Source organism: Panthera leo, chromosome A3 (assembly GCF_018350215.1).
Source record: "Panthera leo isolate Ple1 chromosome A3, P.leo_Ple1_pat1.1, whole genome shotgun sequence".
In the NCBI taxonomy this organism is placed as follows: Eukaryota; Metazoa; Chordata; class Mammalia; order Carnivora; family Felidae; genus Panthera; species Panthera leo.
In genome coordinates, this window is record NC_056681.1 from 114,651,517 (window position 1) to 114,712,215 (window position 60,699).

The 60,699-nt window shown below is 47.0% G+C and overlaps 1 protein-coding gene across 1 annotated transcript; it reads left to right on the forward strand.

Annotated features, from left to right (window-relative positions):
• The first annotated feature begins 468 nt into the window (after positions 1-468).
• CAPN14 (calpain 14) lies at positions 469-25,655 on the forward strand. Its single transcript, XM_042930273.1, has 21 exons — positions 469-693; positions 1,939-2,008; positions 2,832-2,950; positions 3,087-3,223; positions 3,679-3,853; positions 4,461-4,526; positions 7,151-7,236; positions 8,503-8,577; positions 9,639-9,802; positions 10,928-11,091; positions 11,615-11,623; positions 13,848-14,053; positions 15,025-15,061; positions 15,809-15,865; positions 17,358-17,415; positions 19,960-20,024; positions 21,334-21,402; positions 22,288-22,366; positions 22,976-23,092; positions 23,445-23,500; positions 25,594-25,655. Exons 1-21 carry the CDS (start codon positions 469-471, stop codon positions 25,618-25,620), a joined length of 2,061 nt encoding a protein of 686 aa, XP_042786207.1. The 3' UTR covers positions 25,621-25,655.
• Positions 25,656-60,699: the final 35,044 nt, after the last annotated feature.

Genomic DNA, 60,699 nt, shown 5'->3' on the forward strand with positions numbered 1-60,699 from the left:
GGAAGGACGTGTGCGAGTGTAGGGGTGATGGCAAGCAGGCTCTGCGGGGCAGGACAGAAGGCGCAGCCACTGCTCCTTCCTTGTCTGTCACCAGGACCCTCAAGCCCAATGGACTGAGCTTCTGCTTCCTGCTGCCCTCCTCCCCACCTCCCTGCTAAGCAGAAGTGTCCCAGTGACATTGGCATAGTCACAGGCCCAGGACCCAGCCTAAGGCTGGCGACACCCCTCTTTTCCCTCAGGCCTTGGTAGTGGAGCCTGGACCCCCAACTCGAGCCCCAGCACTGGAGCAAGCGCTCAAGGACCCTCACTCTCTAGGACGAGAACTGGCCCAGGTGCCCCAGCCCATCTCACTTTCTCTCCATCCTTCTCTTCTCTGGATGCAGCAAGTAAACTGAACATCAGCTCTCCATTCCAGGAGCAACAGAGACCATCCCAGAAGACCCAGGGGGTCCGTATCCACACTCTGCCATGTCTCTGTGTCTGTCTTTCCGAGGCAGATGGAAGATGGGGCAGAAGAACTCACTGGGGGGCTCCTCGCAGCTCCCCAAGCAGGACTACAAGGCCCTGAGGGAAAGGTGCCTGATGGAAGGCCGCCTCTTTGAAGATGACAGCTTCCCGGCCAGCCTGTGCTCTGTGGGCAGCGGGCCCCTATTGCAGAAGCTGCCACCCGGCCTGCAGTGGAGGAGGCCTCCGGTAAGGGGGGAGTTGTGGGCAAGCATCCCCTCAACACACACACACACACACACACACACACACCAGGTCAACCCAGACCAAAGAATGGTGGAGTGTTCCAGATGCAGCATCTTACTCACTGTCATTGATTTCCATGTGAGGGGAATGGGGGAGTGCCCACATTCCTATTTTCCAGATGGAGAAAACCAGGAGTGATGCTGAGAGGGGTCTGAGGTGTGCCTCTCTCTCAGCTCCTCCCCGGAAATACACTGGGCAGCTGTGGCCAAAGTACTGTCTGACCTCATCTAAGATGGTAGGATGCCCTGAGTCTCTGCTGAGGCCATCTGCAAAGAGACACATTTTCACATATCTTCACTCCCAACCCCAAAGTCAGGCCCATGGAACACGTAAATTAAGAAGCTATTAATCACTTTACAACAATGTTCTTCACTTTATAAACTGCTCTGATGGTTCCTTTAAAAGGCGACTTAATGTGTTCAAAGGCAGTCTGGCCCCCGCCAAACTTGATTTACACAAACGATTTCCCAATCACATCTATAACAAAGTAAAGTCAGTGTGTGCTACAAATTCTCTACTCTTCTGTGCCCGTCCAGACTTCTCATCAAAGTCTGCAGCCCCAGACCAAGTCCCTTCTGTGCATAAGATTCTCAAGTGGGCTTCCCAATCTAGAGAGCAGCCAAGATTCTACTTTTCCCAGAAAGTTTGGAAACTGCTGACATAGAGTCTGTCATACACCTGACCTCAGGAGAGCTGTGCCAGTGCAGAACCCCAGGGGTTTGGTGCTTCCCATGAAGCACAGACCACCCCTCCCCACCTCCCACCACCACCTTGCCCCATGTCTCAGCATAGAAAGGCAAAGAAACCATTATTTTGGGGGGTGGGGTGGGAAGGCGTAGGACGACAGTGAGGAGAATGTGAAGATCTCTAGGAAAACATGAGAACACCTTCCAAAAGACATACTTCCATTTTAAACAGAAGCTCTAAGAAAAGGCATTGTGGGTACCAGCCCTGTATCTCAGTGCCCACACAGAGTTCTCCAGGACTCCGGCTTACGTGGGCTGCAAGAAGGAGTGAGAAGTACGGTGGGCTGAATCCATATGCCAGACTGTCTGGGCCAGCCCTGCTTTCACATGTATCCTATATCTATGTCCCCACAAGTCCAGTCCTGGGGTATGGGAAACTACAGTCGCTGCAGCTCCAGGAACTTCTTATTGGTCAGAAGGATAATTCCGTCTGTCACTGCAGGAGCTGCACAGCAATCCCCAGTTCTATTCTGCTGACACCAAAAGGCTGGACCTGTGCCAGGGAGTGGTAGGTAAGTCTGCACAGCCCCTGGAGACATAGGCCTGGCACCTGCGAGCCTGGCCCAGCCCAGAGTGAGGGTGGGGAAGAGGAGAAGTGAGAGATCCCAATGGGAGAAAATGGCCACCCTGAACTCCACCTTGAAGTGCTGTGGCCTTGCTGGGAAAATGATAACAGCTGGTCCTCTGAGGATGTATGGGAACGCCCAAACTTGCCTAACAATAACCCTCATTACCAGTTGACAGGTGTAAGTTTTGTCTTGGGAGAATGTGCTCTCTCTACTCTAATCCCTTTAATGAGTCCTTTTCAGCACACCAGTCACTAGATACCCCAGATAGAGTCCAAGTAAGCCCATTCTCATCCCAACTTTCCTTTTAGGGGAATAGAAAAAAAAAAACCTTGGCCACTGGGGAAGGGAAATGTAGTGATACCCATTTCGCAGACAGAGAAATGGAGTCCAGAGAGAGCTGAGGCTTTCTCAGGGGAACATAAATCACTTACAGAGGTAGGACTTTAGAAAAGTTTGGTTGTGTTTGGGTCCAAGTTCCTGAGGATGTGGCATTCAGAAAGCCAAAAGCTGGTCCAGGAATCTGACTCGATTCTTGGTGTCAAGTTGAGATTCCAGCCAATGCCCCTCTCCACCTCCTCCTCACTAACTGTCTTCCTCTAAGTAGATCTTTCCCTTCTGTGAAACTAGGCTACAAGTCCAGAGAGGATAGCAATTGGGACTAGGCATTTCTTACATGTGATAAGTCCTCAATAGATTCATGCAGACACTTGTAGAATGTGCCTGAATGTGTGGTACATCCATGCAGACACTGTACTCTCTGGCCTAGGTGACTGCTGGTTCTTGGCTGCTTTGCAAGCTCTGACTTTGCATCAGGACATCCTGAGCCGTGTCGTTCCCCTGAATCAGAATTTCACTGAGAACTATGCCGGCATTTTCCAGTTCTGGGTGAGTATCCTCCTGGTGCCCCAGCCCAGAGGAAGCCATAGGAAAGAAGGTTCTTGGAAGAGTCATGTCTTTGCCTCCTGAGCTGACTGCCTTCCATGGCAATCTTTACTCACCAGGGGACACTTTCTCCTTCCAGTTCTGGCACTTTGGGAAGTGGGTTCCTGTGGTGATAGATGACCGACTTCCTGTGAATACAGCTGGCCAGCTGGTCTTTGTCTCTTCCACTTACAAAAACGTGTTCTGGGGAGCTCTTCTGGAAAAGGCCTATGCTAAGTAAGACAACCACCAGAAATTTTTTTCCTTCCTTCCCTTCCCTTCCCTTCCCTTCCCTTCCCTTCCCTTCCCTTCCCCTCCCTTCCCCACTCTCTGTCTTTCTGTTTCTAACTCATCAATGCTGGGAGAGTGCAAGAGGAAGGAGGTACAAGAGCCACTGAGACATGGCTCCTTGAATATAGAAGTGATGTATCCAGAATCTCTTATGTAGACTTTTCCCCATCTGAACAAGCAGTCAGGAATTTTCTCTTTTCCCTAATGGATGGAGTTACTTAACAAGGACAGGAAGTCAGAGTGTAGATTTTCCTTTGCCCCGGGGATGGAAGGAAGGAGTAACAGGTGCATGCCCAGAGAAGAACCAAACAGGGGGTTCACTAGACTCACTTGGATCATCCTAGGCTACAATACAAATGCCCCTTCCCCTCTCCTCCCATGTTTACTCCTTCCCCGGGCAGGCTGTCTGGCTCCTATGAAGACTTGCAGCGTGGACAGGTGTCTGAAGCACTTGTGGACTTCACTGGAGGGGTGACAATGACCATCAAGCCGGCAGAGGCCCCTGGCAACCTCTGGGACATCCTCACCTGGGCCACCTACAGCAGAACCCTCATTGGCTGCCAGACACACTCAGGGGTGCGAGTGGGTTGTGTGCTGGCAGAATGTCCTCTCCTGTTCCCATCCCCTTCATCCACCAACTTCTGTCCTCACCTCAGTGTGGGCCCTGACACTCCCACCCAGCTCCTACACCTAGAGTCCTGATGTTCAAACCAGAGCGGCCATGCAGAACCCTCGGGGTGGGCAAGGCCACAGTAGAATGCAGATGGCATGCAGACAAGGGTGCTGACAGTGACTAAGTATCACCCAGGGGCAAGACGCTTTACTAGCACAACTGGTCTTTACTGCCTGATTTAGTAACAACCAAGAACTTCTAACTAGAGTAGGGAGCTCTGGGTTCAGCCCTGCCTCCAGGAGCAACTGCCATGCCACCCCACATGATGGTTTAGCAGCCCTGAATCTGAGTTTGTCCTGTGTACAATGGGATGGGGCTCGCCGCAGAATGGCACCCTGATTTAGAGGCTCTAATGAGACTGTGAGTGCCGAAGAGCTTTGACCACTCTGAGGACACAGCGTGGGTCTCTCCCAGCCCTCCCCTTAAGCCCTTGCTTTGACCACACAGGTCCCTATGACCCCCACATAAACCGTTAGCAGTGGGCTGACAGGAGTTCTCTTGTCTCCACAGAAAGAGAGGGTGCTGGAGAACGGGCTGGTGGGAGGCCATGCCTATACCCTCACAGGAATCAGAAAGGTGGGTGGAACCAGCCCCTTTCTTTCTCTTCAGGCCCCTCTCCTTCTCTCCCAAGGCTTCTCACCAAGGCTCTGGTGAGTGTTATTATTTGTGCCCAGTCTAGAGAGGAAAATTGTCTGATGGGTTTTCCAGGCCTGCTAAAGCAGGTGGTGGGTGCCCTGCACCTGTGCACCTGTGTTCTGGAGTGATGGGGTGGGTCTGGCCTTTGCCACCTGTGGGGCACCATCCCGGTCCCTCTTGCCCTGTGGCAGCCCAGCCAATCAGCCATCCAGCCCTGCTGGACTCCACCCCTTCCTTGAGACCCCTTCACTCTGGGCTGCCACTGATGACCTTCATATCTGGGGCTTCCCACCCCAATTCTTTCTTCTTTCTCAGAAGTTCCTTTTCGTCAACCTCTCAGGTTCTTTTCATTGCTATTCATCTTTCTTCCCCCATTGAGGGAAAGATGAATCAGACAGGGTCCCTGCCTACACAGAGCTTATAGTCAGGTATGGAGACACATCATATGCAAGAATGGTAAGAAAGCAAAGTCGAAAGTTGGGGGGGCCGATAGAATAGACAAAAGGATTTCAAGGTTCAGAGGGAGGAGAGAAGACATTCTCCTGATTGGGTTGGGGGAAGTCAGAAAAGACTTCGTAGAGGAGGTGACATTGAGCTGGCCCCTGAAGGGTGGCTGGTGAGGGCACTCCTGGTGGAGGAGGCCACACAGAAAAGCATGCAGGTAAGGAATCCACCGGTTCAGTCTTAAACACCCTCTGATGTCCCCTGGAGGGCCTGATGTCCCCAAGTCCCTGATTCCCTTTAACTGTTTTAAATTTCTTGAACTCCACTGCAACCTGACTTCTTCCTCCTCCCAGATCTGCACCAGTCATGTGTGTGTGTGTGTGTGTGTGTGTGTGTGCATGCCAAGAGCTTTTCACTTATTTTCATAGTCCTTTAACAAAACTTAGATTTTTATGTCACTGTGCTGTTGCAGAAGTATGAGAAGTGCTTCATGCAGTGCCTCAGAAAATCTCCAGAAAGCTGTTGAGTAGAAAAAGTGAGGGACAGGAGAATTTATATCGTATGCTACTTTTTCTTTAAGAAAGAAAGGGCAGTAGGGGCGCCTGGGTGGCTCAGTTGGTTAAGTGTCTGACTTCAGCTCAGGTCATGATCATGTGGTTCATGAGTTTGAGCCTCTCCTCGGGCTTTGGATTCTGGGTCTCTGTCTTTCTCTGCCCCTCCCCCATTCATGCTCTGTCTCTCTCTCAAAAATAAACATTAAATTTTTTTTAAAAAGGCAATAATAATACATATTCATATTTGAATACAGAAGCATTCAAAGTGTTTGGAAGGAAGCATGGCTGGAAATGGAGAGGTCTAAGTAGGCAAGAGACTACGTAATACAGCGCTTTTCATATAATTTTTGTTTTGAACCATGTATTTTTACCTGTTAAAATCCATTTAACCAGGGGCGCCTGGGTGGCTCAGTCAGTTAAGCGTCTGACTTAGGCTCAGGTCATGATCTCACGGTCTGTGGGTTCGAGCCCCGCGTCGGGCTCTGTGCTGACAGCTCAGAGCTTGAAGCCTGTGTCAGATTCTGTGTCTCCCTCTCTCTCTGCCCCTCCCCCACTTGCGCTCTGTCTCTCTCTGTCTCAAAAATAAATAATAAACATTAAAAAAAAATCCATTTAAACAAATGAGATGTAGTCGACTTGACATTTCATTGATGTTCCATTTCTTTAGTTGATAATTACACCCTGCTTATGCAAACTGTTAACAGTAGGGAAGGGAAGGTGAGGTCAATAAAGAAACTGTATTATTTTTGCAGCTTTTCAGTATAGCAGTTACATGTTTATGCCTATGTTTTGTTTCACGTTTATTTAACATATTTAACAAAATTTAGCACTTACTCTGCTCTAACTAGTGTCCTAACTGCTTTACAAATGTTAACTCAATCCTTACAACAACCCTGGGTGTGGGTATATTAGCCAAGTGGGGCTGCCATAAGGAATCACCACAAATTGTGTGGCTTCAGACAACAGAAATGTATTTTTTCCCAGTTCTGAAGCCGGCAGTCTGAAAATCAAGGGGTCGTGAGAGCCTCTGAAGGCTCTGGGGGGCAGATTTTTTCTCACCTCTTCCAGCTGATGGTGGCTCCCGGCTTCCTTAGCTTGGAATGCAGAACCCAATCTTTTCCCCCATCTTCACATGGCCTTCTCCTCTGTGTCTTTCCCCCTCTCCTTCCCTTCCCTTGTCACTAGATTTAGGATCCACCCTCATCCAGGGTGATTTTATCTCGAGATCCTTAATTTAATTACATCTGCAAAGAGCCTTTTTCTAAATAGGATCACCCTGACAGATTTTGGGTAGACCGGACTTTTGGAGGCCGCCATTCAAGCCATTGCAGCGAGATGTGACAATTAGCTTTACTTTACAGATGAGGGAACACAGAGGTTAAGGAACTTGCCGTAGGTCTCAGCAGCTAAGAAGCAGCAGAGCCTTCTTTTCTTCTCTTAACCCTCAGTGCCTTTAATCTTCCCTTTCAAGGTCTCATCTGGCAGGCACAAGTCCCATCTAGATATCTGCAACATTTGCATCTGGCACTCAGCCCAGCCACCTAAATTGCGACTCCTTTTGCACAGGTGACCTGCAGACACGGACCAGAATATCTAGTCAAGCTGCGGAACCCCTGGGGCAAAGTAGAATGGAAAGGGGACTGGAGTGACAGGTGAGAGCCTGACACCGGCTGCCAGGGGCCAGGAGGGGGCGGGGCAAGCCGGCAAAGGAGCTGGCCGCCTGCACACAAATTCACAAGTGTTCTCTTGGGCTCCAGCCTGACAGGGGAGCTTTCAGATTGTGAAGGTCAAGCTCTCACATTCATGAGATGCTTAATGATATATAGATTGTGTTCTCATTCATTATAATAATTGAGCTAATGTTTGTTGAGAGCTTGCCAGCCCTGTGCTAAGCGGCTTTGAATATTTTTTTTCCCTGCCCATGTTTATTTTTTTATTTATTTGGAAGTAAAAATTGCACTTACTTCACATGTGCGGAAGTCTCCCCTATTTGCATATTTCCACCAAGTACTTTGAATTTTCATTACCTCTAGTCCTCTGACCAATGCTCTTGTAAGGTAGGGCATTTTATCCCCATCTTACAGATGAAGATGTTGATGCTTTAGCGAAGGAATTCCTCGAGGTCTCTCAGCATGACTTGAGCAAGGTGTTTGGAGTCTAACCCAGTGTTCTTTTCCTGGTTCAGTGTGCTCTTGAGCCTGCTGAGTCAAAGGTAGACTATCTGGATTGGCCTCAACCTTCTGGTGACCGGTCATGACCTCTGGGCTTTCCGCTATTATCGCTATTATCGGAATGTGATTCCCTGTGTCACCCTCCAGGTATTTAGTTTTGGGTGGAGTCTAGGTGACACTGGTCTAGGTGACATTGTTCCCCTTTTCTCGGGGTCAGAACCCTATGCTGCCTGCTGTCTAACATCTGAGAACAGGTGTTTTTTTTGTTTGTTTTGTTTGTTTCAATGTTTTATCCCATTTTTAGTTGTTTATGGTGGGGAATTGACACAGGGAAGCCTTAACTCCTTCACGGTCAGCAATGGAAGTTCAGAACCACAGGCTTTGAAAATACAGAGTACCAATGTAGGCTCAAATACTCTCAGACATTTCATAACTATGTGACTTCTGGAAAGTGAATTAATCTCTTTTAACCTCTGTTTCCGAATCTGTAGAACGGCAATAAAAATTGTGGTCAGCCTTATATGAGAGAAAGTATGTCGAGAGCCTGGCCCAGAGCTTGGGGCACAGTGAGGGATGAGTTAAGGTTACATGTTACTTTTATAAAGCAGGACGTGAAGTGTGGTTGTCTGCAAAGCAGCATGAAGATGAGGTAAATAATGACATGGCAGAGGATTTACTAAAGCATCTCTGCCACGTCCTCTGCAACGCTTTCATCCCCCCTCGGAAACATCCCTTTTCTATTTTCAGCTCGGGTATGTGGGAGCTACTGAGCCCCAAGGAGAAGATTCTGCTCCTGAGGAAAAGCAATGACGGAGAATTCTGGTATCTGACTCGGGGACTCGGGACAAACACCCTAGCTTACATTTGGGTACCCAGGCTATTTATCGGGTGCCATGTGTATGCCAGGCACCTCTTGTGTAGAGATCAAGAAGACCCACCAGGGGCCCGCAGTCTAGCGGGCAAACAGCCCCTGCAAATGGTCACAGTCTCTACAGTGAGACCTGTGACCACTGGTGTGGGGCTCAGTGGACCCTCAAAGCAGAGCAGAGGGCTGGCTGGCCACCTCCTTCTCTCTGACTTGCGCTCTGTCTCAATGCACTCAATCCTGAGGTTTTGCCTTTCCTGGCCTGAAAGGAAGATGAGCTTATAAACTCTGAGCCATCTCACTTGCACCCCCCAGAGCGCCATGACATGACTCCCACCTGCCCCAAAGCCACTCACCCCTTTTTTATGAAAAGCCACCAAGACACCCTGAGCTAATATGGTTTCTGGGTGTCTGACATGAGCCCCATTTGTTCCCTTTGCCCTTCGCTTTTTGCCCTTACTCTTCCACCCTTGTTCCCACTGGCCCCCTTCTCCCATTCTGCACCCGTTCTAGACCGCTGCGACCCCTCTCTCTTTGGAAGTCATCACTGAACTCCAAAGCCCTAAAAATACTATTATTTCCACTTTACAGATAAGTAAACTGAGCATCAGCCAGTTTGGCTAGCACGCTTTGAGCCACAAAGTTGGCAAGTAGGGGCTAAGAATTTTATCAATTTATAATTGAGAACTGACTTGTGCAAATATTATCAAACATTTGTATCTTAATTGGCTAGTTATGAGTGCCTCAGTTCAGCTTTATCACCGCAATCAGCGAAACAAGAACATTGCCACCAGGCACCCATTGTGGGAGGCTGCTTGCAGCCACGGGTAGGGGGCAGGGGGGTGGTCCATCACCCCCGATGCACCCTCACGCTGATCTAGCCAGCTCTGCTCTCCTGTGTCCAAGGCCAGCTCAGCAGGGTGTGGTGTGGGGCTGGGGCTGGTGGGGCAGCTTGGTTCCAGCCCCCACTCTGGTCCTGATGAGGAGATGTCATGCTATTCCCTCTTCCTCTCCACAGGATGACACTGAAGGACTTTAAAACACATTTCATGCTTCTGGTCATCTGTAAACTGACCCCGGGCCTGCTGAGTCAGGATGTGGGCCAGAAGTGGACATACACCATGCGGGAGGGAAGATGGGAAAAGGGGATCACGGCCGGTGGCCCGATGAAGTCACCCCGAGGTAAGCACGTGCACAGGAGCCGGCCCTTGGGGCTAATGTGGCAGCTTGGCCAGCAGGGGTGGGGATGCGGACAGAGCTGCTGGGGATGGTGGTGAGGCCCTCACCCTGCATGGGCCATCTGGCTGAGGCATGGAGGGACTTCACTGACCGAGCTGTGTGCTCTGGCCCTGGGCTGTGTCCTCCTCGGCACACATGCCACAGTAAATCTTTGATTTTAGGACGAGGTCATTTCCATGCTGAAATAACTACTCTTTCTCTTTCTTTCTTTCTTTCTTTCTTTCTTTCTTTCTTTCTTTCTTTCTTATCTTTGTTTTTAAGAGAGAGAGAGAGAGAGAGCGAGGGAGGAATAGAGAGAGAGGGAGATACAGAATCTGAAGCAGGCTCCAGGTTATCAACACAGAGCCTGACGCAGAGCTCCAACTCACGAACTGTGAGATCATGACCCGAGCCGAAGTCGGACACTTAACCGACTGAGCCACCCAGGCGCCCCGAAATAACCACCCTTTAAAGGCAGGAGTGAAATGGTAACTTTATCATCTGTATCAGCCCCTCCTTGCCTACAGTTTTGGTAGTGACATAACATCAAGGATTCCTAGCTCACCGGTTACAGGGGGCAAATGTGTCTGAACTCTCCAAGTGGAGAGGTTTGGTGACTGTGTCCTTTTCTCCACAATGGAGGTGCTGAGCCATCTCTTTGGAAGGAAAGACCCATGGGGTACGGTCTCAGCCGGCCAGGCGCCCTTTGCTCCGGCTCCCCCCTCCTGCCAGAGAGGTCCGCCCCAAGGCTCAAGCTGCCCTTCAGCTAAGGCTTGGTCCGTGTTAAAATGCAAACCTCCCTGAGGTCATGGACATGTTCTCCTCCATTCATGAATGCAGTCACTTCATCGGGCAGTGAGTGCGCTGGGTGAAGGGGCTACAGCAGCAAGAATACTCCGGTCTGCATATCTATGGCAGAACACGGGGTGAGGAGGTGGAGTGGGAGGGTGGATAGAGGGGAGGCTGAGAACCCAACTCTGTCCACATGGACCTCTGGGTGGCAAGCCCAGGGGAGGCGTCCTGGGTCTGTGGGAGCCAGATGCTAGGGGCGTGGGGAGGCCTGACCCACCTCTCTGTGTTCTGCTGCAGACACATTCTGGAAGAACCCGCAGTTCCTGCTGTCTGTCTGGAGCCTTCAGGAGGGCAGGAGGTTCCCGATGCCCTGCAGTGTGCTGGTGTCCCTGCTGCAGAAGCCCAGGCACAGGCACCGCAACTGGAAGCCTCACCTGGCCATTGGCTTCTACCTCTTTAGGGTAGGTGGGCCTCGGGGGCATGTGGCCTCGCAGGGCGTCTCCCACCACTGGTCATCCTTTCTTCCATTTCCCGACTTCCTCCCCATCTGCCTCTGTCTACAAACAGACCTGGGTGCAGGCCTTGGCTCCGTCCCTTAGGAATATGTCATCTGGAATAAGTCACCTCCTTGCCCCTGAGCGTCAGCTTCCTCTGTAAAGTGGGGACGATGATATTTATGCAAAGGGTAGAGTAAAAGAACATCACGCACCAGGACTTTATTGTGGTGCCCGGCACGCAGTTTCTATAATCAGTACTGGTGGCTGGTGTTCTTTTCCTCTCCCAAGGAGCCAAGGTTGCCTTCCCTCACCCTTTTCCAGAATTCTTGATGATGGATTAAAATGTCCCTGACTAGAACAGCAAGTCTTAAGGGAGGGAAGGGGGTCTCTGGCTAGAGCCTCCCTATACATCAGCCTCTGTCACTTAGGGCTTGTGCAAGAGTTGGATTTGTGCCTAATGAGGTCTCTCTTTTTTTGTGTGTTTCAGTTGAGCAAGGTGAGTTCCACACTTGACCAGCTGGCCCTGGTTTGGAGTGATGTCACCCGTGAGGTTCAGCTTGACCGTAGCAGCCTTACATAAGGAGCTACGAGGATGTCTGGCAAAAATGCTGGCTTCCCGTGTGTGTAGAAGAAATGAGTGCTTGCCAAGGACCCTGAGAAATCCTTCTGCATCTATAGGGAGGTCTCCGAGCCTGGTGCAGAACCAATAAATTTTAGAATTTATTAAATCCCTACATAAATAGCTAGAGGCTGTCACAGCATAGGGAGAATGGTAATCACATCCTTGCCTGAGTTTTGAAGCTCATAATAAAACAGATCTATAACATATGGGACATTGGGAGACCATGCAGCCCATCTCCTTGGAGACAAGGGGCAAAGGCTCAGGAAAGTGGGACAGAAATCCAGGCAGAGGGCAAGAACCACTCTGTCCCTTACCTGCAGTGGCAGCCTAGAAGGATCAATTAAGGTTTGAGGTATCCCAGCCTCCAAAAGGGTGGCAGCTATTGTTTTGTTTCCCAAAGAAACAGGAGTGGAAAACTTAATTATTTGACATTAAACTGATTAAACTAAATTTAACTGATTTTTTTTTTTTTTTTAACAGAAACCATTTTTGCATTAGGTATCTTGGGTCAGTTTTGGTTTTTTCCCTCCTGTGGGAAGATGAAGGCTCCCAAAGTTGCCTATAAAATTTTAAAAATAGTTATTTATATCATGCATCTCTCTCTCTCTCTCTCTCCAAATATATATATATATATATATATATATATATATATATATATATGACCCATATATATATATATGACCCATATATATATATATATGGGTCAACCTACAATTACATTATAGACAGAACAAAACTATAAGCCAGTTCAAAATTTAAAAGACAAGGGGCGCCTGGGTAGCTTAGTCGGTTAAGTATCCGACTCTTGATTTTGGTTCAGGTCATGATCTCGTGGTTTGTGAGTTCAAGCCCTGCATTGGGCTCTGTGCTGATAGTGTGGAGCCTGTGTGGGATTCTCTCTCTCCTTCTCTCTCTGTCCCTCCCCCCACTCTCTCTCTCACAACATAAATACAGTTTAAAAAAATTTTAAAGGCACAAAAAAAAGTCATACATGGATAAAGTAAGCAGTTGATTCTACCAGGAACCCTAAACCTAGGACAGCTAATATGGCTGAGTATAAAATTTAGTTCTGAGATTCCTAGAGGCCAAGCAAATATGGCAATAGGATGATTCCCTAGTTCTCATCATCTGATAAAGAAAGCATGCATCATCAGGAGATTTATTTTATTTCTGTGGCCTTGAGTAGAATCTGTGAAATATGTTTTTATGTGGATAGGTCACGTCTTTGTTATCTGTATATAAACTAGAGTGAGGATCCTGCTTATGGTCCTTGTCTCCCTCCACAACCCTGAGTGAGAACAAAGGGGAAAGGCAGCAAGAGAGAAAGATAGGGAAAGATAGAGAAATAAAGGCGGAAGAAAGGACAGAGAGAGAGAGAATGAGGGTGAGAGAGAGAGTAAGAGAAAGGGAGTATGAGATAAAACAACAACAACAACAACAAAAAACCCACACGTGTCCAGGCAATGTCAGAGCCGGAGCCCTGATTCAGGTCCTCTGAACTTTTGTCCTACTCTCTTTCCCCTCCACTGAGATGATGTAGAATGTCCAATTTATCCATACGTAGCTGTTATAATGTAGGCGGGGAGATGTTTGGCAGTCCACCTGTATGGGTGACCGTAATCATGTCATAATTAACCTTGAAGTTGTATCGCATACATGGGGGCTGCCACGGGAAGTGTAAAGGACATGGACATTGGAGGCTCAGCTGCCCTGAGTTCCAACCGTGGCCGAGACTCTTACCAGCTAGGTGACCTTGGGTATATGACCTGACTTGTCTGAGCCTCACACCCTTAACTGTAAATGGAAAGTACAGGCCTGGTGACATTTCTCACATCATTTGTATATGATGTTGTTTTTAACATAAAGTCAAGTGAATTGACATGTCTACTCAGCCTCGCACAGGGTTCCAGCAACGGTATCCATTCCTGTCATGGTCTATTCTTTCATCTCTACTCCTCACCCCTTCACCCCTCCCCTGGAGCAGTAGGGTTTGGCTAATCAGAGACCACCTTATCCTGTCTCCTGGCCAAGGGCCCCAGGCCAGGCTACACACCCTGGGGATCACCTTAACTGGGACTCTTCCGTCCTCCACCCACAGCACTATGGTGACCAGAGGAGACTGCCCTCTGAGTTTTTCTGGAAAAATGCCCCCATAAGATGGCCTGAAGCATTTCTCACAGAGAAAGAAGTGAGTCAGGAATTGCAGCTGGAGCCAGGGACATACCTCGTTGTGCCCTGCACATCCAAGGCTGGCCAGGAAGCAGAGTTTGTCCTGAGAGTATTCTCCAGGAAGCACATCTTTCAGTAAGGACATGGGACTTCCCTGGAGGTGGGGGGCTTTTGGGGCTAGGGGAGATACAGAAGGTGAGGTGGAAATGGCAGAGGACGGGGTCTGTGGCCAACACAGAAGAGGGGTAGGGAGAGCAGGGAGCTCCCTGCATGGAGAGCATCCTTCTCCTCTTCCTCCCCGCTCTCCTTCTAACAAATGAACAGTCTGCTAGACATTCAAGAGAAAGAGCTACAACAGGCTTGGCCCTTGCCCTCTGGAAGCTCAGGGCCTGGAAGGGATGGGACATATGAGTAGTTATTTATGCTATCCTGCATCCAGTGCAAGCATTTATCTGCACAGGGTGTTAGGAGAACACCAAGGAAGAGCATCTGAGCCAACCTTCCATGGTCCTGGGGGGAGACAGGGCTGACTTCAGGGAGGTGTTAGTTTCTAGGAGATGCATAGAGGGGATTGGGCAGATGAGGAGAGGCCGTCATCAATGAGCAGGCTCAGATGCCATAAGTGTGTGTAGGTGAATCAATATACAAACACATTCCAGCCCAACTTATTCTTCTGTTTATGATTGTTTTGACACGACAGCCCTTCAATGCTTAGAATCCAGTTCCCTTTCTTTTTTTCTCCATGGTTTGGCTCTGGGTAGTTTGACTTGACCTCGAGCCTCACTGCCTGTCGGTGCCGAGTCATACGTATGAGTAGGAGTAGTTCAATGTGGGTGGAAACAACAAAAGGGGCTTGGTGTGAGCAAAGGCGGGGAGATGAGGAACAGTGCCAGGCATGTTGGGAGGGACAAGCAGTGTGCTAGGCCACATGGCTGCTCTGTCGACTTCAAGCAGGAGATGTGAGAGTAAGGCATGAGAGCTGGGCAAAGCCCACATGGCACACGGCTAAGGAACTTGGAAGATGTGTTCCCAGGGGAGGGAGACTGTTGGCCAAAGTGCTCCCCAGATGATCCCAAGAAGTAATTCTGCCTTCTGTTTTCCCTCAGTGAAATTGGATGCAATTCCAGTGCTGTCCTCTCTAAGGTACGTAGGCAAGTGGGATTCTACATGCAGGACTGTTTCCAAAGCCAAGATGGTGGGCTTCTCCCCTCACATTCAGGCTGTGGGGGAAAGTCGGCAGATCCTGCAGACCCTACTCCATGGCACCCATACTTCATTACCTGTTGTGCCCTGAGGGCACCCAGGTTCTGCTGTTTTTCTATAATTTTAAAAAATTTATTTATTTATTTATTTATTTATTTATTTATTTGGAGATAGAGAGCATGAGTGGGGGAAGGGCAGAGAGAGAGGAAGAGAGAGAGAATCCCCAGCAGGCCCTGTGCTGTCAGTGCAGAGTTCGATGTGGGCTTAACCTCATGAACCATGAGAGCATGACCTGAGCTGAAATCAAGAGTCAGACCCGACTGAGCCACCCAGGCACCCCCAGGTTCTGCTGTTTTTGCACCAGAGGAGCTGTCCTGGTCACATCCTTCTGGTCACATCCTTGTCATTGAGGGTCCAGAGCCCCAGGTACATGAGTGATACATTTACTTGCTTTTGCTACTTTCTACCTGGTGTTTCTTTTGCCCATTTCACTGTTTGCTACTTCCCCAAAGGCAGTGAGAATTGGAGAAACAAAAAATGTGAACATGGTGGTAGAAAACTTAAGACAATGCGCAAGGTCAAACTTAGGGATTTCTGGGGCCTGAGGGTCATGAGACGTTAGTGTGCCCATGAGTGTCCACGTATCCAGGTGAACGACTAAGTCTTTCTGTGTGTCTGTTCCTATAGGAAATAGCAGACGAAAATGAAGGGCAGGATGAATTCTTCACTAAACTCTTTGAAAAGGTAAGTTGACCAGGTGTGGTGGCGAGCAGTGGGCGAAGCCGGGGACTATGTACTGACCCTGTGTACGAAGCATGATGTAAGGCTGCTCTTTGCCAGACTGCCACTTTCTATTTAAGTCCTCAAGTTTTTAGACAACTGGGGGAAAGTGGACTGTCTCCAGAAGGCTCCTGTAAAATGCATATCTCTTCTTGGAAGCAACATTGATCAGTTGTAGGAGAAACAGCTTTAATCTTTAATCCCCGAGAAAATGGACTATAGTAGAGCCAAGAGTCAGTGTCGGTAGTGGCTCAGAGCATGGTCATGACAAGCCCTAGCACTCTGGGAGAGCCCAAGGAGAAAGATCCCTTGGGTGGTCACCTAGAGAGGGGATAGGGCTGGTAAGAGGGCATTAGGGAAGAGGAGGGCCTGGGGCTACATACCTGGTTCCCTTGAGTTCTTTCCTTGGGTTGACCCAGATCAGGAGGCCAGTGATATGTGTGCAAGGCTCTGGAGGCCCCTCTGTCCCTAACCTTTAGGACACTAAATCCATTGAGGAATACAGCAAGAAATACTCTAGAAATATGGGGTCTGACACCTTAGTGAGGTCATTAAAACTAGAAGACCATGAGCTCCTTGTGTTCATAACACTGGATTTAATTCACAATGTACCTGCACCTATGTTCTCTCATATTCACCCCTGGAATTTTGCATAATGTAGTCAGAGAGGATAGTCAGACTCTTACATAGTTGTTATAAAGGTTTTCCTCCATACCAGAGGTTTCCAAACATTTTCTGTTGCAGTCCTTTTATCTAATGGAATCTCACCAAGAACCCCAATATGTAAAAAACAGATTAAAAAAAAGGTATATTGTGAGTATGTATCTATTTCATAAGCTCAACTGTATGTTGCTTGTATTTCATTTATATTTTTTAAAGTTAAATGTTAATGTAAAGGATTGCTTCTGAGAAACTCTGAAATTAAAATTTGGAGCCTTGGCTGAAGATGCCTTATTAAGAATAAAATTCACTGGCACCTGGATGGCTCAGTCGGTTAAGCATCTGACTTCCGACTTCGGACCAGGTCATGATCTCACGGTTCGTGAGTTCGAGCCCCACATTGGGCTCCGTGCTGACAGCTCAGAGCCTGCTTTGGATTCTGCTATCTCCCTCTCTCTCTGCCCCTCCCCTGCTCATGTTCTGTCTCTCTGTCTCTCAAAAATAAAACATTAAAAAATAAAATCAAATTCAAACCAAATAGCTTGCCGAAATTTGAAGGATCTTGATAAAACCCAATTTGAAAATCACCATTATTAGTCTGCTTCTTAAGAGCCCTGCCCTGCTGGGGTCCTCGGGACTTGACCCCCAGAATCACTTATTCCACCCAGAAATGGCATGTGTACCATGCTGAGCTGATGCGGGAGTGGACTCCCAGCCCTCTTTTGTGGCGGCAGCTCTGCATCTAATGAGCCTTCGGTAACGATGGTTTTCTCCTGCCACTCTGCTTCCCCTTCAGTATCCAGAAATAAACGCAGTGCAGCTGCAGAAGGTCCTGAACCACATGACCTGGTCAAGTGAGTATTTCAGAGTCATCCTGTAGGACTCCGGGGACACTTCTCTTTCCCCTGTGAGCACATGAATTGCTGCACAATGGTCCCCCAGACAGCTGTGTCTTACATCAGGGGGTCATGTGGTCTGAGAAAGCAGTAGAGAAGTTTATGTAGCTTGGAAAATAGTGTTTTGGTTTTGGAGGTTTTCTTGCTTAGTTGGAGTGTGTAGAGATACATGGCTGTGAAAATAAATATTTCTGAAGTTTTGCTAGCTTGAGAATTTGAGTAGAATATCCGAGTACTTCTTGGCATATAAATTCTGTGTGGAAGACCATACCCAAGCTGGTACATAAATCTTAAGTATTGACGAGCTGACCAGGGAACGTTCTAATGAACTCGTATTTAAATTGACCAACCTATAAAAATCGAAGGAGGGGAGCACATTCCCTTAGGGGTCTGCAAATGGCTAGTGTGGATGCCTTCATATGACGCTTGAGATAAATTATTAGGAAAGCTTAAAGTCCATGGAAAAATGTTTATATGTATATTTTAAGAGAGAAGAACATGATTTCTCTGGGGAGGAAGAAGGACTTCAAAATGAAAAAAGTAAACAAAACAGTTAAAGGGTATTTGCCACCGAAGATATGTTATTACTTCTCCTTTATGTGAAACCAAGACTTCAAGTCCAAACAAATTGTAGTCCAGGGTGTTGTATAGCTCAGGGCTTGGAATAATTTCCAGATGGTTCCGCAAAGCCAAATTCAGGTATCATAAAAGAGCCAGAAGGAGAGATTCTAGAAATTATAGACTATAAGAGCTCCCCCACATCTTGGGGGGAAAAAATCTAGGGAAATTATCTAGAAGAGATAGCGTGTGCACATCTATAATTTTTTAGATTATTTGATTACAAGCATGCAAAATGGTGTTCCAAAGAGTGTATGGGCAAATTGCTTTCTTGTAGTCCTTTGAGAGAATTTCTGGATTGGCAGACCAGAGAACTGTGGATTTGGGCAAAATACTTGGTAAACTATCTGATGATAAATTATGACATGTGGGTTGGAAAGTAGCAACAAGAGATGTGTTCCATTCCCAAGAGTTATATAAATATAAAACCAGAGGGGTAATTCTATGTTATAGATGAGAGTCTCTAAGTATAGACGAGGGTCTCTGGTTTCTACCCTTGGTGCCCTTCATCTCCCCAGCTTTTATCAATGACTCAGAAGAAGACATGGGAGGTAGGCTTTTCAGATCTGCAGATGGCACAAAGCTGGGAGGAATCATTAACATAACAGATAGCAGAATTGAAAATGCTCACAACAGACTGTGCCCAAAACCAAAAAGATGAAACAGAGTCGGGTTGATAATGAAAAACTGCCATTTCATTATTTTTTTAAAAATTAATTGCATAAGTTCCTAACAGAAGAGATCTCATGTTTGTGGAGGTTTATGTGAAAGATATCTGGTTAATTTCATTGACCTGGAGCTTAACACAAGCTAACAGTTTCAAGTTGCTGCTAAATCAGCTCATCTGAATTCAGGCTATATTTAATGAAAACATTTAGATTTGTATTTTTGAAATTGTGTTGCAAGAAAGATTAGAGACTAAGAAGTTTTAGGAAGTGTTCCATGAAATAAAAGGGGTTAGATTCTGCGGTCAGTTGTGCTTGGGAAATTCTTCATTAAACAAAAACAAAATTTCCATGTTGGCTCCTGAGTACCTATTATATGCTAAGATGCATGGTGAATGGAGAAAAAGGGTCTATAGATACAAAATATTTCAAATGTATTTGAACTCAAAACACTTTCTCTGCAGAACATCATCTTTGGAACATAATTTTGGGGAAGTGCAGCTTGAAAATTTGGGAAGTCATAGCCCCATTGTTCTCTGCTCATCAAACTGTAGCTGAAGGAGTACGTTCCCGTCTTGGTTCTGCATTTTAGAGAGAAGGTGGCAAAGCATAGGGTCTAGAAGAAGGTGGAGAGGGTTTAGAAGCCATGTTTAGAATGCAGGAGAAACATCGAAGAGCAGACAGATGTCTGTTCATGCTCTTCTGGAGGCAGAACTTGGACTAGGGATTGAATTTTGCAGGCGGTTCTTTCGGAATTAACATAAATTTCTCCTGACTGGAGCTATCCGACCATGTGAAAAAGTGAGCACCCGTAACTGACAGACCATCCACCAACCACCTGAGGAAAGAAACCTCCCATTTAGGTGGAAGTTGAACAAATTAATGTCTCAGATCTCTTTCAGACTTGGGAGCCCGTGACTCTGTGAGGGTACCTCTCTCCTAGGTACACAGGGCTCCATTCATCTGACCCTCTGTGGAAGAAGACCAGGCTATAATCAGGTGTTCTCTGCAGGGTTTTATGGTGCTTTTTGGGTGTAGGAATCACCACTAAGCCTTCTCTCTTTTCCCTGCCCTCTTGTTCCTACTTCCTGCTACCCCCCATGAATGACAGTCATTAGAACCTACAGGTGGCCTAGATAGTGCTGGCTCTTACTGTTAAGAAAAGGGCTGTGCAGTCCTAGGGCGGGGCCCCATGCAGACTCTTTCTGTCCCTCTGCAGGTCTGGGGAGTGCCCAGCCTTTCTTCAGCCTGGACGCCTGCCAGGGGATCCTGGCCCTACTGGATGTATCTTTTCAGGTTTGTGGCAGGACGCATGCTGCTGGTGGAGAGTCTCGCTCTGGGCCAGGCTGCCTGGGTTTGAATCCCAGCCCGAGCACTTACTATTTGTGTGATCTCGGACACATCATGTAGCCTCGTTGTGCCTCCAGGTCCTTGTGTGCACCATAGAGATGCTACAGCTCCTCTGTAGTATCAGTGGAAGAATGCAAATGGGGTAAACCCAGGCAAAGTGTTTAGTGCTATCATCAATTACATTTTCACTATTAGCTATTACTAAAAATAATCTTATTTCCTGATAGCGAGGATGAGGCAGCTGCTGGGTGGTGGTTAGTTACAATCCCCCAAGTAACAAGAAACTGTTACAAGAGCCTCAGGGTTCCAAGTTTTCATTTGGTGACAGGGCAGTGGCTGCTCGCCTTGACAGATCAGGAAATCAGAGCTCAGTAAGTTCAGTGCATGCCACAGACTCTGCCTTCCTGGTTCCGATGTTTCTAGCAAACCCTCTTTCTACGTGAACCATTTAATCACGGTTTAATTATCTGTGCTACAGAGAGGTGTGTGAATGCATGGTGGGAGGGTTGTGAATAGAAAAGCAGTCTTTATAGAAACTTGGCAGACAGCATGGACATCACGGGACGGGAGTCAGGTGCGCAGGCATTGCAGGAGGTCCCAACCTCATCACCAGATGCAGGAAGTTCATCAGCCCCCCTTTTATCATCCACTCTAGAGGGGAGTGAGTACCCACCTCACCTATGAGGTGAAAATGAAGTAACATAATTACAGTGTGTAACTCGGCCCTAGAGCCACCCGAAGGACCCAGATGGAGTTGTGTGTGACGATATTTTGACCCAGTCTCTCTGAGGCAGGGGTATTTGGACATGGCTCAAAGCCACTCATTAAGCTTTTAACCTTTTCTAAAATGACTAAATAAAAGAGCCACCCTGTGACTGACCCCTTCCAGAAGTTGGTTTGAGCAATTAATAACATAAAAAGAGTTACTGTTTTTTATTTAAATCGCATCAAATTGGCTGGGTCGAACTCTCCTGTCTCACTAGACGGTAGCTGTTTTCATCACCATCATCACCGCCGTCATCAGACTTCTCCCAGTGTGGCTGTGTTCTGGCTCATTCTGTCCTTTCCTAGCAAGGGCGAGGGAGCCGTGGGCTGGACTGACCAGCCAGCAGAGGCCAAGTAGGGAGATCAGACACGGGACAGGGCTGTCCACAAATCACGCACTGTCGTGTGGAGGGCCAGCTGCCGCTCTCAGAGGTGTGAGTGCAACTCCCTGGCGGCTTTGACCTTAACCTTCTATCAGCTTAATGCGTCGGGTACCGTGAGCATCCAGGAGTTCAGGGACCTGTGGAAGCAGCTGATGCTGTGTCAGGTAAGAGCGTGTCTTCACCACACGTCCCTGTGGGAGGGGCAGAGGCAGCAGCTCTGCAAAGCTGGGTGAGGCATCACTACCCCTTCAGCCCCATGTACCCCACTCTTCACCCAATCTGCTCTGCTCTCCCTCCGGTGGGCCAGCCTTCCCTCTCTCCCAAACTCAGAAAGCCTGTTGCAATAGTCTCCTGGATTTCTTTTCTTTTTTTTTTTTTAATTTTTTTTAACATTTATTTGTTTTTGAGAGACAGAGCACAAGCAGGGGGAGGGACAGAGAGAGAGGGAGACCCAGAATCCGAAGCAGGCTCCAGGTTCTGAGCTGTCAGCCCAGAGCCCGATGAGGGGCTCGAACCCACGAACTGTGAGATGATGACCTGAGCCGAAGTCAGATGTTTCACTGACTGAGCCACCCAGGCGCCCCGATAGTCTCCTGGATTTCTAAAGTGCACGTCTGATCATGTTGCTTTGTTTGAGACTCTCCATGGTCTTCTGATAAAGTCTGAACTCCTTAGCATGGCATTTAAAGTCCTGCATCAAGTGGCTTCTTCCCATTTTTCCAGTTATTACTCACAACTGTCCCTCTCACCTTCCTGAGTCAGAAAGTTGGAAGCCCTTCAAGGTTTAGGATGACGTGCCTCAATCAAGTACATTTTGCTATACCCAGACTGTCCATCCCCGTGACAAAAACAAAAGCAAAAAACGCTCCCTTTCTCAGAAGCCCGGACCCTCTGCCTCTTCTCATGCTGGCAGCAGGTGCTGCTGGCAGAGCCTCACGCTGGCCAATAGCAGCATGGATGCTGGGGCATGGCGGGGCGGGGGGGGGGGGGCTCTCATGTGGTGCACAGAAATGCTTGGTTCCCGAGCCTTTGGTGTGGCTTCTTTGCAGGAGGTTTTCCACAAGCACGACAGCAGTCACTCAGGATACCTGAACAGGACCCAGCTGCAGGCTGCCATGAGGGATGCAGGTAGGTGCAGGCCGAGCAGATGCTGCGGGCAGAGCGGAGAGGGGAGGGGTGCGTGGCTTCTGAAGTAATTCCAATGTGCACAGTTGCTCCCTGAGTCCAGAGGCCCCAAGATGTGGATCTGCAAATAACAGAAGGATTTATTATTGCTATCACTATGGTCATAGCTAACATTTGAGGGGGGGGGGGTTGGAACATCCACTCTCTCATGTAATCTTCAACACCGTGGGATAATCCCTACTTTACAGAGGGAGAAGTTAGAGTTCAGGCAAGTTAGGTAAGTTGTCTGGAGTTTGAGTCCAGGATGATCAGGCTCAAAAGCGGATGCTCTTGACCAGGGCTGCATAGACTGCCTCCTGCCTTGAAGGTCGGTAACCCGCTCGCTAAAAAGATCCTCATGCTGGTGGCCGAAGGGGGCAGGAAGGGGGAGTTGAGATGAGACAAAGAAAATTGGCTAATAATTAAACTAATGAGCCCCACAAAAGAAGATCCCCGTGTTATCAGGATGCAGGTCCTGGAAGGGGAGGGACAATTTCAATCAAGGGGCCTCAGGTGGAGGGGAGGGGATATGAGGTCCCCAGCACACATGGCGGGAGTCTGTGTTCAATGCAGGAATCATGCTCAGCAATGACGTCTGCCAGCTGATGCTTATCCGCTATGGCGGCCCCAACCTCCAGATGGACTTCGTCAGCTTCGTCCACTTGATGCTGCGTGCAGAGAACATGGAGGGTAAGCTGGGGGGAAGGAGGCAGGGCCGGTGCTTCCTCTGCATGCCTCACAGATTGCCCACCTGCCCCCAGTCCAAGCAGGAGAGAAGACAGCTACCAGGGCGGAAACAATAGGCCAGGAGCTATGGGGCACGCTGGCTCTGCACCCAAGAAACCCAGCTATGCTGCTCCAAACTCATGTATACCCTGCCTGTCCAAGAGGCAAAGGTCTGAGGCAGTTCACTTACACTTGTAAAGTGCACACATGGCTGCACACAGGCTGAAACCGGGTTTGCAGGTGAGGGGATGGATGGAGGAACCAGTTTGTAATGTCTCCAGACACATCTGTGTTCCTTTCTGGTGCATGTTCACAGATGCCTTTCAGAACTTAACCCAAGATGGCAAAGGGATCTACCTCCAGAAGCCAGAGGTAAGCCCTTCTCTGTGGGGTTGACACACCTCATCTTAGAGAGAGGTGGTCACGGCATGTCCATGTGAAGGACCAGGGTTCTGGGTCCTTCATTCTACTGAGTTTGGGATGTAGCCCTGCCTTGACTACACCTATTTGTCTATTTGCCAGCTCTTTACGAAGCACTCACTCTGTGCTGGGCACCTATGCGGGGACCAGGAGACTGACTCAGGGGACCCAATAACTATGATTACAATAATGCCATGTGACAACTCAATCTGTTGCCCAAAGCAAGTCACGTGGCCAAGCCTACTTCCAGCATTTGGGGAAAGAGCCTTCTCTTCGTCATGAGAGGAACATCAAAGTCACTTGCAGAGGGCACGGACACAGAGGGGGGTGAAGACCCAGGCCAGCAATGAAGTCCAGCACAGACAGTAATAAGATAGCTGGTCTGAATAGGGCATTTCACAGAGGCCTTGCTGGAGGAGGTGACATCGAAATTGAAACCTTAAAGATCAGAAGGAGCCAGGGAGGCAGAGTGGAGAGTAGGAAAGGCTCCCTCCTCTAGAGGGAACATTTTGTGCAGTCCTGGCTAGAGTATAAAGAATGACAAAATTGGCTTAAGATGTCTGGAAAGATCAGGATCAGATCTTTCTCAACAGCTGGCTTAGCCTTCCCCATAAAGGTAGGGATTCTGATCTGTCTGGATGTCCTCTTCTTGAACTTCATACAGTGTGCTTTGCATGTAATAGGAGCTTCACGAATGTTTGTTGAGTGAAAGAGGCGATAAACCGAGAGGACAAATCTGTGCCTGACACTGATTGTCTTGCCAGATCCTTCAAACCTCATGGATTTACTGTGTACCTGCTATGTGTCAGATGTGGTGCCAATTGGGTTTGCTGCAAAGACACTGGAATCTGGAATTAAACCATCTGCCCTTTCTTTGTAAAAACACATCTTCTATTTGGGCTGCTTAAAAAGGTCCTAGTAAAAGCTGAGGTTTCTTCCTTGACCTCAAATGTCCATTTCATGTAATATTTTCCCAAGATATTGGGACCCTCAGCATGCGTCTCACCTCAGTCATGGTCACGTCTGAGTGTGAAGGTAAGATTCAGCTAGAGGGACAATGGTTAGAATCTTCTGGGTCCATCTCCATCTCAAATCCCCAAGCTCATGTCCAGATCCCAAGCAGTGCTTCTATAGTGCAGACTCAGAGCTGGGAGAGCAGGACACCATGAAACAGGGTAGTCCACAGCCTGAGCAGACCCCAGCAATGCAATGTGCCATCACGGGAAGAGAACTGGACTGAGCCCCAGGTAGAACCCACAGCACTCCTATAACTAGCTGTGAGACCCTAGGCAAATCAACTTGAATAGATCTGGGCCTCAGCTTCCCCACATGTAAAATGAATGAGTTGGGCGAGGTGGTCTCTAAGGCCCTCTTCAGCTCTAACCACCTCTGGCTCCATGAGAAAGAGATCCTTAGGGCCATCCAAGGAGGCCTACAGGGAGTGGCAGCCAACTTGTTAGAATTTCACGCAGGTTTTCTCTGACGCCATTGGTAACTTCACATTATCATCTTCATCGCCACCATCATCAGTATCACCATTTTGATGTAATTGGCTTGGGGAGTGGTTTCTCCAAAGGTGTGTGAGTTAGAGGGGCTGTTCATCACACCCACATAAAGCTGTCAGATAAATGGGCCCTTAAATGTAAACATGTAGAATATACTCTAATGGATTTCTGCTACCCAGTTGGTCCACACACCTGCACACCGCTGTCATGAGCATGCCAAGTTGAATTCATGACGGAAAACTGCATTGAGAACTGAATACAGAATCAGCCTGTATCTTGGTTATCATCATTCACCGGCACCATGAGAAGTCAAGGTTGATTATATTTCAGGTTGATTTATACTTACTACCAGATGGTGTGGTCCCTCTGGCTAAACCATCCATTAATGTCCCGTCTCCGTGGCTTCCCAGGAATGAGGGGGAGGAGGTCCTAAGTCTTGTGTCAGCCTCCAGGGTCTGGTGACAGAGAAATGAAGCACCCTTAGCTGAATGTCACAGGTGGGCCTGCACTGACCGTAATTTGCTTCCCCAATATATTCAGTGGCTGATGATGACTCTGTACTCCTGAGAAGGCTGGAGCCCTGTCTGCCTTCACTGAGAACTCTGCATGTGGCTCAAAGGTAGCCTTTGACTGAAACCAATCCACATTCAGCCCATTTACTGTTCTTCAGGACCGTGTCTCCAGTCATCGCCTTCTCAGCTGGGAAGATTTCTTTTCTGCAGACCTTCCCCTTGGATAGGCAGTGTGCAAAAAGGGAAAGGAATTAGCAAAGATTGCCTTGGACTTGTAAAGACCAATTGTCATTCTCCAGCCACAACCTTGTCACAGCAGGGATGTCAGCTGACGTGGTCTAAGAAATCTGACTCCAGAGTTGGTATGTCAACCTTTAACAATACTGCCTCCATGGCTGTCCAATTTATTATTTTTTAACTTTGAAAAAATAAAGATTTATTACTTATAAGACCTGGAAATTACATAGCACCCCTAGGGCTGCACAGTGAGGTCATTGTGAGGGGAAGAGAGAGAGAGAGAGGGAGAGAATGCCTGGGGTTCTCCTTTTATTGGGGTTGTGGGCAGGGTTTCATGGATTCATTCTCTGTTGGTGAATTTTAACACAAGAGTGGGAATTTAAAGTGGAAAGAGGGGGGAAAAACAGAAACAAGAGGTTCAAATGGTCAGTTATAGAAACGAACCAAGATCTCTCTATCTAGTCCTATGGCTGGTAAAGTGTTTATTCAAGATGACTGGTCAACCAAAGCCTAAGTCAGACCCTTGCATTACAAGAGAGAAAATAACAACAGCTCTCAAGGCTTATGCTACAAGGCTGAGAATGAAATCCAATGTGTGAAGTTGGCACAGCAGATGGATGGAAAGAACCTGAGCCACTGATGACTTTATTGAGCTACTCAACCAACTCTGGAATCATCTATCTCTAGACTTACTGCTAATTCAATGATAAGCCTTTTTACAGTTTATGTTGTTGTCGATCACATTTTGGTCGCTTGAAGATGATGGCTATCCAATTTAAATAGCCTTAACCTTAAATAGCCTTAGCCAAATATCCCATTTGGAGTAATAGTCTAGGTTTCAAGATCTGAAGAGGGACTAATATGTCCTTAAACAACTGTACCAGCATCTATAAATTGGTGGAGGCATAGGCTAAATTTCATTTGTGTGGAGGTGGGGTGGGGCTATATTGAGTTTTAAGAACACAGAATATGAGAGGCTTGGCAGAGTCTAGGTGGGTTGGGCTGGCTCTGGCATTTGAGGTCACTGGATGGTCTTCTGCTACCATATCTCCAGATGATTGAATTGGGTGGCGGGGTAGGGGGGCAGTAGGTGGGAACAAATGGATTTAAAACACCTGAATTCTCAAAGGGCTCTCTGCATGTAACAAGTGTCAATCTGTTTACTTGACCTATGGACTATCCATTTCAAATAATTCTCCATACCCTCTCTGTACCTACTTTATTTTTATTTTTTTAAGTTTTTATTTATTTTGAAGAGAGAGAGAAAGAGAGAGAGGGGAACAGAGGATCTGAAGTGGGCTCTGCATGGACAGCAGAGAGCCCCATGTGGGACTTGAACTCACAAGCCATGAGATCATGAACTGAGCTGAAGGCAGACGCTTCACTGACTGAGCCACCCAGGCACCCCTCTGTGCTACTTTAAAGAAGAACAACAAATCCATGCTATATCATAGAGTTAATCAGTGCTGGTGGGTATATTCGATTTTTTGCACTACCATGCTGCCTCACTTTAACAGCATCCCAACCAACCCAGAACCTGGAAGAAAACCAGAATAATAGCCATTTCCCAAAGCCCATACATTTTACGCATAGGTTAGCAACACAGAGCCACTCATTAAAATCCTATTTATTCTCGATTTTCAAACTGTCTAATAAACATGACTGTCTGGTTTCCAAGCCCATAAAAAACTAAAGGAGGAAGCTGAATGATGGGATAAAAGGGTGCCCATTGGCAGAACAAAAGGAAACTTGATGGTCAGATAAATGGACCCTTAGCAGGAGCAAACACTTTGTAAGCCAGGCTTAGGAAGTATAAAAGAATTTTACTTAGAAAAACCTTTATTGATTCCAAATGATGAAATGTGAAATGGTTTTCCATAAAGTTCCAGGTACATGAGATATTACCAATTTTATAAATGACGATCGTGTATTATAGCCAAGATTTTTATGTTTATTTATTTGTCAGTATCTCTGTCTTTAGATTCTGCTATTGTAAATGTTTGTTTTAATTAAACAGCTATTGCTTTGGTCCCATGAAGGAACTTTGGAAGATTTTGGGGTTTGGGAACGTGATACTATCATCTCGATCATGACACTTGGGCTACAGTGTGATGGTGTGGTGCAGATGGTATTTATTATCTAAGTTAGTTAAGCCTGATAGGATCTCCCTTCTAGCTTCTCGATGGTCTGAACTGCCCTCCTATGTCACTCATGTGTTATCCTCACTCACCTGAGGCTGTCATTGTGGCAACTCAGAGATGCCTTATGCCCTGCTGACTTCCTCCTCCATTCCTTCCAATGTCCCCCAAAGCTGAGTACTGGAGACCAGGAGCAGAGCCATTTCTCCCCCCAAATATCTCTTCCCCATCCTCTGTTACTCCAGGGCATGTGGGGTAAGTAAAGATCTGGGACAGGATACACTGCACAAGGGTCAGAATGAAGCCAGGTTGAAGGTCTGACAGGTGGACATCTCTATTTCCCGGAAGTCAAAAGCCAAAAGTTTTATCATGACCCAGATAAGCAGCAAGCATGCATACCAGAAGCCCAATGAAGGAAGAACAAGGAATCGGTCCTCTGGTGCCAAGACAGGTGAGGTCAGGGATCCAGAAGGTGGGGTTGTCCACCCATCCAGCCTAAACAGGCAGAAAACACCGGGATGAGCACTTGTGCAAGCTTTTAAAATCTCCAGGAAAAAAAAGAAGAAAAGGACCCTACCTGGTGAAAGAAAAGGACATTTACAAGAGGGGACTTAAAATACCTGCCCTTTCTTTATCCGTGTTTTTTCTCTTTTCCGTCTCTCGTGTTTTGTATAAAAACTCAGCCACCAAAGAGAACCTTCTAGATTCCAGTTGGAGCATGGGGCAGGGCAGTCGGGAGCTGACAGTAAATAGCACTTCTTTCTTGCCACCGTCACACTGGGTTAGAGAAATGATTTGAGCCTCTGGGATTCTCAATCTGATGTTTCCCCAATGAAATATATGCATTTATGTTTATAATGGGAAAAAAGGAGGAAATGAGTTGCACGGGTCAGGGGTAGGCCAAAGTGGGCCAGCTGTGCTGGGCTTAGTGGAGAAGCAGGCTGTGTGTCGGGCTCTCAGGGAGCTTTGGAAAGATGGCCATCTGGGGTCGCTGACCTCATGTCCTGAGTACTGTCTCTTTTCCAGGGCTCTGAGGACTCAGGGGTACAAAACCCAACAGGAATGAAAGTGAAGAGAGGTTGGGAAGGAGCATTCTAGCTGGGCCTTAATTTACCCCTTTGTAAAATGGAGCCCGGAATGTCTACATCACTGGCTCATTATGAATATGAAATAGTGCCAACGTACTATGGGCACTCAATAAATCAATCGTCTCCCTCATAGTGACAGCTCTTTGGAAACACCCAAGATTTCGTAGTCCATTTCCACTTTCTTCTCCCTCCACGTCCCCGTTCTGAACATTTCAAGCCATTTGTTTGTTCAAGCCATTTGAAGTGTGGCCTTAGGAGGACTGCCCCACTCTCCAATGTCAGGCACTCAGCTCTAGGGACCTCTGAGAAAGTGACCGTCTCGTTATTAAGGCTCCTCTGAAGTCAATCAGACAAGGACGCTGCCCTCTGCTCGCCTGCAACCTGGGGAGCAGAGAAGTTTCCGCATCAGAGCCCAGGTTGCCAGCTGGGGGTTTTCTGGACCACTGACCAGGCAACTTCTGGGATTGTCTTCCATGAGACCGTATACTTGCCAGCACCTGTTCCAGACACTCCGCTGGGCAATTCAGGTGTGATCTAGAACTGACCTAATCGTGAGAAGGCGTGGCGAGTCCACATTCCAGGATGCAGCCAGTCGCCCTTAGACTTCTGTCCTCACCATGATGCTCTGTCCTGACGGGCTCATCGGCTAACTTGACTGGTCAGGAAGTGGTGAGGCCAGTTGGGTAGTGAGCTCTCGTCTCATCCATTTGTCCATCCAGCCATCCAGCCAGACATTCATCCACCTGTCGGAAGACACTGGTCAGCCTCCTACCGTGGATCAGGCACTGTGCTAGGCACTGGGGACCAGGGTGGCCGTCTGCTGGGGCAGCAGATGACTGACAGGTGGCCTGGTACTGGGACGGGTGGGGCAAGGCTTCTTGGCAGATGATGCTTAGTAAAGAAGCACCAGATTAGACACTGAGGGCAGAAAGACAAGGTTCCTGATGGAATGTACTGCATGGGGCGGGGAGGTAAAAGACCCAGAAGTGAGGAAAGTGCAGAATGGAATGGAATGTCAGGAACACAGCCAGTGGGGCAGAGGAGCCAGGGCTCAGCTCTGTTTGAGGGAGCAGCGTGGGCCCAGGTGGCACAGGCAGGCGGTGGCCAGGCCCATGCAAGCTCTGTCATGGCATCCGGGTCCTCTCCTGTGGGGCTGAGGTATCACTCAAGAACTTCAAGCCTCATCCTGAGATGCTCAGGCCCTTCCTCTCCCCCAGCAAAGCTAGGAAGTCAACAGGGTGCAGACAATGACCTGGGAGTCAGAAGAACCGAGTTCAAATCCCTGCCTTACTTCAGGGGACCTTGGTGAAATGACTTCATCTTTCTGAATCCCCGCAGCGTCACTGATAAAATGGTGACAACAACACTCACCTCACAGTATCGAGAGGTAACATGCCAGCTCTTCTGGCATTTGTCAGTGCCCTTGTGAGCTCCACCTGATTTACCTGGAGGCAGGCGCCTGCCTTCCCCCGTTTGTGGCATGTGCTGAGGCCACACCAGCACTAGATGGCGCTCTGTCCCCACGCAAGGGCTCCTTCGCGGTGCGGGCAAGTGACACCTTCAGTCTCCAGCTTGGGAAACTGGGCTGCTTCAGTGCCCCGCCAGCACGACCGGTTCAAAAGACCAGCTTCAGTCCCATGGAACTCACTTTCCTTTCTGGTTTTTTTCTGCTTAGTTTTTCATGGATGCCCTGTACTTTGTTTTACAAATACTGTCCCCTAAATAATGTATAGCTTTTTGTTTCTGAAAAAGCAAAACCATTTTAAACCATTGTGAACGCAGCTCCTTGGGAGATTCAACCGCGTCCAGGCCACTCACCCAGGTACCGCAAGACATAGCTTAGCACCTCACTTAATGCTTAGCTCATGTTTGGGATTTACTGAATGGATGAACAATTTTTGAAGTAATTCAGGTGAATCCTGTCCTTGAAAAGTCAGGGTGTGTTTGAGATGCTAACCAAAGATGGTAGCATATAAGGGTTGGTTAAAGAAACACGATTTTCCTCTACCTGTAAAAGGGTCCCTCTGATATGTCTTAAGGTACAGTTTACTCTGATGTCCTGTGCCGTGCCCTGGTCCCAGGGGCAGTTCAAACAACTGTTGAAAGTCTCATCAGGCTTTGACATTCTGGGGACTTCTCTTATTTTGAAGAGACATTCTTCTGAAGACATTCTTCTTATTTTGACATCCTGGGGACGTTCTTCTTATTTTGACATCCTGTGGACTTGAACATCATTTTCTTTTACAAATTCAGAATTCACCCTCCCAGAAGCATTAACCAGCTGGGTCAAGTTCCAGAGCCTTTTGCTTTCAGGTTACAAGTGACGGTGGAAGCTTTGTGAGCAGGAGGTGGCTGGCCCAGGGTCAGACCCAGCCCGAGGGGAGGCCAGCTTGGTAAGTCATCATCTCTGTCCTCAGTGTGCTCAGCTTCTCTGGCTTGCCAGAGAAAGAGACCAGAAGTTGTGCAGCCCAACACAGGGGGGCCGGGGGCGGGGGGGGGGGGGCTGGGGGTGCAGGCAGAAGGCTCAGGCCTCACCTTATCAGGGAGTCAGGGTGTTGTTTTGTTTCCCTGACCAGCTATTCATGGGCTGCAGATGAATTCCCTAATTTCTCAATTCAACTTTTTTTTTTTTTTTTTTAAGTCATGTGTGCAGTTAGAGGAGATTGTATTGTATCATTTCTAAATCTGCCTCTGGCTGGGCTTAGCAAATTTGCAAGAGCCCAGGCTGGCCTTAAAAAAAACAAAAAAGGATGTGTACTTGAGTCGGGCTCCACCACTGACTGGTATAAGTTACCCTGATGAGTCACCAGGGCTCATATCCACAGTCCAGAGGGTGCTCCATGGATCACATGTGACCACGTACTTAAACTGCTTAGCACAGAGCCAGGCCTGTGCTGTGCCCTCTCGGCTAAGGGGAAGCTAAATGGTTTCTGAGCCAGAGCAAACCAGAGGCCACAAGGCCCTTGATGCCTGAGACCCAAGCTGCGATCCTGTTCGGAAAACATCTCTTGGAAAGCTTTTGTACAAAAGATCCCATTTCCAGATTCGTTTTCGTTTTGGCCGAATCAAAGGATCGAAATGATCATTGTCTTTGTGTTGGCTTCGCATTGGCCTCGCATCAAGGCTCCCCCAACAGGGAGCTTCACCAAGCTCACACTCCCACAGCTCTCAGGCCAATTTGTTCATCAACAGTAACGGTGGGAAGCAGCCCTGCGGAGGCCACACAGCTGGCAGCAGCACGGGCTCAGGCTAAATGGACGGACCCCCAGGCTGCCTCCTCTGACCTTTCACCCCTCAGTACCACACACACTAGGGGACGTGGGCCTGGTTCAGGCCCCTCAGCAAGGCTGGCCTGTGTGCTAACCCTCATTCCCACTGAATGTGGTTGGGGGTTCTCTGGGTGCAGCTCAGATGTTTAACTCGCGAAGAACATTCTTTTCCTGGTCTTTGGCTTCCTTCAGAAGGGAGAAATCGGAGATCGTTAGAGTGCCTTTGGCCTGAGGTTTAGCGCTGAGAGGACCACGCTGTTCTTGGGGTGCAGACATTCCTTCCCTCAAACTACGACCGTTTCTTCATGAATGGAGGAACTTCTGGAAGGAGTGGGCTGCAGCCAGGCTTTCTGTGGACTCTAGGAGGTTGTAATATACAGTTAGTTTTGCAGGCATCACCTAGAAGTGCTCCTGTGAGATTGTTGCTCAGGCCTGTGCACTGTTCCCTATCCTTTCTGTGTGTGTGTGTGTGTGTGCACGCACACTCCACTCAGGCTTCCAGGAATGATGGTGGCTTCAGATCAGGCTGGGCCAGGCTGTGAGGCTCGGGAGATGGGAAGAGAGGTCTGAATTCTGTGAGGTCTGCTGTGAAAGGTGGGGTCTTCCAGGGGGTTGAAATGATTGATCTTGTAGGGGGAGGTGCTGGTGAAATTGGAAACATACTTGACCAGAAGCCAGAGGTCTTGAGCTTACATCCCCTTGGCCACCAACGGGCTGTGTGATTGTGTGGTCTTGGGAAAGTCATGTCGCTTTCCGGATATTGGTGTGCTCATCTTCTGATTTATTGGTAACTCCTGCCTCACAGGACCGTGGCAAAGATCAGATAAGATTTTCAGTGTGAGAGAGCTTTGCACCCAGTAAAGTAGGGGTTTTGCACCCAGCTGGGGGTTCCAGTTTGAGGAACAGACTTGGCATTATGTGCCTTTGCTGGATTATTTGAGAATATTTGATTCTGCTCTCCAAAATAAGAGAAACCAACTAATGAGGATACATCAAAGCAAGTGTAGAAGCAGACGGCTTGAGAGACAGGTTAGATGCAGATGAGGGGAAGCACGTGTGTAAACACAGGAAGGGAGGAAGGAGCTGAGCAGACACAGAATATTCATGACTCACTGAATATACATGAGGCATATGAAGCACCAAACACTCGGGAAAAGTCCAACATACAACAGACCCAACATACAAGGCTGTCCATGTCCAATCAGCCGCCCATCGGTGCCACCCATACAGTCCCATTCTCAGCCCCGGAAGTGCAGGTAGAGAGCCACGCTTCCCAGCTGACTGGTGAGCTACAGTTGTGGCTGGCCATCCCTCCCTCCCGTGTCTCTCTGACGGAGCCCCTGTGCAGCTAGGCTCCAGCCCCTTCTGTCCTTTGGGCTCCTTGCTCAAGCCTCCACTCTGGTGCTGTGACCACACCATCAGTGGGAAGGGCTGATGTGGCAGAGGGACAGACACATGGGCATTGTGCAACCCAGGATTCAGTAGGGTAGTCCTTCACCCTCTCCCACGGCATTTTAAGTGTGTTAACTCCCCCCTCTCTCCCCTCTTGCTTTCCACTGTGTTTTAAGTTGATCCAGTTGACCACGTGATCTGAGCCTCTTGCTCTGGTCGTGAGCCCGTCTGTTTGGTGAGTGGACTGGCTCACTGGTAGTGGGGTTGGCGTCTACCTCTGCAACAGGGTCATTCCCCCCGGGACACCCGGGGCCAGAGCAGGGAAGTGGGGGCTGGGGCAGAAATGGGAGCTTCCAAGTGTCTAGCTTGGCTACTGAGATGTGGGTGCTATGTCTACATGTGTGGTGGGTGGCCCCTCAGTGCCCCCTCTCCACCAGCCCTCAGCACACAGACCCACTCCCATGCAGGGCACTGAGCAATGCTGAAGACCACACCCCTGGACCATTTCCCAGGGACTCTGCCGCTCCCTCCCCTTGTCCTAAGTGAAGAGGAAAGAAAAGGGTCAGAGTCCAGCCGCCACCACATATTAGCTGTGGGATTTAAGCTTAGTCAAACTCTGTCTTGGTTACTTTGTTAGACCAGGCTCTAGTAACAGCTTATGTTTGTTCAACAACCCCAAGCACAGAGAAGACAGGCCTCTATTTTATTTTACTTTACCATATGTACTTGAATTTATTATTTATATAGTTTTTGTGAGAAAAAATAGGCTAGGCTAGATCCCAGTACCCAGGGATGAAAATGGAGTTCCTGTTCTTAAGGAGGTTGTTGAAGGGTGGTTGGAGGAAAATGCAAGAAAGCCAGCCCAGCACAGAGCATGAGGAGCACACTGGGGAACTCAGATTAACCTGGGAGTCTTGGAAGCATTCCTGGAGGACATGTGCTGCGTGTGAATGCTAAGAGGAACCCGGGGAGAGAGGGATGATCAGGTGGAAGGAACAACATGGGACAGGACTGAGAGGGACAGTGGCTGTGGCAGGATATAGTGTGTTTTGGAGAGATCATTCTAGTCGCTTAGCAGAGGACAGAGTGGCAGAGGTAGAAATGGGAAGTTCAGAGAACATTAAGCGGCCTACCCAAGGTCCACAGGAAGTGGTAGGTTCTCATGATTTATCTCCTTCTGGGCCTTCTCTCTCCTCCAGTCACGGAACCCCAGAAGGCCCTGATAGATGCTTTTCCAGACAGGTCTGCTGTCAACCCCTCACGGCTAGAGGATGAGCTGCTCCAGAGAGGCAGGTGGGGCGAGGAGGCCACCCTGTCCCACCTCACGTCTCAGAGACCCAGACAAAGGCCAGGTTGAAAGTATGATGAGGACAGGGCATCCCGGGACAGGCTGTACAAGAGGCCGCCCCAAGCCTTGCTGTCCTGCCCAGGCCATGCTCTATCAGGAGGGCACTGAGGGAGGCAGGGAAGGAAGGGGGCTAATAGGGGCTTTACAGGTTCTTCTCAGGACTCAGCCAGAAAGGAATTTCTGTTCCATCTGTCTTGTGAGATGTGTAATAGATGCAGTCCAAGAAGTGAACAAGGCACTCAGTGGACAAGACAAGGCATTCTCCACCCAGACTCACACCAGTAAGACCAGGCCTTCTGGGCAGGAGCTTTAAAAACCCCTTTATACTACCATGGGATCTTATTAAACACTGGGGGGCTGTTGACCACAAGGCTTCCTTTCTAGGGGATGGTCCTTTGGAGGAAACTGTCTTATTGTAGGAGGCTCCATCAGGGCCCAATTGGGAGAGAGAAATACACAGGAAGGTGATCAAGAAAGCTTCATGTAAAGACTTTGTAACCGTTAACAGGGGATTGGAGTAAGGAGAGATTGGGTGATAAAACATAATGAGAGGGTGAAATAATGTGCCATGAGCGGGGACAGAGTCATGTGCCCTCCCTGGGACTGCGATAGGGTGGCCAAGGAAGAGCCCCTTTCCCCCAACTCAGAGCTGATTCAGACTTCAATGAAGAGGGCACATCTGTGGCTCATGAATAGCAGAGAAGTCACTGTGGTACCATATAGCCAAACCTATGGAAATCTGAACTGCTGGAACATGCTGGAAATCTGCACTCTGGGGCACCAGGGAAAGCTGTTCATGGGAAGGTTCTCACCAGGGGTTTCTGCTGCTAAACTCCCTTTAGGTGCACTTTCCTCACCCAAAATACTGAAAAGGCATGAGTTCAAGAGTTAAGATTTAATAAAACAAGTCATTTTTACTGCTTCATCTAATACCTTCTTAAATGAAATTGGCATATTTTCTTCTCCTTTTTTAACTGTGAGTGTGTGGTGGGGAGGAACACGATGAGAGTGTGCAGTCCAGTTACAACCAGGTAGATTCGTGTCAGGGCATCTGCAGCTTACCCGCCATTGCTTCTGCACCAGTGGTGTAAAGGTCGACACAACCTGCAAGGACAAAAACAGCTTGGCACTTTTATTTATACAGTTTGACTCATCTGGGCCCTGGAAGGACCCACAAACTCTCCTTGGGGACTGCTGAGCTAAATGACTTGCCCAAGTTGCAACTAGGAAGTAGAGTCCAGGAATCCTGGGAAGATGGCGGCGTAGGAGGACGCTGGGCTCACCGCGCGTTCTGCTGATCACTTAGATTCCACCTACACCTGCCTAAATAACCCAGAAAACCGCCAGAAGACTAGCAGAATGGAGTCTCCGGAGCCAAGCGCAGACAAGAGGCCCACGGAAGAGGGTAGGAAGGGCAGCGAGGCGGTGCATGCTCCACAGACTGGCGGGAGGGAGCCGGGGCGGAGGGGCGGCCCGCTGGCCAAACAGAGCCCCCGAGTCTGGCTGGCAAAAGCGGAGGAGCTGGACGGAGTGTGTTCCGACAGCAAGCGGGACTTGACATCTGGAAGGTATAAGCTAATAGCTCTGCTCAGAGAACAGGAGGGCTGGAGGACAACGGGAGGGAGAGTTGTTGAGCCCCGGAGGACAGAGCTCAGCTTGGCGGGGAACAAAGGCGCTAGCCAGCACCATCTCCCTCGCCCATCCCCCAGCCAAAATCCCAAAGGGAACCAGTTCCTGCCAGGGAACTAGCTTGCACCTCGCAAACACCCAACTCTGTGCTTCTGCGGATCGATCCCTCCGGCGGGACTGGTTCCCTCCCGCTGCCACAGGGCCCCTCCCGAAGTGGATCACCTAAGGAGAAGCGAGCTAAGCCTGCCCCTCCTGCCCCCGTGCACCTTGCCTACCCACCCCAGCTAATACGCCAGATCCCCAGCACCACAAGCCTGGCAGTGTGCAAGTAGCCCAGACGGGCCACGTCACCCCACAGTGAATCCCACCCCTAGAAGAGGGGAAGAGAAGGCACACACCAGTCTGACTGTGGCCCCAGCGGTGGGCTGGGGGCAGACATCAGGTCTGACTGCGTCCCCGCCCACCAACTCCAGTTATACACCACAGCACAGGGGAAGTGCCCTGCAGGTCCGCACCACTCCAGGGACTATCCAAAATGACCAAACGGAAGAATTCCCCTCAGAAGAATCTACAGGAAATAACAACAGCTAACGAACTGATCAAAAACGATTTAAACAATATAACAGAAAGTGAATTTAGAATAATAGTCATAAAATTAATCGCTGGGCTTGAAAACAGTATAAAGGACACCACAGAATCTCTTGCTACAGAGATCAAGGGACTAAGGAACAGCCAGGAGGAGCTAAAAAATGCTATCAATGAACTGCAAAATAAAATGGAGACAACTATGGCTTGGATTGAAGAGGCAGAGGAGAGACTAGGGGAAATAGAAGATAAAATTATGGAAAAAGAAGAAGCTGAGAAAAAGAGAGATAAAAAATCCAGGAGTATGAGGGGAAAATTAGAGAACTAAGTGATGCACTAAAGAGAAATAATATACGCATAATTGGTATTCCAGAGGAGGAAGAGAGAGGGAAAGGTGCTGAAGGTGTACCTGAAGAAATAATAGCTGAGAACTTCCCAGATCTGGGGAAAGAAAAAGGCATTGAAATCCAAGAGGCACAGAGAACTCCCTTCAGACGTAACTTGAATCGATCTGCACAACATATCATAGTGAAACTGGCAAAATACAAGGATAAAGAGAAAATTCTGAAAGCAGCTAGAGATAAACGTGCTCTAACATATAAAGGGAGACCTATAAGACTCGTGACCGCTCTCTCTACTGAAACTTGGCAGGCCAGACAGGAATGGCAGGAGATCTTCCATGTGATGAACAGAAAAAATATGCAGCCGAGAATCCTTTATCCAGCAAGTCTGTCATTTAGAATAGAAGGAGAGATAAAGGTCTTCCCAAACAAACAAAAACTGAAGGAATTCATCACCACTAAACCAACCCTACAAGAGATCCTAAGGGGATCCTGTGAGACAAAGTACCAGAGACATCGCTACAAGCATGAAACCTACGGACATCACAATGACTCTAAACCCATATCTTTCTATAATAACACTGAATGTAAATGGACTAAATGCGCCAACCAAAAGACATAGGGCATCAGAATGGATAAAAAAACAAGACCCATCTATTTGCTGTCTACAAGAGACTCATTTTAGACCTGAGGACACCTTCAGATTAAGAGTGAGGGGATGGAGAACTATTTATCATGCCACTGGAAGTCAAAAGAAAGCTGGAGTAGCCATACTTATATCAGACAAACTAGACTTTAAATTAAAGGCTGTAACAAGAGATGAAGAAGGCCATTATATAATAATCACAGGGTCTATTCATCAGGAAGAGCTAACAATTAGAAATGTCTATGTGCCAAATACAGGAGCCTCCAAATATATAAAACAATTACAAACATAAGCAACCTTATTGATAAGAATGTGGTAATTGCAGGGACTTTAACACTCCACTTACAGAAATGGATAGATCATCTAGACACATGGTCAATAAAGAAACAAGGGCCCTGAATGATACATTGGATCAGATGGACTTGACAGATATATTTAGAGCTCTGCATCCCAAAGCAACAGAATATACTTTCTTCTCGAGTGCACGTGGAATATTCTCCATATAGATCACATACTGGGTCACAAAACAGCCCTTCATAAGTATACAAGAATTGAGACATACCATGCATACTTTCAGACCACAGTGCTATGAAGCTTGAAATCAACCACAGGAAAAAGTCTGGAAAACCTCCAAAAGCATGGAGGTTAAAGAACACCCTACTAAAGAATGAATGGGTCAACCAGGAAATTAGAGAAGAAATTAAAAAATATATGGAAACAAATGAAAATGAAAATACAAAAATCCAAATGCTTTGGGATGCAGCGAAGGCAGTCCTGAGAGGAAAATACATTGCAGTCCAGGCCTATCTCAAGAAACAAGAAAAATCCCAAATACAAAATCTAACAGCACACCTAATCGAAATAGAAGCAGAACAGCAAAGACAGCCTAAATCCAGCAGAAGAAGAGAAATAATAAAGATCAGAGCAGAAATAAACAATATAGAATAAAAAAAAAAACTGTAGAGCAGATCAACGAAACCGAGTTGGTTTTTTGAAAAAATAAACAAAATTGATAAACCTGTAGCCAGGCTTCTCAAAAATAAAAGGGAGATGACCCAAATAGATAACATCATGAATGAAAATGGAATTGTTACAATGAATCCCTCAGAGATACAAGCAATTATCAGGGAATACTATGAAAAATTATATGCCAACAAACTGGACAACCTGGAAGAAATGGACAAATTCCTAAACACCCACACGCTTCCAAAACTCAATCAGGAGGAAATAGAAAGCCTGAACAGACCCATAACCAGTGAAGAAATTGAATCAGTCATCAAAAATCTCCCAACAAATAAGAGTCCAGGACCAGATGGCTTCCCAGGGGAGTTCTACCAGACGTTTGAAGCAGAGAGAATACCTATCCTTCTCAAGCTATTCCAAAAAATAGAAAGGGAAGGAAAACTTCCCGACTCACTCTATGAAGCCAGTATTACTTTGATTCCTAAACCAGACAGAGACCCAGTAAAAAAAGAGAACTACAGGCCAATATCCCTGATGAATATGGATGCAAAAATTCTCAATAAGATACTAGCAAATCGAATTCAACAGCATATAAAAAGAATTGTTCATCATGATCAAGTGGGATTCATCCCTGGGATGCAGGGCTGGTTCAACATTTGCAAATCAATCAATGTGATACATCACATTAATAAAAGAAAAGAGAAGAACCATATGATCCTGTCAATCGATGCAGAAAAGGCCTTTGACAAAATTCAGCAACGTTTCTTAATAAAAACCCTCGAGAAAGTCGGGATAGAAGGAACATACTTAAAGATCATAAAAGCCATTTATGAAAAGCCCACAGCTAACATCATCCTCAATGGGGAAAAACCGAGACCTTTTTCCCTGAGATCAGGAACACGACAGGGATGTCCACTCTCCCTGCTGTTGTTTAACATAGTGTTGGAAGTTCTAGCATCAGCAATCAGACAACAAAAGGAAATCAAAGGCATCAAAATTGGCAAAGATGAAGTTAAGCTTTCACTTTTTGCAGATGACATGATATTATACATGGAAAATCTGATAGACTCCACCAAAAGTCTGCTAGAACTGATACATGAATTTTGCAAAGTGGCAGGATACAAAATCAATGTACAGAAATCAGTTGCATTCTTATACACTAACAATGAAGCAACAGAAAGACAAAGAAAACGATCCCATTCACAATTGCACCAAGAAGCATAAAATACCTAGGAATAAATCTAATCAAAGATGTAAAAGATCTGTATGCTGAAAACTATAGAAAGCTTATGAAGGAAATTGAAGAAGATATAAAGAAATGGAAAAACATTCCGTGCTCATGGATTTGAAGAATAAATATTGTCAAAATGTCAATACTACCCAAAGCTATCTATACATTCAATGCAATCCCAATCAAAATTGCACCAGCATTCTTCTAGAAGCTACAACAAGCAATCCTAAAATTCATATGGAACCACAAAAGGCCCCGAATAGCCAATGTAATTTTGAAGAAGAAGACCAAAGCAGGAGGCATCACAATCCCAGACTTTAGCCTCTACTACAAAGCTGTAATCATCAAGACAGCATGGTATTGGCACAAAAACAGACACATAGACCAATGGAATAGAATAGAAACCCCAGAACTAGACCCACAAACGTATGGCGAACTCATCTTTGACAAAGCAGGAAAGAACATCCAATGGAAAAGAGACAGTCTCTTTAACAAATGGTGCTGGGAGAACTGGACAGCAACATGCAGAAGATTGAAACTGGACCACTTTCTCACACCATTCACAAAAATAAACTCAAAATGGATAAAGGACCTGAATGTGAGACAGGAAACCATCAAAACCCTAGAGGAGAAAGCAGGAAAAGACCTCTCTGACCTCAGCCGTAGCAATTTCTTACTTGACACATCCCCCAAAGCAAGGGAATTAAAAGCAAAAATGAACTACTGGGACCTTATGAAGATAAAAAGCTTCTGCACAACAAAGGAAACAACCAACAAAACTAAAAGGCAACCAACGGAATGGGAAAAGATATTTGCAAATGACATATCGGACAAAGGGCTAGTATCCAAAATCTATAAAGAGCTCACCAAACTCCACACCTGAAAAACAAATAATCCAGTGAAGAAATGGGCAGAAAACATGAACAGACACTTCTCTAAAGAAGACATCCGGATGGCCAACAGGCACTTGAAAAGATGCTCAACGTCGCTCCTCATCAGGGAAATACAAATCAAAACCACACTCAGATATCACCTCACGCCAGTCAGAGTGGCCAAAATGAACAAATCAGGAGACTATAGATGCTGGCGAGGATGTGGAGAAACGGGAACCCTCTTGCATTGTTGGTGGGAATGCAAAGTGGTGTAGCCACTCTGGAAAACAATGTGGAGGTTCCTCAAAAAATTAAAAATAGACCTACCCTATGACCCAGCAATAGCACTGCTAGGAATTGACCCAAGGGATACAGGAGTACTGATGCATAGGGGCACTTGTACCCCAATGTTTATAGGAGCACTCTCAACAATATCCAAATTATGGAAAGAGCCTTAATGTCCATCAACTGATGAATGGATAAAGAAATTGTGGTTTATATACACAATTTATATACACGTGGCAATGAGAAAGAATGAAATATGGCCCTTTGTAGCAACGTGAATGGAACTGGAGAGTGTTATGCTAAGTGAAATAAGCCATACAGAGAAAGACAGATACCATATGGTTTCACTCTTATGTGGATCCTGAGAAACTTAACAGAAACCCATGGGGGAGGGGAAGGAAAAAAAAAAAAGAGGTTAGAGTGGAAGAGAGCCAAAGCATAAGAGACTCTTAAAAACTGAGAACAAACTGAGGGCTGATGGGGGGTGGGAGGGAGGGGAGGGTGGGTGATGGGTATTGAGGAGGGCACCTTTTAGGATGAGCACTGGGTGTTGTATGGAAACCAATTTGACAATAAACTTCATATACTGAAAAAAAAAAAAAAAAAGGAAGTAGAGTCCAAATTCAGACATTGGGCTCCTGGCTTGAAACCCTGTGCTCTTTCCACCAAAGCCATTGAGGGCCCCAATAAATAACATATCTCCTCCTTGTCCAGATTCTCAATAAGTTGAGAAATAAGACAAAGCTAGTCTAAGTGTCATTTTTATTACTGGTGGAGACCAGGTTGGAAGTCGTAGCCCCTGGTCTGTCAACCGGAGGGGCTTGATCCTGGTAAGCCCACTCAGCCACGCAGCACTGGCCATGTGTGTGTGGAAGGTGGGGTGGGTGTGGGGGGCATTGCCCCAGAGAGACCGGGCAGGACACAGGCAGTTTGTGGCTGGTCACACCCAGGAGGTAGAGGGCAGAGCTGAGCTGAGTGTGGTCAGTTATTCCTAAGTCTTGACTTTCCTAAGACAGGGGAGAAGCCCAGCCTTAGGACAGGATTCTCAGCTACCTACAGCCCTCCCATTCCACAATTGGGATGCCTTCCCTCCATCCCATATCTGTAACTTCATTCTACCCAGCCGAGGACGGTCTCCATGTAGTCAGTTCCCAGGATTTCTCATCATTTCTTGGGTATGCCCAGCATCCCTCCTAATGCCTTTTTCAACTTTCTACATCATATATTAAAGTAATCAGATGTCTTTTTTTTTTTTTTTTTTTTTTTTAGAGAGATAAAGCATGTTGGAAGTCTCCTTAATGAGAGGCAGTGGGAGGCTGGAGAAGAGAAGCAGGCTAGTTTCTAGCTAAGCCTCCAACAGCCTGTGGGACCTTCCCAGCTCAAGGCTCAGCTGGTCAGAAATCCCCAGGTCAGGGCACCCAGAAGCGACAAGTCTCTGGGAACCTGGGTCCCTACCCATTATTCTCACGTATCCGTAATGTGTCCTGAGAGTTCAGTCCATCAACATCCAATAGAGGATTCTCCTTTAGAGTGACAAGATGGGGACGCCCGCCCTCCAGGAAGGGTCACCTCTGGGCACCTGGAAAAGCAAACAAATCATTAGATGGCTAAACAGTGAGACAAGCCTGAGCCGCTGAAGCAAAGGCCTTCCTAGTGATTAAATATTTGTGCTGCCAGCTGTGCACTCCCCTGTCCCCCTGACGGCCCCCTCACAGCGGTGAGCTCTGCTTCCTGGCTGCACGCCATCAGCTGTCACTTACTGTCATCTGTGCTCGTGCCTGTGTGACATCACCATCCTCATGTGAACACATGGAGCTTCCACGGCCATCTACGCCGTCCAACTCTACAGATGATTTCGTGTTGACCTGCATCGCTGAGTGTGTGGGCGGACCCTCTGTCACCCATGGGTGTCCTCTGAGTCACTCCCACAGCCCAGTTCCCTTCAGCTGATCCCTCTCAGGAGTGTGGGCTCCCCTTAAGCTTAAGCAAAGGGACTCTCTGTGACCCACCCTGCAGACTGCCCTTAAAGCACCACATGGGTCGGTTTATTTAACTGATAGCTGCTACCTTAAATGTTGCTAGGAGTCCATGGGAGCTTGTATAAATATCCCCTGAGCCAAAAATAATTGAAAGTGTTCAGGGCCCTTAAGCAGAGCCAACCTTTGATTTTAAGAGTTTTGGAGTTTGAAACTGAAAGCTTTCTTTCCCTTGCAAAGAATTAAAAAAAAAAAAAAAGGTAGGCAAACAAGTGTTGCTAATAGACATTTAAAAGCTAGTCTTGGGGCAACTGGGTGGCTCAGTCGGTTAAGTGTCCAACTTCGGCTCAGGTCATGATCTCACGGTTCGTGGGTTCGAGCCCTGCGTCGGGCTCAGTGCTGACAGCTCAGAGCCTGGAGCCTGCTTCGGATTCTGTGTCTCCCTCTCTCCCTGCCCCTCCCCTGATCATGCTCTGTCTCTGTCTCAAAAAATAAATAAATAAAACATTAAAAAATTTCATTAAAAAAAAAAAAAGCTAGTCTTTAGGAGAAACAAATACCTTAAGCCCCAGGTCTGTATCTTCAAGTGTGAATTCCCTCCTTAGAGCCCCAGATTTATGAGGTTTCACTTGGGGATTACCCATTTGTTCCCTGTAGTTCGATCTCTTCACTGGTTCTAAGATCTCTTCCCTATTACAGCCCCAGAGGGAAAGTGGTCTGGAAAGGAGTCTGTTTGCTTCAAAACTGAGGCTTTTACCTTCATTGTTCCCTTGGTTTCAAGCCGTGCACTTGAGGACATGGGTATTTTACACGTTGTAGGGTACCTGGACCCCTCCCTAGTGTGTCCAACCAGTGGGGCCTTAAATCCAAATGTCCTGGGGGGCTTGAAACACACAGCTTCTAGGGCCCCATTGACCACCTTCTTCATTTCAACACGTGGCACTTTCGTGGCATGTCACATTCTTCAAGTTTACAGATGATTCTGTATTGGTTGCATTTTAGAATGGCTGCTTCCCTGGGCGTGCAGGGAGGCACCTTATTTCACCATTTAAATCTGAAATTCTGGGCCAAGGTGTGAAAATCCAGGTTTTCACAAAAGCTCATATTTAAAAAAACAAAAAAAAAATCATTAAATGCTTCTGATATATGCAAAGGCCAGTGTTTCAGAACCTACCAACTTCTCTTTGTCAGGGTTCACGTGTTCCATCCCTCTCCCTCCGGTCCTAGTTTCCAGGACATACCAGACTCAAACCAGACACCTGTCCATCAGACGAGCAACTCTCACCTCATGGCCTAATGGAAAATGCTGGTGGTTTGTGCGTTTCCTCACCCTTGCTCCTGCGCCACTCTCTCAGACCTGCAATTTGTCAGAGCTCCCCAACAAAAGACATCTGAAGACACCAAAGCTGACCTGTTGGCAAGTTGTGCGCCTTGTTGAGGCGAGGGTGAGGAAGTGAGTGTTAGGCTTACTGGAGCTGGCATTCACACATTAATTTTAGGGTCTTCATCTGCTTTGGTAGATAAATCACAAACATTTCCATGAATAACCACGTCTGTTATGCAAATTGGTTTCCATCCACTGGTCTGTTGAGAATAATGTTCCATAATTACAACAGTTACTTACTTAAGGGCAAATCAGCTTTCTTACCACCTTCTCTGTTTGGGAGCAACCTCCAACTGCTGCAGGAGCCTGTGTGTCTGGCTGGGCGGACTAGCTCTGCCTCTGTGAGCCCCCGTCTGAGTTCGCTTGTCCTGGGGCCGAGGAGGATCTAGATAATTCAGCCAGTGTGAGGAGATTAGGCTTCCTTTTGGCTTCTCTGTGCTACGATGCCTAAGACATGGTCATCAAGCGTTTTACAGCCAGTTGAAGAAAGAAGTCACGTGGAACAAATGGAAGAGATTTAAGCCCTGAAATGTATGGTTCTACAGTATTCAGCAAGGAAGAAAGTGGTGTAGTGAAGAATTCTCACGTGGCTTCCTGGAGGGGAGCTTGCCCTTCTCGGAGGGACTCTGGAGGACAGGAAGGTTTTCTGGAGTGGCCTCAGCTGGGAAGGCATTCCAGGACCAGAGCAGAGGCTGGAGGAAGGAGCTGATGTAACATGGGCTGTCTGGGTGGGCCTCCCAGCCTGGAAGGAACTGATGTATACTGAGCCACTACTCTCTGGCCTGGGTCATGTCAGGTTGACTTAGTAAGCCACTAACCGTGGTAAGGCAGGAAGGAGTAGTTCCAGACAGGGAAGCTGAAGCAGAGAGAAGTTAAAACAGATTGCCTGAGGTTACAAAACCAGGAAAGACAAGGTTGGAAAAGGAGGCAGGATCAGAAGATAGTGGAAGTTCTAGAATCCCAAGGAGACAACCTGGAACATGACTCTATGGGATCTTGATGTTTGGTGAAATGACAAACAACATTGGGAGGACAAATCAGATTAGAGGGGTGGCTAGGGAGTGAGGACAATGGTCTTGATTTCTTTTCTGGATCTCTCAACTTCCCTTCCCCAAATGTCTTTTTCACCTCGATTTTGTAAATTAAACTCAAAGAATGTTATCCATATTTTTGTTTTCCGCGTTTCACAGATAAGGAAAATGAGACCAGGAAAAAGTGCGTCACCAACCACCTGAGCTTGTTTTACTAGTTAGTCACAGAGTGCTGACTCTCTCTTGGGATGTGGTCTGTCACCTTAGTTATAACCAGTAATGATACTGGTATCATCAGAAATTCACTCCATACTTTCAGTACTGTCCAGAGTGCCTGATAGAGTGTAGTCTTTTGCTTCAAACAGTTTCCATGCCAACATGGATGAATTCATTTTCTACTGAGGAGAGCTAGTAGAAGAAGAGTTAATGGTTCACATGCAGAAAAGCCCCCTTTGTTTGCCTGGCTGCCATCTTGGTGGAAACAGAGCAGAAATCTGAAAGACTGAGGGACACCTGGGTGGCTCAGTTGGTTAAGCATCTGACTTTGGCTCAGGTCATAATCTCACAGTTCATGGGTTCGAGCCCCACGTCAGGCTCTGTGCTGACAGCTCAGAGAGACTGGAGCCTGCTTCGGATTCTGTGTCTCCTTCTCTGTCTCTCTTCCTCCTTCCCCCGCTCATGCTTTGTCTCTCAAAAAGAAATGAACATTAAAAAATTTTTAAGAAATCTGAAAGACTGAGTATCCTCAAGAGTGCAGGTGATACGAAAGGCTGCTGACACAAACATCTAAAAATCGAACCAGATAAACGAAATATAGGATTTTCCACCTCACTATCTGGCAGATGGAAGGTAATTGAGAAGAGAAGGGAAAGCTTGTGAGAAAGACCAGATCAGCTGTGGAGAAATAAAAGAGTAATAGTTTTTTTGCACCGTAGTTACAATGTGGGTAACTCTGTGGCCCGATCACATGGGCCCAGGGAGTTTTATAGAAGAAGCGATTTGTACATTTCTCATTCATACATTTATTCCATGAGTGTTTACTGAGCACCTACTTCATGTCCAGCGCTGTGTGAGGCTGGGTGTTCAGAGATGAACAGACCCAGTCTCGTTCTCCATGATTCATATTCTAGTCAAAGAGACCCAAATATTCAGGTTTATAAAAATCAGCATGGTCCTCTGATGAGGGGTGCATGTAAGGGGCTGTGCAAGACTAAGGAAAGCCTTCCAGGCAGAGGCGACATCTGTTCACTATGCTCCAGCCACGCTGTCTTCTTGGAGTTACAGGCTCCTCCCCACTCCAAGCCATCTTCATTTACTCTTCCCTCAGCATCACATGCTGCTCCTTCTCATTTTGACTGCTCCCATACACCTCTAAGTCTTGGCCTCAAAGACGCTTCCTCTGGGTAACACCCCCCACCCAACCTAAATAATGATTCCTCTGATTTTTCTTTTCTACTGCTCTATTCCTTTCCTTTACAATACAGATATATTTGTATCTATTAAATACTCATCTATTTGTCCCACCAAGATGTAACCTCCTCAAAGTAGACTTTACTGTGGTGCTTGGGTGGCTCAGTCAATTGAGTGCCTGACTCTTGATTTTGGCTCAGGTCGTGATCCCAGGGTCGTGGGATTGAGCCCCGCATCCAGTTCTGCACTGAGCTTGGAACCTACCTAAGATTCTCTCTCTCTCTCTCTCTCTCTCTCTCTCTCTTTCCCTCTGCCCCTCTACCCTGCTACCTTGCCACTCTCCCTCTAAAGTAAAAAATATTTTTTAAAGTAGGCTTTCTTTTGCTGTGCATACAATAGTGTCTGCCACACAGAGGACTCTCAATAAATATCGGTGGGACACATGAGTGACCTTACCCAACAAAGACAAGTCAAGAAACTGACTTAATCTCAGTTTTTTTATTTGCAAAATGGGATTTAGGTATCTACTACCTAGGGTTTCTGCAGTGTGGTTGGCTGAGTAATGTCTCCCAAAGATTTTCATATCTTAATTCCAGGAAGCTGTGAATATGTTACCTTATAAGGCAAAAGGGGCTTCACAGATATGATCTAATTAAGGATTTGAAGATGGGGAGATTTTCCCGGATTATCCAGATGGGTCTGATGTAATCAGTGGGGTCCTTGTAAGAGACAGGAGGTCAGCGGGACAGAAGGTAATGTGGTAACAGAAGCAGAAAATGACTTGGAGGTGTTATGTGGCTGGTCCTGAAGGTGGAGGAAGGGGCCACATGCCAAGGACTGCAAGTGAGAAAGGGCAAGAGACAGATCCCTCCCCTGGAGCCTTCAGAAGGAGCCACCCCTGCTTACACATTGATTTAGCTCTGTAAGCCTCATTTTGGACTTCTGACTTGCAGAACTGTAAGAGCAAAAAAAAAAAAAAATTATGTTATTTTAAGCCTCTCAATTTGTAGTAATTTGTTACAGCAGCAATAGGAAACTAATACATGCTGGGATCAAATAAAATAATGCATGGGAAGACTCTGGGAAAAACACAAAGCCAGGAATCATTATTAGTTCATGACAGCTCACCCCTTGTTTATTACATTTCTGTGCGGTGCCACGTAAGTTCCAGCTACCATAATGAGAAGAGATGTTTGAATAATAGCCATACACCCCAAGGAAGGGCATTTTTTCATAGTTTATAATTGCCATAGAGCTTGAAAATCTTCCAGGTCTTACAGTTCTTAATTATGCTCTCATGCATATGCATCAATTACTCACATGCTCCTACCTAGCTTGTTACTGCAAAGATACTTAAAAAAATATTTGGAACAGCTCCTCTGCATGTATCTCCCTCTGAAAATATCCAATGAAATATTTCACCTCTGCTGCAAAACTCTGCTCCAGTTGGGACATGCTCACCAATCTTCCCTGCTCGACAGATTTAAACCTCCACCCTCGTCTGTCTGCAGTCTCAGTGCCTGTTTATTCTACCTGGCAATTCTCTCCTCCTAACTCCCAGTGGCTTAATTGCAGGTATGGTCCTCTAGGTTTGTGTTTGCTTTGCTGGGTATGATCTGCAATCCGGGAGGGACCAGCGAGTGCCTGACCCAGGAGGTTATATTTAAATGGCAGTGGAGGGGGAAGAAAAGGTGTTGATGTTTTTGCTTGCTGTTTCTCCCTATAGAAGTGGCTCTGCAGGGAGTCTAAGTGTCAAAGAGGCCATTTTATCTGCAAACCAATGACTTTGTCAAGAGATAGCATGTGAATTACCCAGGTGGCCCTTCCAGTGATTTTCTGGCCCACCTGACTCGATTTACCAGCTTGTGAATCAGTTTTGTTCTTCCTTGGCTCCCTCTTTTCCTTCTGTTCCTTTTCCCCCATGACTGATCCCCCTGAGAGATGTCAAAAGGAGTTCTACCTGTTTCTGTTGGGAAGATCACAGATCTTCACGGGGCATTTTCATCAAATGGCCCAATGCCATTCTGTTGCTGCGCTAAAAGGTGGTGGTCTGTCTCAAGTTTTGACTGTTGGACTGAACTTAAAAAAAATGTCTTTTGTGGAACAGAACATCTCACCTTTGGAAACATCCATTTTACAACACGTGTTGTATCATTAGGTAACTTCCTTAGCCTCTCTGCATCTGGGTTTCCTTGTCTATAAAATGGAGATAATAAAAACATGGGTAGTATCGTGGGGAGGATTAAATTAATTAATATGTAAAATGCTTGTCACATACAAAGCACAGTCACTTGGAGAATACTTGTTTCCTCCTCTGCACCCCTCCCCACTCCATTTTTGGGCTTGAGATGCATATACAGCCTCTAAAGATTCTGGGATCTCATTCCAGAGCGTCAGATTCGGTTGGTCTGGGGAGAATCCTGGGAATCTGCACTTTGAGCAAGCTGCCCAGGTGACATTGATGCAGGCGGTCTTCAGACTCTACTTGTAGAGACTGCTCCGTGGGCTGTGAAGATGGTGGGCTTGGACCATAAGCATATTAGGGGCAGCAACTGTGTGGTGTTGATTTGTGTATAATCACAGTGCCTGTCACAGAGGAGACATCCCACAAACATTGGCCCGTGTTCAGTGAATACCTCTGTGCACTTTCAAGATTATCTGACTTATTTTTTTCAAGTTTTACTCCTCACTGGGCAATGAGAAGTCTATGTGTAAAGTATACTAGCGCAATAACCCATCATCTGAACTGCAAAACATATTCCCCGGGAACATCTGGGGTCCCCATTCTCCCCCATTCCAGCATGTCCAAATCTAATCATGTTCAATAAGCCCCAGTTCAGAACTATGTTCTCTCTCCATAATGCCTTTCCTGGTTAGAGCTAACACTACCCTCCCCCGCTTCAACCAGTTCCTCTCTGTCATTTAAAATAGGTTAACTCCTACAGTTATGTACTCATGTATGTACATTAGCTCTCTCAGCAGATTGCACAGCTCTTGATGGGTTTCCCCCGAATATCTCTCAAATCCATACCCTTCTCCCAACTGGCCTGGTCCCAGCTCCATTGTCTTGCTCACATTTCCTACATTGCTTCTTTGGTCTGTCCACATCATTCCTCCCCCTTCCAAATTGTTTTTCTCTTTATAGACAAAGGGAGTCTTTGAACACAGGAGTCTGGTAGTATTAGCCCTCTGCAACCCTTCCTCACCCACCTGACACTTAAAGTCCTCCCATGGCACTGCTTCCCTGTGCTATTGGGACAAAGCCCAAAGATTTGAACATGACCTTACAAGTTCTGTGGAGTCTAGTTGCCCCCTTGCCTCTCTAGTCTCATTGGGAATTATCATCCCTTTGCTCGGGATGTCTTGCACTTCCTTAAATGCAACCTGCTGCCTTTGGCTACATGGCCTTTGCACATGAACATCCTCCACCTGGAGTTGTCTTCTCATCCTTGCCTGCTGGCCTAGGTAACTTTGTTTTCAGCACTGAATACAAATCTCACATCCTCAGGAAACCTCCAATTCAGCCCCGTCCCCAGTCTAGATAAAATTCTTTTGTTATATGATCTCAAACTGTTCCTTCCCTCATTGTCCTCATCTTACTTTATAATCATGACAGTAATGCAGATACTTGATTAATGTTTGTCTCCAGGAGAGCAGGGACTTGTCTGTTTTTGTTTACCTGTATCTCCTTCGCCTTAGAAGGTAAGACTTAACACACACCAGGTGAATCGTTGGTGAGCAAATGAAGGAGATAATGTGCAGCTTTTATTTTGAATGAGGGCTATTGTTTTAAACTCACTCAAAAAGCACCTGGTCTCATTAAGTTCTAGGAATCAGAATTAAGCAGTCTAGAAAATAAGTTTGAATTGAAAATTTGTGAAAACTGGTTTATGGCTTAACTTGGATTCAGGGACCATGCTGATTGATGTGTTATGACTATCTTCATTAAGCTTAAGTCCTCAAATTCTCAAAGGAAGTCGATTTTGCTGACAAAATGACTTACAGAACAGACTTTGGGTAGACAGATGGCTATAGAGTATCGTGTCAACATGAGTTTTGGAGACAAATGTTTTTCAGCGAGTAGGAAGGTGGCTGTGTGCTCAGATAAGTGGAGTACAAGCAGGTGAGCGTGAGTGGAAGATGTGGAATGTCTGCATGGAGATTCTATACCATCATGCACCATATTGTATACGATACCCTTCATCCATAAAAGAATCTAGGAATATCATGCAGGAGTAACTAGAGTTGAGGGTAGGTGATGAGACCACAAAGGCCATGGTCAGGAAAAGGATGCTCAAAAGGTAAAAAGAAAATGGAAGAACAAAAGGAAGTATTAAATGACGGGCAGCAGTATATAGAAACTATGGGAAATAAAAAGGCCCAGGAGATCCCCATCCCAGAAGCTGCAGTCAACATAGCTTGGGGTTCATGCTCCCACCCAAAGCTTCCTCCTTGGGCAGTTGCTCCCAGCCCAGATCAGGGAGGTTGACCAAGGTGGTCATGACGGTAGCATACAACCCACTCTTGCCCCTTACTTCTCATATAATTATTTGGTCTAGAGCAGTTTCCTGAGCAGAGCTGAGTCAATCAGATCCCTCTCTTGAAATCTGGAAGTGGAATAGTGAGGGACTGAGAGAGTTATTTGTCATCATGTGGGCCCAAAGTGCATATAGGGATGGGGTCAGAGTCAGCTCCAGTGAAGGCCAAAGCTTAAATTATGAGAGCAGAAACCATGAGTGACGAAGCAGAGAGGAAAAGATAGTAGACGTTGGAGAGAGGCTGAGATGCATGACTATTTGTGTCCGAGAGAACCAGAGAGGGTAGCTGCTTGGGCCCCACGCCTCTCAGTTACTTAGATCCTCTTTCCAAGAAGCCTGGATAGGTCAGGTGACTGCCAGTTCTTCATCTTTTCAATAAACTCTCCTTTAAGTGGGCTAGGATAAACGGGTCTCCCTCTGTTCTTTATTTTCCAAAGAAATGTGAGAAGCAATCAGTGATTGAGCATGTAATGGAGTAAACAGTTTCCACTTGGGTTTGAGATGTACCTGGGAGGACTCAACTTTCCTAAAGAGTACAGCCCCAAACATGGGCTCAGAAGAAACAAGCTGGAAAATCCATGCTTGTAACTAAGCTGAAAGCTGGTTCTTATGTTTATGCATACAGTTGGCATTCTATGTTACACTTGAGTGAGGGAGATTTTTCCTGCCTGGACGTCTGACCTAGCATGAGTTGGGCTAATGGCTGGCTATGTAGGAACCCCTGAGACTGAAGTCCAAAGTGGAGAGTCTTCTTTGTTGCCTTGGGAGATGGTAGTGGGAATGACAGGCAGAAAGAATTGCTCTAGTTTTCCTGTCTTCCCCTCCAATCACAGCCTGGCCCTAGTAAAGGGCGTATAGTCCCTTCCATGCTCTTCCAGATTATTTCTAAGGCCTCAGCACCATGCTGATGCTCTTGTAAAATCACACTGGTTGCTATTCCCTTTGGATGGTGTCTCAGCCACCAGCTCTAGATGCCTTCAGATGTTCAAGGCAGCGGACTAAGCACCCTCTTCACTGGCCTAGGTATTGTCAGCTAATCAGCAAGTGTTTACTGAGCATCCCCTGGGTGCCCATCTCTGCACCAGGTGCTCTGTGCACTTGGCTTACCTGTGTGAAGAAAACAGTTAATCGACTACTGGATGTGCTGTTCTGTTGGAAGGGTTCTGACGCTTTGATGAGCATTGCCAGGGCAACCAGACCAAGAGTCTGTTCATTAATTAATACCACAGTGAATGCACCCAACTCTAGCTATAGAGAAGAGGAAGCTGGTTGGGATGATTTTCTTCCTGGTGAGGGATGGATGAAAGAGACACATGGAATTTTACAGCAGAGTAGGGTTTATGTCTCATTTTAAAGCTAACTGGGGAAAGAACCTGTAGGAACTGATGTGTGTGGCGGGGAACTGTGGATGAAAATAGTTCAGCTCATAGCCAACTGGATGACCAGCAGAAAAATAGCTGAAGGTTTTCTTAGGAGAGAAGAAAACCACCACTGAAGACTCTATCGGGAGAGAAGCTTAATTGCCAAGTTAGGGTTCAGGTTCCATGGAAAGCCAAGCCTTCTGATCGTTCCTGAGAAGATACACTGAAAAGGGATCTCATAGAGGGGCGCCTGGGTGGCTCAGTTGGTTAGGTTCTGACTTCGGCTCAGGTCATGATCTCATGACTCATGAGTTCAAGCCCCAAGTCAGGCTCTGTGCTGACAGCTCGGAGCCTGGATCCTGCTTCAGATTCTGTGTCTCCCTCTCTCCCTGCCCCTCCCCACTCATACTCTGTCTCTCTCTCTCTCTCAAAAATAAATAAAAATTAAAACAATTTTTAAAAAGGCTTTCATAGAAACAATTGGGAATTCATGAAGAAAGGCACACACATGTGTGTTTTGTGTATTTTTTTGGTGTAATATCGTAGGTGTCAGTATATAACAACAAAAACCAATTAGTGATCGTCCAATCCCCTCAGTGGGAACACAAAATTAAATAAAACAAAGACTTTGTTCGTGATGGCTTTTTACTTAAAGATGCAAATTCTTCTGACAGTCCTGGATGCCTTTTTGTGCTCTGGGCTCCATTCTGCACCCAAAGGTCTTGGGACATAGAGTAGACTCCAAAGGAACTCATTTGCAGGATGACCTGAGGCAATCAGATTCTTTCTCTCTTCAAGGATTTCACGAAGATGGGGCGCCTGGGTGGCTCAGTCGGTTAAGCGGCCGACTTCAGCTCAGGTCATGATCTCACGTCCGTGAGTTCGAGCCCCGCGTCGGGCTCTGTGCTGACAGCTCAGAGCCTGGAGCCTGTTTCGGATTCTGTGTCTCCCTCTCTCTGACCCTCTCCCGTTCATGCTCTGTCTCTGTCTCAAAAATAAATAAACTCTAAAAAAAAAATAAATAAAAAAAAAGGATTTCACGAAGAAACTAAATTAGTCAATAATTAGGAGCTTGAATGGAGGATCAGGAGAGATCACAGACACCCATGCTAGGCAGCCATTTTCCTCCATGAATACCCAGAAGTGGAGAACAAGACTGGGGAGAGGAGAATTCACTCACTCATTCATTCTTTATTCATTTTAAACTATTCAGTGAATACCTTCTAGGCATCATGCTCTCTTTGAGATGCAGATGATGCAATATTGCCTAAAACAAAGTCCTTTTCCTCACAGAGTCTACATGCTAGTGGGGCAAGGGAAAGATATAAAATAAATACATGCACACTATATGCTCAGGCCATAATACATGTGATGCAGGAAAAGGAAGCCCCTAAGGCCATAGAGATGGATGGCTGTGAGGCTGTTATTTTTTTTTAATTTTTTAATGTTTATTTATTTTTGAGAGAGAGAGAGAGTAGGGGAAGTGCAGAGAGAAGGAGACATGGAATCCAAAGCAGGCTCCAGGCTGAGCTGTCAGCACTGAGCCCAACGCAGGGCTCAAACTCACGAGCAGTGAGATCATACCTGAGCTGAAGTCGGAGGCTTAACCGACTGAGCCACCCAGGTGCTCCGAGGCTGCTATTTTTGAGAAGGAGGACAGGGGAGGTGAAACAAGGGAACAATCCAAGGGGCTATCTAGCAGGAAATAATGAAGCAGGCCACTGAGAGGATTAGCGACAAGGCTTCCTGTGGTCCTAGAGAAATGGAGAGAGTAATTCTTTTGAGATCTGGCTGTCCTTACTGTCCTTGGGTTCTGTTAGATACTAGGCTATACATCCAATGAATTATCCCTTTTTGCTTAAGCCAGTTTGAGTGGTTTTCCTTTCTTGCAGTTAACAAATTTCAAAGTCATCTACAAATCCACAAGGTGAGTCTAAAGCAGTGATAAGGTATCTAGAATTTCTGTTAAGGCTTCCTGGTCAGAACATGTGGCTTTTTATCACCACCTGAAGATATCCATAAAGTGCAGGGGCCTTCACAAAGGGGCAAAAACCAACCAGTCCATGAGTGAAAGAGATGTCAAGGGGTAATAACTCTGCAACTGTTTCTTATTCCAGTTCAGCAAATCTTGAAAATGCAAGGAATTAGAGTCTCGAAAGCCTTGAAAGAGTATTTGTGCCAAGATCATTCCATTTCATCTGGAGGGTTTGGGGAAACTTAGATATATTAACTGTGGTTTATTTATTTATTTTTTTTTTTGAAATGAGGCCCACAGTCCCCATCCTGGGTTCATTTTTTACAGATCACTCTTTTTTTTTTTTTAATTTTTTTAATGTTTATTTTTGAGAGAGACAGAGTGGGAGCAGGGGAAGGGCTGAGCCATCAGCACAGAGCCCATCACGGGGCTGGAACTCACAAAAGGCAAGATCACGACCTGAGCCCAAGTTGGATGCTTAACCGACTGAGCCACCCAGGCACCCCATCTTACAGATCACTCTTGAGGCCTCTGAGCCTTTCAACCTATACATGTGGGGTATGATTTATTCCTGGCCTCCTGACCTCACTCTAGCTAGAGAACCAACCAATGAGATGGTAGAATCGTGTGGATCCCCAGGGCACACAAATACTCCAAAGTCAGGAAAGGAATCTAAGGTAATGTTGTGGCTGGAGACTGTGACTGTCACCAGATTGATGTCATAGGAAAATAATATTTATTGAGTCCTCTGATGCTGGACGTTTGGCATATAGTACCTCCTTCTGTCCCTAAGGAATTCACCCCATTCTGAAGATGAGGAAACTGAGCTGCAGAGATTAAGCACCTTGCTGGATCTGTCCAGTAAGCTACAGGAGATGACTGTGGGATAAAGCAGAAACAGACTCCTGAGAGGAATTTGGGCAGCTCACAGAGAACCAGGGCTAAGCCTCCAGAGCCATGCCTGGCGTGGCACCTTGGAGCTAGGGGGATCAGGGGAGGTCACAGAGACCGATGCCAGGCAGCATTTTCCTGGTGAGCAAACCACTGCCAGCCTCACAGAGACCCAGATGCCAGAGTTGGCATTTCTGTTAAGGCATCAGTGGCTTCTGTGCAGCCTGTACCAGCGCTCTTTTACCCCCTGAAATTCAACCTTTCAGCTGTCACCGCTCCCACTGCTGCCCTGTCCCTTTTCTCTTGTCTCATCACCTCCCATGTAAAAATTTGGTGAAGTGGTTTCTGTTGGGGAGAGCATAAATGTGGGCTGCAGGATAGGCTAGAAAGGAAATGGCTAGTCTTTTCTACTCCCAAGACAGACAGACAGACTGTTTCAGCCCCTCGTGGGGGTGCAGGAATTCCTCTAAATTAGAAGGTGATTCAGATGGAGGCAGTCAGACACGAGTCACGTGCCCACCAGCGTTGTCAATATGACATATTCAGCGAGGGGTGGATTTGGTGCTCTATTCCCAGAACACATCACTTCTCATTCCCTCTTGTAGGGCTGTCGATCGAGTGGAAGGAGATGCTCGCTTTTAAAAATTTATTAAACAAACATGGTGCTGAGCATTTTCATCATGTCACCAAGTGGCGAGGGGTGCAAAGGTGTGGAAGACATGGTCCATGCCCTCTGAGGGCTTACCTAGCCGTCATCACATGGTCATGAGCAGCAAGAACGGATGATTAACATATTAATTACCTTCTGTACCAGGTGCTTTGTATCCATTGTCTCTGAATCCTGACAATAACCCCACAAGGAGATGTTCTTACTGCCATTTTGTTTTTTAGATAGTGACACCGATGGTCACACAGCTAAGAAGCAGCAGATCCCAGATGAGAACGAGAGGTTCTGTCTGACCAACTCCAACTGGGGACTCTGGGGAAAAGAAGGATCAGTGGCCACAGCTGATGGCTGAGCTGGGATTAGAACACAGGTGCCCACAAGCTTAACCACTAAGCAAAACTAGCTCCACACCAGCCACACTCACTACGAGGTGCGTGTAGGCTGCTCTGCCCCCTTTTGCCTTCATCGGTCCGGATGCCTTTTATTCAGTCTTGAGGTTATAAAACCTGTCCCTTCCAATTCCATCTTTTTGAGGAATGGTGACCACCTCAGCTGATTCCAAGACAGGGTGTGTCATTAAACCAGACCACCCTAAGCCCCTCTGAAGGCAGACTAGAAAGAATCAGGGCACTGGCCTTGAAGGTGATCTTAAAGGTCACTTCCCTGTCTGACTCTCCATGAGGAGAGCTCATTCCTGGAGTATGTGACTCCTTTGGGACAGAAGCCCTACATTTTAACTCTCTTCTGTGAGACGGTGGGGCTTTCTGATCTCAGGCCAGTCACCCTGACACTGGCAAGTTCCTTCCCTAAAGTCTGAGGACAGGCTGCAGGTGGTGATTAACTTCTAACGAGGGAAAAGGACTTTCAAAGAAGGAACAAACGTGGAAGCCCTCCTATGGGGGTGTTAAGAGGGACATGAGGACACGGCTCTCAGCTGGACGGGTCTGGCAGCACTGAGGGTAAGTGGAAAGGATATTCTGAAAGAGGTCATGAGAGCCTGAGAGACAGAGACAGAGACCCAGAGAACCAGGGGAATTGTTCCTTTGTTCCACACCTTTGTCTCCCACCTTCCACTGCTGGTCCACGTCCCGCCATACTTATCCAGCCGCAGTGATCCTATTGCCCCTAACGTGCATGAATGTGGTCTGTGTGTAAGGGCATGAACATTAGAACTGTCATCGTGTTAGCATTATGAGGCCATTTCCATTTAGTTCCTGTAAAGGGGAGCCCCACCCCCAACTTACACACACACACATCACACCCCCTACATCCATTCCCACACCATCACATACCATACCACCCTGTACCCCCCGACGTCCCCCACTCCCTGACAGCCCCCAAACACATTTACATCACCTACACACACCCCCATACCACACACCACACACACACTACACTGCCCTACACCCTCATACACACCCCACACCCCTCTGCACCCCCCCACACACACCACACCCCCTTCACAACCCCCACACCCTCCCCATCACACACACCACACCACATGTATCATACCCCACCAGCACATACCACACACACACACACACACACACACACCCCTGCACACCCTCCCCCTCCCCCACCCCATATACCACCAGTAAAAACCTCAGAGCCATTGCTGCATCCTGGAAATTGCTTTGTCTTTGAGAGTCTAAAAAGAAAAACCCATTAGCCATCAGAGATTTTAATTATTTATTTTTAATTACACAAGCAATGCATGAATATGTTCTACTTGTAAAAAATTCACACAATACATATAAAATGAAAGTCTCCCTCAAGTGAAGAATTTTAAGTAGCTCTGGTCCTCACCTGTCAGCCCGCAGCTCTGCCACGGACCAGCTCTGGGGAGTGTGGGCAAGCCCGGCAGGGGTTTAAAGAAACCCAGAGCCCTTGTTATACAGGCAAGGGTGAGGACGCTGGGGTCACTTGTAAAATGAAATGGGGGTCTCAGGCTGAATATATCCTTTCTGTTTAGAAGCTGTTGACTTTGTCAGCACTCTTAGATTTTTGTAGTTTTCTTTGAACAGAGAGGGGAAGGGGGGGCTTGGACACCTGTACCTCCACAGAGATGTGCCCTTTTCTCTGACACCTGTGACCTTAGGGCAGCCAGCATCAGATGCACATGCTGGGCATCCTGGCCTGTAGGCTGGTACTCCAGGGGGCTGCCTTCACCTTCCCACTTGGGCAGAAGAAAGAGAATCTTTCTCAGGCACACCTTGTGCCCTCTACCTTGCTGAAGGAGTTTCTCAATAATGGCTCACACCCTCCTTGAATTTAAGGGACCTGGCTATATTTGGCCACAGCAAGTGGGAAGATTTTCATCAAATCAATCTCTTTCTCCACAATATTCTATTAGTAGGTGTTTCCTGAGGACTCAATAAACCCCTGTATAAATTTTCTGTGGAACTAAATGGAGATGCATCAAGGGTTTTAAAAGAAGACTCAGAAATGCATTGGATTGAAGAAAGATGGAAGCCGGAAGAATCATTGAGACCATTTGTTTAGTTCTTCCCTTTACAGGTGAAGACACCGGAGAGGCGGGGTCCAATGCCTGAGGTCCCATAGGCAGAGTGAGAAACAGAGTGAGCACCAGGACTCCCGGTCTCAGTCAGACCCTCTGCTCGGCACTCAGTCCATCACACCGGAGTTGGGATCCAAGCTGCCACTGTGATCTACCAACAGGACCTGGCCCGTCACGACGAGTCCTTGCCCCAGGAGCTCCATCGCTTCCATCCACCTTAGAGCAGCATTGCAGACTGTAGCAGATGAAATAATGACTGTTCAGTGCCATACAAATAGCCAAGGTACAGAAAGTGAACTGCAGTTCAGTTATTAGAAAGACAAGCATTCCTAATTAGTCACCGACAGCAGCGTGTCCCAGAGCATGATCGTCACCTACCTGAAGAAACATTTTTGGGAACTTGGACAGGAAGCTTTGCTCTTCTGTTTTGGTGTATCTAGTGACTTGGTTAGGGACTGAGTGTTCTATGATCTTAGGAAATTATTTTTTTTAATTTTTAAAAAATGTTTATTTATTTTTGAGACAGAGAGAGAGACAGAGTGTGAGCAGGGGAGGGGCAGAGAGAGAGGGAGACACAGAATCTGAAGCAGGCTCCAGGCTCCGAGCTGTCAGCACAGAGCCCCACGTGGGGCTTGAACCCACGAACCATGGGATCATGACTTGAGCTGAAGTCGGATGCTCATCTGACTGAGCCACCCAGGTGCCCCTAGGAAATTACTTTTAATTCAGTTAGGTGTGATAATGGTTTTGTGGTTATGCCCCAGGAGGTCATTAATTTTAGAAAAATATGTGTGCTGAAGTATTTCTGGTTTATTTAAGGTTACTGTTTAGGTGTTATGTATCATGATGTCTGTGATTTATTTTTCAATGGTTCGGCAATTGTGGATGCATGCGTGTGTGTGCCCACACATATATGGAAAAATGTTAACAACTTTTGAATCCAGGTGGTAGGTATATTATATGTGGCAGGTGAGTCAACTATAGTCTATCTTTCTGTGTGTTTGAGAATGTTTATAACAGAATGACCAGTAAAACAAATTCTGCAGGTGAATTCTAATTCTCTCTAATGGTTTGAGAACCATTATGGAACTGTACTGACCAATGACAGTCTGTGAGTGGGCACGGCTTTTGAATTCCGTCCTTGGTATCTCATCAGACTTAGAGCCACTGTTTGTCAGCAGTACTCAAGGTTCTATTTCCTTTTGCTTTGTTGTGACTGAGTCATCGACAAAGCCAAAATATTGATATAATAGGCCATTTTTCTCATTTCAAGGCAGGCCTAGAAACGTAACAAACTCCACTGGAATATATTGACTAGACCAGTAGTTTCTGGACTCGGGTGCCTAGAAACATTGCCCA

Bases quoted from the DNA above. Each gene is read 5' to 3' on its own strand.
- CAPN14 (XM_042930273.1), top strand. From the start codon at position 469: ATGTCTCTGTGTCTGTCTTTCCGAGGCAGATGGAAGATGGGGCAGAAG. The intron at 694-1,938 runs GTAAGGGGGGAG...CTGTCACTGCAG, and splicing joins TGCAGTGGAGGAGGCCTCCG to GAGCTGCACAGCAATCCCCA. The intron at 9,803-10,927 runs GTAAGCACGTGC...GTTCTGCTGCAG, and splicing joins CCCGATGAAGTCACCCCGAG to ACACATTCTGGAAGAACCCG.